The sequence below is a fragment of the Schistocerca serialis genome, chromosome 8 (genome assembly GCF_023864345.2).
Source record: "Schistocerca serialis cubense isolate TAMUIC-IGC-003099 chromosome 8, iqSchSeri2.2, whole genome shotgun sequence".
Classification (NCBI taxonomy): Eukaryota; Metazoa; Arthropoda; class Insecta; order Orthoptera; family Acrididae; genus Schistocerca; species Schistocerca serialis.
In genome coordinates this window covers 425,006,106-425,078,194 of record NC_064645.1, presented here as the reverse complement: position 1 = coordinate 425,078,194, position 72,089 = coordinate 425,006,106, and positions in this window count along the sequence as shown.

Below are 72,089 nucleotides of genomic sequence, written 5' to 3'. Positions count from 1 at the left end.
ATAACTAATACTGTACAGGCATTAATTTAATGACTAACTTTCTTGAATAATTACCTGCAATAGTTAAAACTGGTGGAACCTGTGTTGTCATTGTCCTCAGACGTTATTACCATGCAGTATCCCTTTCCTATCCATGTCATCACCGAGTGTCGTAAAAATATAAAAATTGATTAGCTATTTCGTGCCAGTTTTGTTTGTTCGCTGATGACTAGTTTCCTCTAAATTTTGCTGCCTCTGTAACTGTTCATTCTTGTATTGCATAACTGAGGCTTAACTAATTTGCAATTTTGAGTATTAACTTCACTCAATTAAAGTAACGTAAAATTTCACTGGCAAAACAAATAACTACTTCTACAGCACAAATTGAGAGTGCTCAATTTCAGTAATTCTGTTTTTTGCTTAGCGAGTGACTTCAGCTGGTTTGGTACGTATGTTCAAAGTAAATCAGTTGTTCATTTGCTTCAAGTAAATTCAATTCTATCTTTCAATAATTAAAAGTAAATTGCTTGCCTTTTTTCAAATTATGCACGTTACGTTGAGGTTACTGAAATTAATTTTTTTTTCATAGCGAAGTTTCAGTTACAGTCAGTTACCTATTTAACGAGCAGCTTCATTTAACTTTGCTTTAAAAATTCATTATCTCAGACTTAGTAACTCCAGACTCAGTTCTTTCTGATTAATTTATTTGGTCGTGAACTGCTGTGTTGTAGAAAAACGTGACAACCTTCCATTGCCATTACTTTTCTTAATATTCTAGATATTCATTGCTTTAGTGGGCTGTCGCCCGTCTAATTATCCCTTTTTTCTAACCAGTTTTTTTGTATTAGAAATGTTACGTGGAACCCTTTACCTCCTTTGTGGTTGGTGAACGATTGCACTATACTCCACTCATTTCAAAATTATTTCAGTATTTATATTAGGTTTAGAATAAATTATTCCTTCAGAAGGGTCTGTTGTACACTTTCCTCCTACTAACTGGTATTATTTTCCTTCGGTAACGGTACCCTTGGTCACTGTAAAATTTCATTGTGCACATACGAGCACGGTGTTCTGACCTCACGTCTCCCCATATCCGCATCCCCTGACTCCTATAGGCTGACGACACGGTGGTCGGTCAGTACCGTTGGGTTCGGACGGAGCTTAGTTTCCTTTAGTTTAAAGTAGCTATCACTCCTGGTGTTGCAATTTTAATTGTCAGACATGTAGGTTCTACTATAAATCTTCGTTTTCTCGTTTTTTTCATAATGATGGTTTGATGATGTTTCCCTGGCTGGCGAAAGAGGTTACCGAACTGGAAATGCTTTTGTTGTTGTAATAAGAAAGTTGAAAAAGAAAAGAACAGCATATTTGAGGGGTTGCGCACAGACTGAACTTGATCGCGATAGCACCATTGCAGAATAACACTATTCGATACAGCCTGCGAGATAAAGACCGAAGTATTCTGGCTTACTTAACAACCAGCTGCGATAGAAACGAAATATCAAATGGAACCATGGGTCTTCTACGTACGCAGTAGCACAAATTAATTGAGGAAACTGAAACTTGAAGGAGCTATACACACTAAATGTTGGTATGTCTTTAAATCTTGTTGAACACATTTGGGAAGCAATTGATCAAATGTGTTCGCCTGTATGTATCTATAACTGTTCTCTGTCAGCTGTGTGTGTTAGTTGAAGAGTCGTGGGTGAGGACGGCGCACGAATGCTTTTCGTTTCTTTTGGAGTCTGTGCTTCGACGAGTAGCCGCCTCTATGAGGACGAATGAAGTTGCAGTCGCTCGGGAATGTATATCTTTGTCGTTTAATAATACTACATATTGATTTTGATTTATTTTTGAAGAGTTTTATTTTTTAGGCATGGTACAGGTGTTTTGCCATTCATTTTAACAGACTGGTGGAGTTTCCAATGTTTATGGTAATCGCATTTCAGTTGTGAACCAGGCACATGTTTTTCTTCCATTCGCAAGATACTTTAATGCCATCGCTCGTCCCAGTTTTTATTTTTCCTGGGTGTGTTTTAAATTCGAAGTAAGTTGTTTGCCAAAGATTGTGTTTTTCATGTTTTATTTATCCAGTTGGTTATGTTTCATCATTTTAGGAAACAAAGAAGTGTGCTCAAGATTTAGCATCTCATTGGGAATGAGGTAATTATAGTGGCTACAAGTTTGAAAACGACAGTAAGGGGGAATAAGTTTGGTCGTATTCTTCCAAAAAGGATGACATAAAACTGGATGGCCGGCCTGGTATTTAAACCTCGCTTGTTTCTAGTGCGGGTTCAGTACCTTACAAAGTGTACCACCTCACTCGGCGCAGATTTGACACAAAAGCTTTGAGATACAGTGCTTTTTGTCTCCTTGCTGTATTTGTAGAAGTCAATAAGCTTACACGTGGGAGAATCAGACACAACAAATCATCATAGACGAAACTATTAGTGTGTTCTAACCTGTTGTTTTGTTATGTTTTATGCTCATTCACATAGTGAGGGTGCATGCACACACACACACACACACACACACACACACACACACACACACACACATCCACTGTAAGTGCTAGTGCCCTCACACAACCAAAGATAACCGACGTCAAAAGTTGTCGATAGTGAAAACTAATAACTAACGGGTGAGATAGCATTAACTCTGTTCCTCTGTTTTTTGACAAGATGGAGCAGGATTCCACGTGGAATTTAAACAAAAAAGTCCGTCTCTATTTAGAAGGTTATTTCCTAATTTAATTTCAATACTTCCTTAATAACACTACCCCAATAGCTGGAAGTATATGTCAGAATATACGTGATGCTATATCCCATAGCATGACCGGTGCCAAGTCAATCTTCTGAGTGTTTTACTTCTGATGATGGAACTTACAGCAGTGCCGAAACTTAGGTCAAAAGACTTATTTTGCGACCGAGGGCTGCTATTGCTTTAGTTTTACTTCGTGAACGGTCGCTGACCACGCAGCCATGTTGAAAACTTTTCAGTCTTCTGCAGTTGCAGATTTGCTCATGCGTTATAAGAATGTTTTACTCTTATGTTCAGAATATTGGTCCTTCACAGTCCTGACAGTCTGGCCAATATACGACTTGCCACAATTGCAAGGAATACCGTAGACAGCCAACTTGCGCAAACCAGCATAATCCTTTATGGACCCTAATCTTAAACTGTGGTCAGTAAACACATTTCACATCATATTTCCGTTAAATACGACCAAGTCTGTTGGAAATGCTCCCTGTGCAAGACAAAGAGGTCCTAGATTTTGGTGCCATATCGGTATATCATCACTCATCCAGTGCACTCTTAGTCGACAGCACAACGAACGTCTGAACTGTTTTTCACTCGTATAATCCTTCTGACGTAACGTGACCTGCACATGGGCTAACTCCGCTGGAAAACTCTCAGGGCTCGGGATGACGTGGGCTCTATGAAACAAGGTATGAAGCTGAACCGTACGATGACAACAGCCTGTAAGTACAAGTGAGTAGGTTTCCTACGATAAACAGCGTACCTTGCCAGTGTGAGTAGGCTTAGAAAACAGCATGCCTTGAAAATGACAGAGCGTGCACCCGTCGCAATATCGGCAGTTGTCGACGACGTCACCTGGCTGCATTCGCATAAGTCATTTGTATATTTGTTTTACTAGGGAATTAAGCTATAGATTGCAATAGAAAACCCTGCCTCCCATTTTATGTGTGACTCACAAGGGGAAGCCACGAGGTTTGGAACGCCGATTTACTGTAAACTTCGTACACTCGTAGTACTCCATGAGGACAACAAAATGTGTAAGCAGTACCGCGTACTTCTCAAGCGTTATTGAGAAAATCCACAGATAATTTCGGAAGTCAAATATATACCTGTGCGTGGCCATTTTTACCATGAAGCGGTTGCAGCCGAGTGGTGCCGGCACGGTAGTTCATCGTGTTCGGTCAGAGCGTCAGCTACCCTTTTTAATAAGAAAAACTGAGCGAACGGATCATCGAACAAACTCAACAGGTGACATCAGACGTCCGCCCTGAACAAATTCAACGAACATTACAGAACAAAACGTTTTTTTTAACAAAAAAAAGTGGTTAGCGTTCAAGCCGCTGGATCGCTGGATCGAGTTCCGTTCGTCAGTTATTTTTTTATTTTCAACACAGTCTTTTTCTTTATTATTTATATTTCAATTGATATAATGGGGAAAATACATGCAACTGGATAAACTTTTATTAAATGTACAATGTTATTTGGCAGTCTACTAATTTTTACTATCACAAATAATGTAATAGTCATAACTATCGACCAGTAAACGACCAAACGTATAAAGTGATACTGAAAATGTATGCTTGTCAGTGATTTGAGAAATCCCTTATACCTGGAAGGAGCCCGAAACGACTTGTTACCTCCAAGTTTAGACCGGCACAGACGGCTTTCGAAAGATTTACAATTAATCGTCGCTTTCGACATTACGAGTACAAGTTGCAGGATGGTATTTTTCGTAAAAACATGGAAAACATAAAGTTAAACGGTACCAGCTGCATTGAATAAATGCTATGTTTCCGCATACGCAAGGTCTTTTGACGTTTTCCGTGGAAAAACAAACCTCGTTAACATTTTCAGAAACCTCTCTCTCAGACGATAGTTTGGAAGCAAACCATGCATAACGCAGTATTTCCTTAAAAATCGGCGCTGATAATTGGTTATGCAGTATCGAGTTTATTTTAATAGCGTCTTCCGAGAAGCAATTTCTCGTTCTCTTTCGATTATATACGAACAGTTTTGAAGACACGGACAAGCATACATTTTCAGTATCACTTTATGCGTTTGGTGGTTTACTAGTCGATAGTTATGAATATTATATTATTTGTGATAAAAATTAGTAGACTACCAAATAACATTGTAAATTTAATAAAAGTTCATCCGATTACACATATTTTTCCCATTATATCAACTGTAATATAAATAGTAAAGAAAATGACTGTGTTGCAAACAAAAAAAAAAGCTGACGAACGGAACTAGATCCAGTGGCTTGAACGCCAACCACTTTTTTTTTTTAAAAAAAAAGAACATTTTGTTCTGTATAGTTCGCTGAATTTGTTCAGGGCGGATGTCCGTTGTCACCCATTCAGTTTGTTCATTCATCCGTTCGCTCCGTTTTTTTATTAGAAAGGGAAGCTAATGCTCTGACCGAACACGCTTTTTTTCTTTATTAAAACAATCATATAAACACATAAGCACAAAAAGTGCTGGAACTGTTTCCCACGCTTAGCTACCGTGCCGGCACCACTCGGCTGCAGCCGCTTCATGGTTGAAATGGCCACGCACAGATATATATTTGACGACCAAAATTATATTGGGATTTTCTCAGTAACGACTGAGAAGTACGCGCTACTGCTTACACATTTTGTTGTCCTCGTGGAGTACTACGAGTGTACGAAGTTTACAGTAAATCCGCGTTCCAAACGTCCTGGCCTCCCCTTGTCAGAGAGGAAAGTGAGACGGAAATTATTTGGGATTGTTCCCTCTGTACGGGAGTAGTTTTGGGCCAGGTTAATTTTAAGACAATGCCTTTGAAACTGTAATTATTGGCGGTCATCAAGATGTCGGCAACCGTTAGAGAAATTCCTCGGTTTGAAGAAGGACGTGAGGTGCGCAGGAGTACCCTACTGGAAGATAGATGGCAGTTAGGACCAGCCAGGGTATGACAAACTAACTGATATGGGGCCTTCTCTCAGAACTCGCGTGTGGGACAGGCGTAGCTTTTGAAAGGAACGGCCTTGTAATGTGGCAGCAGAAAACAGCGCCTATTCTAATGAACGGCTGCTTTCTTGTTGGGACAGAGTTTTTAAATAGGAGCCAACGGGTCACTCGGCCTCACTTTTGTCAGTGTCCTGGGACAGTTAACACACAGCGTCCGTGTCCATCACAGAGGAACTCATGAACAACTGCTAGATGCTGTCGGCACTACACGGCGAGGTACGACGGCCTGCAGCAAGCGTGGACAATCTTTAGTGACCTGTGGACCTGATTCACATACCTAATTAAGCTAGCCAGCCGCCTCTTCACGTGATACGACGACAGCATACTGATTAGCCAACACAATATGACCACCTGTTTAACAGCTTGTTTGTCCCTCTTTGGAACGTAATACGTCACTGATTCTGCGCATCAGGGATCCTCCAGTTTGTCAGTACGTTTCTGGAGGCATGTGGCATTAGATGTTCTAACGTCGCAGTCTGGCTAACTAGCGGTAGAGCTGAATATATTGACGTTATATAAAAAATCTTTTTGGGATGCGCTGAAATCCCACCGAATGCGTATTATTTATCTCGATCAAGTCAAGCAATTACGCGCTCCCCGGCATATTTAAACACAGCTACACGTAGGGATATATCAGTTCCTCTTCCGGTATTAATCATAGCTTCATTACACGCACCACACCAATATCTCCACTAAAGTTTTTCAGTTTACTAGAGCCTAATAGTTCGCAACAGAGCGATAATTTGTTAATGCGGCAAAGAGTACTTATGCACGCCGCGTTCCTTGGACAATCAATGCCGTCGCACACAATTATTTACTGAGTACACAATACTGGATGGATTAAAGAAGTTATTAAAGCAGTAGTAACACTGAAAGCTGTTTTATTGTACTATTTTCACATCCTAACATTGTCGTAAGGAAGTAGCTTTTCCTATCTGGGTGGAAATAATGACGTATACTTCAGCCCAAGATATTATGCAAGTTGCAGAGTCCATTAACTGATTTTACGAAAGTTAATTCTTTTCTCACAATTCGGTTTCAAATTTTAGTCTCTATATCGGTCCATCATTAATAGTTTCCAACTTTGGCTAATGTCCAGTCTTTTATTGAAAATATTCAATTTAAAACAATTTCGAATCTTTCACAATCTGGATTCTACGTGATATCCTATTTGAAGTTACTGATTTACTTCTTACAAGTACAGTGCGTTGTAGTAGGTCTTGCGATCTAGCCAGACTGTCAGGACTGTGGAAAACCAATATTCTGAACATAAGAGTCACACATACTTATAACACATGAGCAAATCTGCTATTGCAGAAGACTGAAAAGTTTTCAACATGGCTTTAGCTTTCAAAAAACGATCTCGTCACACCCACGTATACGAGCACACGCTGAGGTACGACTTGCTCCGGCAAACTCTCGTAACACAGTAACAGTGCATGGGTCTTTCTTAGGTATTACACACGATTCTCAAAGAGTATCATAGGAGTATTCTTTGAGATCGTTCGTCCTACTCCGTGATTTCTAATTGCGGTACTTTGCGATCTACTATGATTTTACTTTGAAAATAAAGGGTATCTATCTTTTTAATTGCTTTCTTTTTCAAAACACTAAGCTACTTGGTACTGAATTTCTTTTCTATCTACGTGCTACTATTCAAGCAACATTATTCCAAAAGGAAGTTTGTTCTTTTTGCTTTTTGTTTATGAAGTTTGGAACTTGATTTTTGGGACTTTTGGACTTTGGGGTACTATTTTTATATTATTCATTTTTCGTCCAAAGGAAGCGGCGTTACAATGTCTAAGCACAGGTCACGCAATTCGCGTAAATAAAGGGTCGCTGATTTGCGTACACAGAGATGGCGCCGGATAGCGACCCAGATGGGTTCCACAGAATTTCCGTCAGGCGAATTTGGTCACAGATACATGGTTCCATGCCCACTGCAATCGTAATTGACGATGTTGTTGGCTCAACAAGTGAACACGTAGCGGTGGTCAGCTGTGGAGCTCCATGTTCAGCAATGTACGATTAACGGTGCCCTGAAACACTAGTGTGTGCACCAGTGTTGTGCTCTTTCGACAGAGATGCCACAGACCACCATCTGCCCTACTTTACAGAGCAGACAAGTCACCGAATACCATCTTCTGTGAAGAGTCGTGGACGACTGACCATTTAGCACCTAGCGGTTGTTTCACTGTCCTAGCTCTTTCCATAGATGCTCACGATTGTAGTATGTGAACATTCCAGCAGCTCCGCCGTTTTCGAGAAAATCTGCATAATAATAATCTGCCCTTTGTCAGAGTAATTTATCTCAGTGAATTTCCCCATCTGCAGCCCATATCTTCGCTAGAGTGATCCTCTGTCCGTGTCTGCTCCGTTTACTTACTTTTGTTACCGCGTCACGTGCCCGCAACGCCACAAGGTAGCATCCAAAGTCACAGCGAGCAGTGGTCGTAATGTTTTGGCTTATGAGTGTGTGGTGTCCGTGATGTTAATGTTTATCGGGTAACGCACCAATATGAATGGTGAAAGTCGCGAGCTCTATCTTCTTATCTCGTGTTTTCTACTGAATATCTCGTGCTTGTACTCTTGTTAACTTTACTATTACAGATATCGCCTAAACTTTATTTTTTTTTAAATTGGTCCTTTGCGCAACAGATAACTTACTTGGTCTTTCTGCTACCACTGCTTGAGCTGCTGCATTCCATCATTTAACAAAAACATAAAAAAACAATTATTCATGCTGAGTGCAATACATGTTCTGTATGGCGGCTCCTGCTTTTGCTGCGGCTGCTGCTGCTTACTACAGCTACATATAATTCAAGAGAAAGGGTTTGGTCAAATCTAAACTCGATAAATGATAACCCAAACAAGTAATTCCTTTTTTTTCAAAAACTATATTCTGAAAGCGATTCTTTCTCATTCAATTAACAAAACGCTAGAAGCTCTTTGAATAATCGCTTCGTATGTAAATCTGCCTCCAGTGGCATTAAAGCAATATTACAAATTGATCAAACTCTTGAGACAGACTGAAATACTTCTGAATTAAATACATAGTGGAACAGTTCCCTGACAATTACAAAAGAAATCAATGACAAAAATCAATGCTTAATCTATTCGCCTAACAATGGTTTCCCTTAAGAATTCAAATCCTATCATTATCAAAATTACCGTCTGCTGCTACGCACAAATTTTAAATTAATAAGCGCGCTGCAAATTATAAAAAATGTCAACTCAACACCAAATCCTGTGTCGCTGCTGGCGCATCCAGCAGTACGGCAGCTCGGCGACGACCCCTCGCCCAACAAACGTGCGCACCACAGCAGGCGGGCTCCTATACTGGCTTCAAACTGCCACTAGTTAATCCGTGCGATGCGAAGCGCGGCAATAATATCTTAGATTCCAGAGCTTGTGTATGCGCGCTGTAGCCAACCTTTAAATCCTAAGAGAGTATTGCCAACTCTCAATGGCACCTCTGTCTCGATACGACACAGCAACCAACTGTGCCTCAAAATACACATTCTGAGAGTACATTCATTTTAAGTTCAGGTGCTTATTTTATTTACGTGTTGTGAGCATTATCTCTTTGCTGATGGCGTTGCAGAAATTTGCAACATAACTTTTTAAGACAGTTATTTTAAAACGCAAGTTGAAGGGACAATGTTTTACAGTAAGTGTCTTAAAAACTGCTGTTGCAAAATTCCTCAACGCCGTCAGAAAAGAGACAATGCTCACAACACGTAAATAAATTGAACACCTGAAGAGGGGACGCCAGGAATCTTGAAATGTCACCAGGGAAAAATAAATGCCTAGAAAATCAGCTGGTTGCAGCTAGTTCGTTATAAATTACCGTCAGTTTCAATAGATGCAGTATTCCATTACGTCCAGAACGGGCAAGAATTATTTCCTAATGTTAATACGAGAAAGAGTAGAAAAACAAAGTGCAGCATTGAGACACGCAGTGTCAGTTGAAAAACAATTAAAAGTGACTTTGCAATGTTTTGTCGCAGGCAGGTCAATCGAGTGTTTGATATTCAGTGTGTTGATATTCACAAACACTATTAACAAGCATTTATTAAATATTTGTCCAAAACTAATCTTGATGACTAATCATATTAATTAAAAAGTCAATCACTTCATTGTTCATTTTAAAAAGATTTAAAGTCTAAATCGCTTGTTAGCTAATGTCTATTGAACTACACAGAAGCCAAACTGGAAAAATTCGAAATTTCACTAGTCTGCCTCATGATCTGCAAACCCGAGGCGAACCGAGCGTCGGCCGAGGTATCCGAAAATGCGTCCAGGGTGGAGAACAACGTGAGCGCCTCACTACCTCTGGCACTAACGCCTCCCGCGGGCAGGATTGAAACCAATCGCTGAACGGTTCCGGACCGTGGGCCGTCGTCTGTTTCCCACGCGTGATCTACAGGCTAGATGAAGTGACATCATGCTCCAGTGTTGTTCTTCATTGCTGGCATTTTTGTCTCTCTAGCTCGTCTCTATCTTATAGAAACTTCATTGATTGCATTTTTAACATTTATTTTAACTGATGGTTATAGTGCGTTTAAAATTAGTTGCGACTTTTGACAGTTCAGTACGGAGCGAGTGGTGGGCAGCGGACTTGCCAGCGTGTGCTGAACCAACACCACCTAGACTACAGGCCTGCGCGCACACTTGTGACGTCACATACTGATGGCCGGGTCTGTATCGGAACGCTGCTGTTAAGTACTCTGCAGCTATACGAACCTTACGAGTTTTAGAGCTGAAACCGCGTAGGGATTCTCGTGCTTTCCTCTTCTACATGGCCTTGTAATGAAAGTATGGAAATTTATATCATTGCGTAAAGTAACTGAACAAAACTGCCCTATGTTATTTCAAGATGTAAAATTATTTTGACGATTTGCCTTAAATGCGCGTTTCTAGGCTCGAATACAAACTGTAATTTTAAAATCTGCCTTTTACCTCAGGAGCTACGTTTTTTTTGCAGTAAAAAACCGGCAATATGCAACAACAAGCAGACGTTTTCGGTTTTAAATAAAGCAGCTGGAGCTCCTACAGAATTTAAGAATTTGTTTCCCGGCTATTTTCGTAAATTTTCCTCTCCACTTCAAAATTTGCTGACCTCACACGAAACTCGTATCATTCGACGAAATGGAGCACCTCCTGCCATAATGTTTAGTAAATCAAAAAACTCGAAAAAAATATTTTATTTCCCTGTTTCTCCAAAAGTTTAGAACCTTAAACATTAAAACATTGTTCCTCGTATATCCTTGACTGAAATCCGTGTCACAGAGTGCTGTTAATTTAATCACAATGCACTTACCTCGAAATTCTGCTTTCTATACTGCTTAATCTGTCGAACACTGAATTCATTAAAGCAATTTTCTAAGGTAGTTTACTCAATTTGAAATTATTTATGAATAGCTGTATATGTAAAACTGAACAAAGTCGTTCTGTAGCTCTTCCAAATATAAGTACTGGAAACTCAACAATCTGGTAGGAATGATAAGGAATACTAAACATTTTCGAGCCACACTAATTAATATGAATATTCTGTGTGACAATAGTTGCAAATATGAGAGACATTTCACAGCCAGCTTCGTATTAACCTCGCAGCAATGGTAGAATTAAGAAACAAATTATGCTGGGACATGATACATAACTGCTTTTAAAAACAACTGGCAAATGTGGTGCAAAGGAAACGAATAACACACTATAATTTTTTTGTCATTTACTTACTCTTAAATGATACGTAAACACAAATTCCTGGGAATAGCTTCAATCCAGCGATTTCTCAACTTCACACATTTGGGAAATCGAAACATGTGCACTTTCATGCCTTTTTGGGATTTATAATTTCCCTGCCAATAGGGAACGCAACACTTGTATCCCATACTTCGAAGAACAGTAGGTGAATACTGTATGAAATATATATCACTTTCACGTGGCACACACTTACAACACAATATACACGTCAACAGGACTGCCGACTAAAGGTAAGATGTCCAACAGTTTGTGACGTCACGTGCCAATATGGCCGCTGTGCGTAGGCCTTGTATCTAGAAGGCTTTGGCTGAACGTGGAACCTGTCAGGCTCTCTTGATTGCGAGAACAGCAAGCCGGCCGATTCGCAGTCTATGCCGAACGATTGAAAGGTCTCTGTTGGATTCCTTTCATGTTTAATTTCTTAAATCTGTTGTCATTTATGGAGTAAATTCCTCTCTTAAATTTACTGTGGCGTTTCTGACTATCTCATCTCATAAATTGTCTGAAATACCAAAACAAGATTTTGGCATGTGATAGCTCGCAAATAGGAGAGTATTTTGCCACATGAGTGATATGCAAAACTTCCATATCTACTGTAACATTCAAGCAACTACAGATTTTAGACGAAATAATGTAACGTATAAGGACCACCAATAGCTGGTGAAACGAGATTTGCTATGGGTTTTGGAATAATATTAGTGAAGAAGTTACACGTTTATTTTTGTGCTGAGAATAGGCTTTTTCGTAACTATTGACCGGACTTGCCATCAAAAAATGATTCAAATGGCACTGAGCACTATGGGACTGAACGTCTGAGGTCATCAGTCCCCTAGACTTAGAACTACTTAAACCTAACTAACCTAAGGACATCACACACATCCATGCCCGAGGCAGGATTCGAACCTGCGACCGTATGGGTCGTGCGGTTCCAGACTGAAGCGTCTAGAACCGCTCGGCCACAACGGCCGGCCGGTCTTGCTATCAGTTGTTAGTTTAATAATACACAGTTTTAGGATTCTGTCACAGTTTCAATTGCATTAGAATGCTAGTGAGATGAATATTCATAAACTCTGCCCCATTCAGGCACCGCACTAGAGAAGTTACCTATTACTCAAAACTCGTCACAGTCCTTCTCCTTCATGAATACATGTCTCCTCAACTACCTTCTTGGTATGGCTGTAGTGTAGCATGTGCAATGGCTTCTTTTGTCAGCATTTGAACCTCACTGAGCGTAAATTGCTTGTTTTTTTTTTTTTTTTTTTTTTTTTTGCCACATTGCTTTTGATCTAGGTCCATATATTCTCAGTAGGATTTAAATGAGCATGATACGGAGGAAGCCTGATGAAACTATGCCCATTAGCGTTAGACAGTCGCCGATCTGATAGCTTGGAGTTTTTGGCTTGTACAAAAGTTCTGTTAACTGCGCATTACACAATTTAGGTTCACCTTTAGCCAATAGAACATTTATTTGCACCAGAGCAAAATATCGGCTAGCCTCCAAGCATTGTTGGAGTCTTATCCATAACGGAGTGGTAAGGCGCATTGTCCGTTACTATTGTCGAATTCGGAGGAATATTCTGCAGCACAACGTTATCTTCACAACCGGTGACGTGTTCTTGGACGACCACTTTTATTGCGAATCTCGCGTTCAGACGTGTTGCATTGTTATTATTAATGTGACGCCAACGCAAAACACTTGTTCACAATATGGGATTACTGCGGAACACTTCAAAACCACAAATACTTCTTTACAACGGGAGCTAATGAACTTAGGTACATCTAATGTACGACACCACGTGGTACTTTTTGTTCACGTAGCGGTGACAGGGACGCTTCACCAGTCGAACTGCTTGCTGCGCTGTAGGGAAAGCCTGCTCGCCATTGGTGTTACCTCGGCAACGACGTCACGTCCCCTCCGCCGAGACAAATGACAAAAGTCTCAACTAATTTTAAATGCTCTATAATAACAAGTGAACTTGGTACTGAACACTATAGTCTGTCCAAAATAACTTCGGGATTTACAGCGAGGACGGAAGCGGTAGGTAGGGAAACTCACGCGCCAGGCCCGGGTCACTTTCCGCCAACACCACGCTACCTGCAGCTGCAGGAAATCCACGAAGTTGCCAAACCTTTACCCCAAACAACACTTGCTGCTTGCAGCGGGCTTCGGTTGCAGCCAGCTTGCTGTCCCGTGTAATTGTTGCGCCCTGTGACTTTCTGCGTGCTCGTTTGCACGGTTGTAGGAGTTGTTATCGTTATTCGTTGCTACCCTTATTCTCTTATTCTTTGTTACCGTTACTTGTTATTGCCGCTGTTTGTTGTTACCGCTATTTGTTGTTCCAGTTATTGGTTGTTTCGGTATTTCGTTGCGTGGTACTCAACAATGTCAGCGGGAAGTTCGTCGAAAGTTATATATGGAAAAATCAGACGTCGTCCTCTTCTCCAGGGAATTGCCACAAGAGACCAGTCAAGAGCAATGGTATGCACGTTATGTGCTTACTTTAAGATTGAAAAACTTAATGGTCGCCTCCTGCTCTTCGTTACCAAAGTGATTGACAGAACTGCCTCAGCTTTCAATATAAACAAAAACACTATTGTGAAGATTAAGAAGGAAATGTTCGACAAAGAAAAGGAAGGTAAAGAACCATCGAAACTTAACATCTCTGGAAAAAAAAACGTCGTATGGATAACTGATAACCAATATCGATTCATTTGCAGAGGATACGATTCGTCTTCGTGTTTATGGTTCAAATGGCTCTGAGCACTATGGGACTTAACATCTATGGTCATCAGTCCCCTAGAACTTAGAACTACTTAAACCTAACTAACCTAAGGACATCACACAACACCCAGCCATCACGAGGCAGAGAAAATCCCTGACCCCGCCGGGAATCGAACCCGGGAACCCGGGCGTGGGAAGCGAGAACGCTACCGCACGACCACGAGATGCGGGCTTTCGTGTTTATGATTATTGTCACACAGAGGAACATCCGACACTCAGCAAGTTACGTGTCACAATGAATCAGAGCTTTTTCAAGGCAGTCGCATAGCCTTGTCCACAGATTTATACGACCTTGGCTTTAACTATGGACATTTCTGTGGCTGTAAGCTGTTGATGGAGAGTAAGTATATAGCTGCATGGCGATGCCAATTTTTAAGGCACATCAGTAGCATAAAAATCGACAAAGTGGTGTGGCTTGACGAAACAAGTGTCAGTTCTTTTCACGTTGTGAAGCTGGGCTGGACAGACGACAACACAGCTAAAGTAACTATGGCAATGCCTTCTGGCAAGGGTGGCAGCCTTATTCTTCTTCATGCAGGCGTCTTGCAGGCCTTTCCCCCCAAACAGTCTCCTGCTTTTTAATTCAAAGGAAACAGGAAATTATCACGAAGAAATGAACCACGCTACATTTACAAAGTTGTTCGAATATTTATTAATACCAAATCTTGGAAAACAGTCAACAATTGTACTAGATAATGCGCCTTACCCTTCATTTGATGTTGACAAAGGATCTACGATGGCAAACCGAAAGGAGCAAATTACTGATTGGCTTCAGCGTCATAACGTCGATGTAAGTGATGAACTTGAAAAGGTGCAGCTTATGAAGAAAAATATCTCTCCATAAGCCACAGTTACCCCTAAACGATATCGACGAACTGGCAAAAAACATGGCATACAGTCGTTAGGCTACCACCTCACCACTACCATTTCAATCCAATAGGAATAATACGGGCCCAAATTAGAGGTTACGTTGCAAGGAATAGTAATAAATTTACCCTCTTGGCAGTCGACGCACTCACAAGAGAAGCTGTCAGGAATGTCACCACTGAAGATTGGAAGAAAGCTATCAAACGTACGAAGAGCATCATGGAAGTGGCGTGGCAGAATCAAGTTCTTTGGAAAATTCAGTGGAGGAGATGATAATTTCATTAAATGACAACAGTGATACCGACACTTCAAAAATCCGTCATAGCGACGAGAGCGACATAAATGGAATTTTTCCATTATCCCCGTAGAAATGGAGCACTGGGGGATCCAGGTACGTGTTTGGCGAGCGGAGTTCACATTTGTAAGTGCCTACATAACGAAATTAGACCGTCGTAAGTTTTGAAATTTCAATAAGAAGGCTTAATAGCAACTAATGTCAAAGGAAGCTCTTCTCAGGAATTCACATAACTTCAATAACAAAAAATTTTTTCGCATGTCGAAAATTCGGTAACGTCATGAGAAAACGCTCTTTCGTAAACTTTTCTAATATCTTCTTAGTAATTTGTTGCCGCAGATAAAATTAAAATGAAAACTTAGTGTAGCTCTTTCAGAAGAAGTAATGGCCGCTATCGACAGGGGATCTCAAGTTGATTCCGTATTTCTAGATTTCCGGAAAGCTTTTGACACCGTTCCTCACAACGACTTCTAATCAAACTGCGGACCTATGGGGTATCGTCTCAGTTGTGCGACTGGATTCGTGATTTCCTGTCAGGAAGGTCGCAGTTCGTAGTAATAGACGGCAAATCATCGAGTAAAACTGAAGTGATATCAGGTGTTCCCCAGGGAAGCGTCCTGGGACCTCTGCTGTTCCTGATCTATATAAATGACCTGGGTGACAATCTGAGCAGTTCTCTTAGGTTGTCCGCAGGTGATGCTGTAATTTACCGTCTAGTAAGGTCATCCGAAGACCAGTATCAGTTGCAAAGCGATTTAGAAAAGATTGCTGTATGGTGTGGCAGGTGGCAGTTGGCGCTAAATAACGAAAAGTGAGAGGTGATCCACATGAGTTCCAAAAGAAACCCGTTGGAATTCCATTACTCGATAAATAGTACAATTCTCAAGGCTGTCAATTCAACTAAGTATCTGGGTGTTAAAATTACGAACAATTTCAGTTGGAAAGACCACATAGATAATATTGTGGGGAAGGCGAGCCAAAGGTTGCGTTTCATTGGCAGGACACTTAGAAGATGCAACAAGTTCATTAAAGAGACAGCTTACACTACACTTGTTCGTCCTCTGTTAGAATATTGCTGCGCGGTGTGGGATCCTTACCAGGTGGGATTGACGGAGGACATCGAAAGGATGCAAAAAAGGCAGCTCGTTTTGTATTATCACGTAATAGGGGAGAGAGTGTGGCAGATATGATACGCGAGTTGGGATGGAAGTCATTAAAGCAAAGACGTTTTTCGCCGCGGCGAGATCTATTTACGAAATTTCAGTCACCAACTTTCTCTCCCGAATGCGAAAATATTTTGTTGAGCCGAACCTACATAGGTAGGAATGATCATCAAAATAAAATAAGAGAAATCAGAGCTCGAACAAAAAGATTTAGGTGTTCGTTTTTCCCGCGCGCTGTTCGGGAGTGGAATGGTAGAGAGACAGTATGATTGTGGTTCGATGAACCCTCTACCAAGCACTTAAATGTGAAATGCAGAGTAATCATGTAGATGTAGATGTAGAAGACACTGATGGAATTTCCATATTTAATTTGTGAATTGTTTTTATGTCTGAGCGACTTGAATGAAATGTAAAACTACGCGTTGTTCCGTGCGGGACGTGGCAACTCCGTTCCGAGCCTTCACGTTCCCCTGCCACAGTGTCAATCCTAAAGTAATTTTGGTCAGGCTAAGGTGTTCTCTTTCCTACTGAGTTCGAAAGGAGTCTACCTGGGGTACACTTGTATGTGGCATCCAAATAGGATAATAATATTAGCCGGCCGAAGTGGCCGAGCGGTTAACGGCGCTACAGTCTGGAACCGCACGACCGCGACGGTCGCAGGTTCGAATCCTGCCTCGGGCATGGATGTGTGTGATGTCTTTAGGTTAGTTAGGTTTAAGTAGTTCTAAGTTATAGGGGACTTATGACCACAGCAGTTGAGTCCCATAGTGTTCAGAGCCATTTGAACCATTTTTTTAGTAATATTAAAGTAGACTAAAATGAAACTATGAAATTATAAACGATTTACGTCTGTGATAGGCTTTATGAAGCGGATCTCTCACTGTGCGAGTCCGCAGAGCCAAAGATACTGCTTCTGTAGTGTTGGAATAAGAGAGTGCTTGTGTGATGTCCTTAGGTTAGTTAGGTTTAAGTAGTTCTAAGTTCTAGGGGACTGATGACCATAGCTGTTAAGTCCCACAGTGCTCAGAGCCATTTGAACCAAGAGAGCGCTTGGCGCACAGAAATAGGTAGCTGTCTGTGAGCGAAAGGCAATGGAGTAGGCAGTTTTTGTGGTGTACTGTTTGAAGTCACCAAGTTTTAGATTAATGTAGAAATTACGAAAACATGTAAGGAGAAGTCTTCTCACAAGCAAGGTAAAGATGTTCAATAATTATGACTTTCGTTTTGCCAGCGAATTAGTACAGACGAGTTAGCTGATAATTGTCAGTTGTTGAGTAATACCAAAATGTACGTAAACTGATTTGATAAAAAGGCTAGTTAGATATTTCACTTTTGTAATGTTTCTAAGATTTGTTAACAGAGCTATATGTAATTTGATGATTTGCATTTATGATAATACTTGCTGTATAAATCTGATTGTTCGTGAATCAATTAGCAAATATGATGCATTTTTCTGACTAATGTAACTTCAGTTCTCAGATGTTTTTGAAAAGCCAGACTTAACTTGGAATATAATTTTGCTAAAAAAAAAAACAGTTTTAGTAATTCATACAATCAGTACCGCCTCCCTGTCCAGGTCATATGTATTTCAAAGAAATTGGATTTTTATTAAATGTTTTCATTTATCAGCCAAAAGAATTTCATACACATTTCAAATTATTACCGCAAACATTGCGCACCGCTGAGCCTGTAGCTAGCATAATTTTATATTTTATGAGTGACCAGAATATATCGCGTTCACAGTTGCTGCTTTAGAGGTAATACAATATAAATATTTGTATGCCCTCGCCATTATTCAATGTATTCCATACAAAGCAGAATAATTTTACTAAGTATCCAAAAGATTCTATTTTATTAAAGAAACGTTACAATTTCAGTGCTTAATATTTGTTTTGTCTTGCTTCGTAAATCTTGAATGCAGAATAGAGGACTATCGCAATTAAGGAGTCGAATTCGGCTTCTTCCAACTGCTGTGATGGTGCTGTTGCCCTTCCTGCTCACCTAAATCCACACGATCAGGTACGGTTAATCGATGTTCAAACGGACAGCTTGATTCACACCTGCAGGCAGGATCGAGTCAAATGCTTCCAATGCTACACGCTACGGCATCACCTTCATTGGGTTCCATTTGTTAGCGGAAGCAATGCGCAAGCGTGGTGCAACACTACAAAGCTTTTACATCACCTCTGCTACGCTGACGTAATGTTTCACGTTTCTGTAGAACTCTGAACGAATCTGATGAAGAAACTGGTTCTGCAAAAGACTGTAAAATGCTCTTCTTTGCACGTTTAGAAGTTGTGTAAATTTTCCAGTGGACAGAAGACTGCCTATCACTAACGAATTGCAGAACATTAATAGAGCTTTCAATCGTGGCAGCCAGTTCTTATTAATGCCAACCGTTCATTCATATTCTGTCCCTACTAATCACACTGCGACTCTTTGCTGATAGTGTACTAACGCACTGAGGATATACCTGTATTAGTGGGGTACTGGTTGCAGTAAACGCATCCAGCCTTCTCTCACTCTATGCATGTAGTACAAACCGCTGCACTGCTGCAACGTCAGCCGGACGAAAGTTGGGGTTACAGGTCTGTAGTTTCGTTTTTGTTTTCATGTTGCCTTACATAATGGATCTGGTTAGCTTCAGCGCTGCCGGCACTCACATCAGAACTGTACGTTTTGTGGCCGCAGGAATAACAGACAGTTTTTACTGCGCCATTCGTAACATCGCTTCAAAGTTTTTGTTGCGCTTTGTAACTTCCCATCCCCTGATTCACACATAAAAAGCGGTATGAGGTTGATTTTCAGTAACTGGTACCTGACTGCAATCGATCGCTCCTGCCAGTCTGTTTGTTTGTACTTAACGTATCCTCGAGGAAGACTGACAAAATTATTTTATTAAACTGAACTGTCCTAAATGAGAAATCATGTCTGTTATCTTAATTATCATGATTTGTCTTCTCTTGGTACTGCTTCGGATGTGGAGGTGGGCTTTAAACTGCTGCAGAAAAACCTCATATTTCTTAGGAATTTAGTTTAAATAATAGCTCAGCTCCAACACTGCACTGAGTAAACACTATTTTCTTATTCACCAGACGTTACTTCACAGTTCACTATCACCTGCAGTGTGACATAACCAATTACATCCCAAAATTCATACATATTGTAAACTAAAGAGCCAAAGAAACTGGCACACCTGCCTAATAACGAGTACAGCCCCGCGAGCACGCAGAAGTGCCGCAACACGACCTGGCATAGACTCTACTAATGTCTGAAGAAGTGGTGGAGGGAACTGACAGACTGAATCGTGCACGGCTGTTCATAAATCCGTAAGAGTACGAGGTGGTGGAGATCTCTTCTGAACAGCACGTTGCAAGGCACCTCAGATACGCTCAATGATGTTCATGTCTGGGGAGATTGGTGGCCAGCGGGAGTGTTTAAACTCAGAAAATTGTTTATGGAGCCACTCTGTGGCAATTCTGGACGTATGGGGTGTCGCACTGTCCTGCCGGAATTGCCCATGTCCGTCGGAATTCACAATGGACATGAATGGACACAGGTGATCAACAGGGTCTTTACGTACATGTGACCTGTCAGAGTCGTATCTAGACGTATCAGGAGCCCCATATCGCTCCAACTGCACACGCACTGCATCCCCTGCGCCCTGCCTCCCCCAACTTGAACAGTCCCCTATTGACATGCAGTTGCCCATGGATTCATGAAGTGTCCCCACACCCGTAAAACGTCCATCCGCTCGATGCAATTTGAAACGAGAGGCAACATGTTTCCAGTCATCAACAGTCCAATGTCGGTGTTGACGGACCCAAGCAAGGCGTAAAGCTTTGTGTCGTGCAGTCATCAAGTGTACAAGAGTGGGCGTTCGGCTCCGAAAGCCCATATCGATGGCGTTTCGTTGAACGGTTCACACGCTGACACTTGTTGATGCTCCAGGACTGAAATCTGCAGCAATTCGCGGAAGGGTTGCACTTCTGTCACGTTGAATAATTCTCTTCAGTCGTCGTAGGTCCCGTTCTTGGAGGATCTTTTTCCTGCCGCAGCAATGTCATACAGTTGACGTTTTGCCGGATATCTGATATTCTCGGGACACTCGTGAAATGGTCGTACAGGAAAATATCCATTTCATCGCTACCTCGTAGATGCTGTGTCCCATTGCTATAACTATAATACCACTTTCAAACTCACTTAAGGGGCTCCGGAAAGGCTCAAAATCATGAAAAGTTCAATTTTTACTTTTTTGCGTTTTCTGAATCTGCAGACTATTACCTTTTAATAGATATACAATTTATTCAATTCCGAAGACTACAACTATTTTTAAAATTTTTTTTGAAATGTGTTCTACATGGGCGTGACCCACTGTGGCGCTGTTAAACTGCCGTCAAATGGTGTTATTATTAACGTCCGTGTTCATCAGGTACATTTTAGTGATGTGAGATAAAGTATGTGTTGCGGCTAACCTGTGATGGTTCAATATATATCGCTGGTGTGATTGTCGGTTGTTTCATGTTTATTTACTCTGTCGTTATCTCGAAAATATTCGTAATTAATTCTGTTTCTTGAGTCTGTTTTGTTGAAGTATAATAATGAGTAAAAGTAAAGTTATTAGAAATCCTCTGAAGGGTTTTAAGAAAAGGAGAAATGTTGGAAAGCCATAGGTATGTGTTATTACTGTAAACAATAAAGACGATAACCAAGTGAGTGAACCTAACCTCTCAAGTACACCTGCCCATAGCAGTCAAAGTGGGAAAGAAAATACTTCACAGAAGAAGCTTGGTTCAATGAGTGAAAACTATGAATGTTTTATGGGCGAATCGGATGTGAATGAAATATTTGATATGTCGGTTCTCAAAGGAATTTTTTCAAACTGTGTAAGATGTATTCATTGTAGTGAAGTTGGTCTGGAATTCTCCATAATGAAGTACGTAGGGCTAGCTAGTGAAATACAACTGAAATGTGATAAGTGTTCATACATGACCACCTTTTGGAACAGCGTTGCAGTAACTGCAACTTAAGAAAATGGTAGCAAAATCTACGAACACAACAACGAGCGATGCTTGCTTTAGACAAGGAACGCCTTCGGGCTGCAGACAGGGCTGTAGAGTCTAGAAATACAAGCAAGAGTAAACAGGAGGAGGAGGAGTTTGCAGAGGATGAAGATAATCCATCCTATGGACCTGGAATGCACTAAAAAGTTAATCCAATCTTTGTCGCTCGATTCCCAAAACTTTTATTTTCTCACACTAATTACATGTTTTCTAAGCATCTTCCAAACATATTTGTTTCAAACTTTCAGTAAATGTTACACAGTACCTTCTACATAATTTAACACAGCCTTTTTCCAAAAAACTGTATATTTTTGAATATATAAATAAAAAATTGCAAAAAAATGTTGTGAATTTTCATTACAATTGAAAAAAAAATCATCTTTAATAACTGAACTTAAATTTTGTAAAATCCCTGTGTTAAGTTGTAGCCCATATTCCAATAAATAATCTGTAAAAAGTTCAACTTCCTACCTCAAATACTTTGTGAGGAAAGATGCAATTTATAAGCGTTATTTTAACATTGCAAGTATAGGGCGTTCCGGAGCCCCTTAAATCTTGATAACCTGCCATTGTAGCAGCAGTAACCGATCTAACAACTGCGTCAGACACTTGTTGTATTATATAGGCGTTGCCGACAGCAGCGCTGTATTCTGCCTGTTTACAAATCTCTGTTTTGAATATGCATGGCTATATCAATTTCTTTAGCGTTAAGTGTACATTTATCCGTCAAGACGGTCGATGCCTTCTTGGACAATATTTGCAGTTGCCTACGGAACGATGATTGTACCCAGGTGTGCACCGCTTTATCTGAAACAAATAGATGGCCACGAATGTGACATAGGGAGAGATCGGGACTGGATGGAGGATGTGTGAGAACTTCCTAGCGAAACATCTACAGCGAAGTCCAGCCATCAGGCATACCAGTTACGGGAAAGTTATGACGACCTACTTCTTAGAGTGAAAGGGCTCGCTGTTCTCTCTGGAAATCGGCACCACAATTAACGCACAGAGGTAGGTGGATACTTTTGAAAAATGGAAGCTCGTCATCAAGTCTAAACAGCCAGGAATGTTGACGAACGTCATCGTTCTGTCGCAGGACAATTCCCGCCCACATGTTGCCAAGGCTATTCAGCCGTAATTTAGCTGGGAAGCCCTTACACATGCTCCATACAGTCCCGACCTATCTCTATCCGATTTCCATATTTCTGGAAACCTGATGAAAGATATTCGTGGCTGTCGATTTGTTTCAGAAGGAGAGGTACACTTGGGTACAATCATCGTTCCGTAGGCAATCGCAAACCTTTTTACATGAAAGTGTTGACCGTCTTGTCTCAAAATTGGATAAAAGGGTTAATATTTATGGCGATTATTTTTGAAACAATAAAAGGTTTAGTTTCTCTTTTTCCATCTATCTCGTTTTCATTTGACTGTCCCTTACATATAGAGTGATAGGGGCATAGGTACAGATGTTGTGATCATTAGTACCTTAATCTCTGTGCACTTCATCAGGTTTGTTGTCTTTTCTCTGTGTCTAACAGTCTTCCCGCAAACAGATGATACTATTTACTACCTGATGTTTCGTGCATGGAGGTAACTGCGCTATGAAGTGGACTACGCCTGTAAGTATAGACTATTTGTTTTGCGTCCATATGTCCAATATCTGACCTTCTGTCCATGGGAAAATAAACATTAATGGTTTACTTGTGTCACTTGCACTTGGAGGTACTAACTAACCTAATAACATACTGCCTGTAATACTTATAATTATTATTAGTTTCAGATGAAGTAAGTACTGATGTATATTGTTCCGTACATCGCTCTCAGTCATCAATAGAAACATATGCATTTCCACCCCTACCACATTGTCTACAGTGGGGAGAAAATAAAACTGGCTCAGAGAATATTTAATGCACCTTAAGGTAGACAACCTAACTTACATTTTTCTTATGTGGGGCAGATGATGCAAATTGGGTTGCCTATCTTAGTCTGCATGAAATATTTTCTGGGGCAGATTTATTTCTTCCACCCTGGATTTAAAAGTACCAGGTTACCTCAAACCCTATGATGCTACCACCATAGTTGCCTGGTAAGCGTTGTTACAACGTAGAAAACATGAAAAACTCTCCGACAGTGTATCTGCGCCTCAGTATACTAGAAATTTGGCATTTCTATTACGATAGAATGGTAATGCTAAGTCATTATATATTTACTTTCACTATGGTGCTAACGGTATATTTATTTCAAAGGCTATAATATGAAAACAGTGTATCAAAAAATGAAGCCACCGTTTAAGAGTACGGTAATTTTGCTATCAGGACTGTCCTCGACGTTTAACTTTAGTAAAAGGTGAAATAAACTGCCTAGGCTTTTGTTATAATGAGCCGGCCGCTGGTGGCCGAGCGGTTCTAGGCGCTTCAGTCTGAAACCGCGCGACCGCTACGGTCGCAGGTTCGAATCCTGCCTCGGGCATGGATGTGTGTGATGTCCTTAGGTTAGTTAGGTTTAAGTAGTTCTAAGTTCTAGGGGACTGATGACCTGAGATGTTAAGTCCCATAGTGCTCAGAGCCATTTGAACCATTTTTTGTTATAATGATATAATTCTAACGTTGTGCAATAAAGATAAACCATAAAGCTTTATGAATTGTAAATGTTTGTGATAGAAAGGAGCAATACACATAAAGCAGCAAAACCGTTTTTGGAATGCACCTACTAAATAATAACGATTATGTTAGAAATAAAGAAGAAAATACATACATAAAAAAAGTTTGCATCACATTGGTTCTGAGAGTTCCAGAACCTGTATAAGAAAACTGGATTAGAGATCAACATAAACATAATTCCCCCTTTTTATTGCTCATGAAAACCACACATTCAATGTTGTACCACCATACAGCGAGACCTTCAGAGGTGGTGGTGCAGATTGTTGTACACACTGGTACCTCTAATACCCAGTAGCACGTCCTCTTGCATTGATGCATGCCTGTATTCGTCGTGGCATGCTATCCACAAGTTCATCAATGCACTGTTGGTCCAGATTCTCCCTCTCCTCAGCGGCAATTCGGCGTAGATCCCTCAGTGTGGTTGGTGGGTCACGTTGTCCATAAACAGTCTTTTTCAATCCATCACAGGCATGTTCAATAGGGTTCATGTCTGGAGAACGTGCTGGCCGCCCTAGTCAAGCGATGTCGTTATCCTGAAGGAAGTCATTCACAAGATGTGCACGATGGGGGCGGTAATTGTTGTCCATGAAGACGAATGCCTCGCCAATATGCTGCCAATATGGTTGCACTATCGGTCGGAGGATGGCATTCACGTATCGAACAGCCATTACGGCACCTTGCATGACTACCATCGGCGAACGTCGGCCCCACATAATGCCACCTCAAAACAGCAAGGAACCTCTACCTTTCTGCACTCGCTGGACAGTGTGTCTAAGGCGTTTAGCCTGACCGGGTTGCCTCCAAATCACGTCTCCGACGAATTTCCGGTTGGAGGTATATACGACACACATCGGTGAAGAGAACGTGATGCCAAACGTGAGCGGTCCATTCGTCATGTTGTTGGGCCCATCTGTACCGCGCTGCATGGTGTCGTGGTTGCAAAGATGGACCTCGCCATGAGCGTCGGGAATGAAGTTGCGCATCATGCAGTCTATTGCGCACAGTTGGAATCGTAACACGACGTCCTATGGCTGCACGAAAAGCATTACTTAACATGGTAGTGTTGCTGTCAGGGTTCCTCAGAGCCATGATCCGTAGGTAGCGGTCATCCACTGCAGTAGTAGCCCTTGTGCGGCCTGAGCGATGCATGTCATCGACAGTTCCTGTCTCTCTGTATCTCCTCCATGTCCGAACAACATCGCTTTGGTTCACTCCGGAACGCCTGGACACTTCCCTTGTAGAGAGCCCTTCCTGGCACAGAGCGACAATAGTACTCGTATGGCGCATTGTTTGTTGTGACACAGAATTATATTCCTGGGACTTGTTTCTGCGTCTATCACTGGCTATGCAGCTTCCAATCGAGGTCTACTCTTCACCACAGCAAATAGCAGATATGGTCTTCTCTTATGGGCACGCCGTTGGGAGCAGCCTTCGGGCACATAGCCTGTATGTTGCTAAATAACCACAACGCCATACAACACGACATGGCGGCAGACCTTGAGCAACTCGCACTCATGATAACCCTCGAATGGGTGACTGAAGAATAACTGCAAAGGAAAGGGTTGCAAAGTGTGTTATGTGGACGGTTCTTTATGAACAGTTACTCTATCCCTGCCATGTGCAGTGACTCAAAGCTCTGCTGCCATACCATAGGACTTTCAGACTTCAGTTCTGCCAGTGGTTTCTCCAAAGGTGTGCTTATGTCTGTAATACACGGCACGGGGGTTGTTTACTGAAGTGGAAATCACGAGAGACGGTTTCGTAAATTATCATAATACATACGTATGGGTTGATGCCAACCTGCATGTGCTTGAAGAGAGACGACACAAACGCAGATTGTTAGCATTCGGGTAGGCATCCACAGGGACAGTTCGCTAGCTCCCTACAGTCTAGACAACACATTGAATGGTGCTAGGTATTGTTACTTCGTTCAGAACCAATTGACTGTGTTGCTGGAGAATGTGCTGGTACATGAATAACTGCAAATATGGTACACGCGCGACGGAGCGTTGGCCTATTTTCAGCTTCAGATGAGGTCACACTAATATGGGTCATCCAGGAGTGATGGATTAGTGAGGGAGGGCCAATGCCTTGATCTGCCCGTTCTCCTGGTCTTAATCCTGTGGACCTTGGCCGTTCGGGACATATAATGACCTTGGTATATGGAGTTGATACACTAAGAGAATGTTTGTTCAGTGCTTGTGACGCAATCCAACAACAACAGAGCTGTTCCATTGAATATGAGATTCTGACACAGGGTGCATTACAATGACTGGCTGTCACATCGAGCACATGTTTTGAACCGTAGTGCAGAGACATGGTGATCATCGACAGTGGTGGTATTCGACCACCAGTAATTACAGGAACTTTTTTCTTCCTTTGCTGCATACTGCTTTCTCTGTAACTATTAGAACCTTTTTTCCATACATTTTATATATACACTCATTTTCAGAAAAATCAGAAAACCTTGAACCACGAGAGATAGGACGTTCATATTCACAGACATGTACATTAATGTGTTCTTCGGAAATGATTAGCATTTGAATCATGACGGCGAGTGGGGTCAAGGTCATCATAGATATCGCGGCACACCACCACCTACTTATAAAAGGTGCCTTCGGCTCTTCTTGCCGCTATAAACCGAAGGTAATGGATCAGTGTGACTTGAGCAGACGTGCAGGATGCCTCGCTGACGTTTCTGCGAACTGTACCAGAAAATCAGTGGGTTTGAAAGAGGGTGCGTTATTGTTATGAGATAATGTGATGCATCCATCCAGGTATTGCTGCAATTGTGGGGCGAAGGGTTTCAGCAGTGCAATGGGTGTGTGCAGAATGGTTCACAGAATGCTGTAAAACACGACAAGATGAGTGAGAACGCACCTCCCAGACTAACCCCCCCCCCCCCCCCCCACCGAGAAGATCTACATATCGCCTGAATTGCGTTGCAGGACAGATCTGCGTCCTCCTTGGCTCTGGCGCAACAATGAAACACATTGTACACTCTCAGCTGTGACAGTCTGTCGCTGTTTATTATGGCATGGGTTATGTGTGTGTCGTCCACTTCTTCGCCTACCTTTGTACAATGTATAGAAATACGCTAGATGGCAATGGTGTATGGTACGATGTCACTGGGGACAGGAATGGCATCAGATAGTGTTTTCGGATGAATCCAGGTTCTATTTGTTTGAGAATGATGGCCGCATTTTGATTCATTGCAGACAGGGAGAGCAGCGTCACAGTGACTGCATTCGCACAAGAAATGCAGTGCCAGCTCAAGGCCTTATGGTGTGGCATACAGTAAAACACGACAAGATGAGTGAGAACGCAATTCCCAGACTAACCCCCCCCCCCCCCCCCCCCCCCCCCCCCGAGAAGATCTACATATCGCCTGAATTGCGTTGCAGGACAAACAAAATTCACAGTTCGTGCATGTCCAGGGCACTGTGACCGGTGTGACCTACGTGCATGAGATCCTGCGACCTGTAGCCATATCCTTTCTGCGCAACACCCCACAAACCATTTTTCAGCAAGACAATGCACGACCACACGTTGCTGCACAAACACTTGCCTTCTTGGTGCCGCAGGGTGTCAGCCATTTGCCCTGACCCGCTAGATCACCAATCTTGTCGCCAATCGAAAATGTGTGGGATATGGTGAAACTATGGGTTCAGCACTGTGACCCAATGCCAACCACCACACATGAACTTTGCAACCAGGTGATTGCAGCATGGATGGCTATGCCACAGGACGCCATTGGCGCCTTATACGCGTTGAAGCCATCATGCATGGCACAAGTTATCAGGGCCCATGACAGACCCTGTGCCTACTAGGCTACAGGACGCATGCTGACAGAGATGACTGAAATGTTAATCGTGTACTAATGTACATCTCCTGTGAATATGAACGTCCTATCTCTAGTCGTTCAAGTTGTTCTGTTTTTCCGTACATGAGTATATAGTAAAAGCAGTAAGAGCACGGGCACGTTAGCACTCAGATACTGGACCATTGAAACACACGTTGAACCCTATAAACGAAAGATGAGCAAAAACATCGTTAGGTGTTACTCACTGATCATATAAAGTACACGTCAATTTGCCTGATAATCACAACTATGTTCAAAACTGAAAGAAAATCCCTTAACTCAAATAAAATATTTCCAAAAGAGGGATGTGAAATAGCTAAATTCGATCACTGAAGGTGATGGTTTTCTCATTTAAGCAACTCAGAATAGGCTTCGTTAGAATCACACGAATTTCGAGTGAAAGATCTCTGAAAGTTTCATAAAACAATATGTATTTAATTTTGAAATGAAGCAATGAAAATCATCGATCTATAGGTACACATCACTACACCTCATCAGCGACATAGGTTTCTGTGGTGTCACCGCCAGACACCACACTTGCTAGGTGGTAGCCTTTAAATCGGCCGCGGTCCGTTAGTATACGTCGGACCCGCGTGTCGCCACTATCAGTGATTGCAGACCGAGCGCCGCCACACGGCAGGTCTAGAGAGACTTCCTAGCATTCGCCCCAGTTGTACAGCCGACTTTGCTAGCGATGGTTCACTGACAAATTACGCTCTCATTTGCCGAGACGATAGTTAGCATAGCCTTCAGCTACGTCATTTGCTACGACCTAGCAAGGCGCCATTATCATTTTCTATTTATCTTGTGATGCATGTACCGTCAGACCGATGTTCACCAATTATGGATTAAAGTTAAGTATTCCAGAAGCTACGTACCTTTTTTGCTAGTATAATTACTTTAACTGTTCCAGACCTCACGCCAGCCTGCGTGAGCTTAAACGCGTGCATTTCGGCTATCTCATAGTGGCTTGGCTGACTTGCCAAGTCACAACAGTTTCATCATTAAATTACAGTTTACACATGAAAGTTGAATAAATACAGCCAAAAATATGATCGCAAAGTGAACTACTGAATTGCTGCTCTAGTGAAATAGATTGAAACATGCTACGTAATGAAATGAATCGAATCAGTATCTAACTCCAAACCATATACTATAAGTATGCCCTAAAGAGTTTACCGTATTATACTGATGTGACCGCGACAAAGAGTGCCTGACTGTTCACAAAATTCGGAAGATCACCCTCGCCGGCAAGTGGTGGGGAGGGACAAATAGTTACTCGCTACCATCTGAAGTTCAGTGGCGTTAGAAGGGAACGGCACAGCTTTGACTCGTCCTCTGTTTATTCCTAATCTGTTCAAATGGTTCAAATGGCTCTGAGCACTATGGGACTTGACATTTATGGTCATCAGTCCCCTAGAACTTAGAACTACTTAAACCTAACTAACCTAAGGACACCACACAACACCCAGTCATCACGAGGCAGAGAAAATCCCTGACCCCGCCGGGAATCGAACCCGGGAACCCGGGCGCGGGAAGCGAGAACGCTACCGCACGACCACGAACTGCGGACTCCTAATCTGTAGTTAGCAGAATACTGTAAGGTTGGTATAGCTCATACATACAAGTGTTAACTGTCTGGTTCGCCGCGGGACTTTCAAATTAGAATGATTCATTCACCCAATCACCCAGAAAGGGGAGAAATGTGGATCAAAGAATTGTGGCGTTATAACAAAACACGTTTTACCGGTAATTCTTTCTCCAGAGGCTCGCCACAACAGCAGAAGAGTCAGATAGAAGCGACTCACGTGTTAAGAACACGATCTGAAATACCAAGTCAGAAAACTAATGAAAGGAAACTGACAGAACCGTGTCAAGACCTAGGGACATTAGGGAGAGCTTCCAATACTAACAGCCACCTTGTGTCTTCAAATGATGTGGCAGGATCGATGCGCACTCGTTTCCATGCATGCTCCGCTTGGACCATGGCGAAAAGGGCTGGCTGAGGAAGGAATGGTTCTGAATGCATGCATTACTTGCTCTATTTCAACGTTACTTTCTGACTAGTGAGCATAAAGCAGTACCATTGCCTTCAGTCTGCTCGTCCTACAGTGTGACAAGTGCCAGTGTCGAGGGATATGAGAACAGAGCTGTGGTGAAATATTCATGTGTCAGTCAGTCCGAAGTAGCACGCTCCGCTGACGTTAAGTTGATGTCATAGGGAGAAGTACGTCCTAAATATTGGGACAGTGTACTTGGCACGTTGGTTCTGCCATCCTCCTACATCAATGACAACAATCTTAGAAGAATGGGGTGCCTGCTTCTTGGCCCACCTCACGGGCTCTGATCAAAAACTTTTCTGGAAACACTTCCTACTGTCATCGACCGCAAAGTAAAGCGCTTCTTGCCCCTCGGAATAGGTTGAGCTTACTGCATCGATGTTTACATACACTTAAACGCCAAGAAAACTAGTATAGGCATGCGTATTCAAATACAGAGATATATAAGTAGGCAGAATATATAAGACAAAAAGTGTCTGGCGCAGTTGTTAGATCGGTTATTGTTGCTGCAATGGTAAGTTACCAAGGTTTAAGTGAGTTTGAACATGGCGTTACAGTCGGAGCACGAGCGATGGAACATAGCATCTCCGAGGTAGCGATGAAGTGCGGATTTTGCCATACAAACATCTCACGACTGTACCGTGAATATCAGATATCCGGTAAAACATGAAATCTCCGACATCGCTGCGGCCGGAAAAAGATCCTGCAAGAACGGGACCAAGGACGACTGAAGAGAACGTCTGTCAACGTGACAGAAGTGCAACCCTTCCGCAAATTGCTGTCGATGTCAATGTTGGGCCATCAACAAGTGTCAGCGTGCGAACCTTTCAACGAAACATCATTGGTATGGGCTTTCGGACCCGAAGGCCCACTCGTGTACCCTTGATGAAAGCACGACACGAAGCTTTACGCCTCGCCTGGGCCCGTCACCACCGACAATGGACAGTTGATGACTGGAAACACGTTGCCTGGCCGGATGTGTCTCCTTTCAAATTGTATCGAGCGGATGGACGTGTACGGGTATGGAGACAACCTCATGAATCCATGGACGCTGCATGTCAGCAGGGGACTGTTAAAGCTGGTGGAGGCTTTGTAATGGTGTGGGGCATGTGCATTTGGAGTGACATGGGACCCCTGATATATCTAGATACGACTCTTACAGGTGACACGTACATAAGCATTCTGTCTGATCACCTGCATCCATTCATGTCCATTGTGCATTCCGACAGAATTGGGAAATTCCAGTAGGACAATGCGACACTCCCTACGTCCAGAATTGCCACAGAGTGGCTCCAGGAACACTCTTCTGAGTTTAAATACTTCCGCTGGCCGCCAGAATTCTCAGACATGAACATTATTGAGCATATCTGGGATGTCTGGCTACGTGCTGTTCAGATGAGATATCCACCCCCTCGTACTCTTACGGATTTATGGGTAACCCTGTAGGATTCGTGATGTCTGTTCCCTCCAGCACTACTTCAGACATTAGTCGAGTCCATGCCACGTCATGTTGCGGCACTTCTGCGTACTCGCGGGGGACCTACACGATATCACGCAAGTGTGCCAGTTTCTTTGGCTCTTCATTGTATAACGAGGTAGGCCTATAACGAATATCTGCAACTATTTTATCCTTATTTTCCGTGAACTAATACTTGGGTCCGGACAAGGCTATCAGCAGCTTATGGTCTGGACGTAAACGAAATTTCAAGCCATACAGATACACGCGAGATTTCATTCTGCTACACATTATTGCCAGGGTCGCCTTTTCAGTTCTGAGCCCTACACTATTGCGCGTTCCACCCCACCGTCTCTTTTGTTGGGCAAAAAAATTCAAATGCGTGTGAAATCTTATGGGACTTCCCTGCTAAGGTCATCAGTCCCTAAGCTTACACACTACTTAACCTAAATTATCCTAATGACAAACACACACACCCATGCCCGAGGGAGGACTCGAACCTCCGCCGGGATAAGCCGCACATGTTGGACAAAATATTTAATTCATTCATAATATATATCACAAATTTTAGAAGCTCAGCTAGGAAAAGTTACACTTGTTCAGTCTGCATCAGATTTGGAATCTATTTAACAAAGTGTGAGTATTTTTCAAATATTTCTCCCCCGTAAATCCCATTATTACTTTCTCCAGAAAATTAATATATTGCGGAGTATTAGGGATGAGTTGTTCGACGAAGTACTAACATGTTTCAGGGACACTTCCCAACACTGTTTTCGGCACTCTGTTATAACAGTAGAGACCGAAAATCGATTTAATTACCAGAATCTGTAGAGTTTCTGCTTCCAGTGGTATCTGCAGGTATCCACCTGCTAGGTTAATCTTTGTGAAGTAATGGCCTCGCACTAATTACACCATTAACTCATCCTGTCATAATATCGGATATTGGTCTGCATTCGACTGGTAGTTGATACTCGCCTTGAAATATCCACGTATTCTGAGGCTTCTATTCAGTTTCTTTATTAGTATGTTGAGTCTCGCCCATTGACTTGATGATGATGCAATAATCCTGAAACCCTGCAAATAGTCGAGTTCTGGTTTTACTGTTTTCTGCATAGCAAAGAATATTGGTCGAGTTTTGTAATGGTATGGTTTTGCAGACTGCTTAATAGACGTACACTTGAAAGTAATTTACACAGCCTAGAACAGATTCCAATAACTGCTGGTAATTATCACATTTTTTCTGCATTAATATATGGAGTACCTTGTGATTTTAGATTCAGTTCGTCTTGCATTTTAAACTCACATATCATAAAACATCTAAGATGAATGGTACTGAGACCTGTTAGTCAAGGGAAGGCAGGATTCGGTTACGGTTGTGGACGGGGCCGTAATCAGTCACTGTTGGTTGCCTTTTACACTTACACATAATTTATTTTAAACCAGTAATTCCAGACTCAACAATAAATAAAAGTACCACACGTTATTAATGAAGGAATAAACAATTGTGTAAATAATAGTGTTTTCAGTGAGTTACAATTTAGCAAATCACCATTAAATACAGATAAAGCAGATAATGTTTTAAAAGCAAACCATTGTGATCTGGGCAGAAGGCCTTACACGCCAGGAATGGAAATAAATTGAGAATTGTTTAAAGCTCGCTGCAACTTACAAATTACAGGTATTGAAGTATTAAAGGTAAGCAGCAGAAGGCATCAGACGCCAGGAATGGCAGTATGTAAGGTTTTAAAGGGTTACTGCGTAAATAGAAATACCAAATTAGAATTTTAAGGCAAGTGACCACAATCACGGCTGAAGGCCTTACACGCCAAGAATGGCAATAAATTGAGAATTGTTTAAGAACTCGCTGCAATTTACAACTTACAGGTATGGAAATATGAAAGATAAGTCGCCACAAATACAACAGAAGGCATCAGACACCAGGAATGGCAGTAAATAAGGTTTTAAGGCTTACTGCTAAAATACGAATACCAAATTAGAATTTTAATGCAAATGACCACAATCACGCTGAAAGGCCTTACACGCCAGGAACGGCAATAATGTAAAAAATTTAGAAACCTGCTGTAAAACAGGAAATACAGCGGCAAAGGTTAATAAAAAAATCATCATCATATCCTCCTCGCCGTGTCCGACGACAGCGGCTCCATCAGTCGTATAGTCCGTATTGTGGCGGACTCGGATGTGGCTTGCAAAACCGAGCTTTGCTTTGAAGATAATTAGGCTTGGGCTTAGATTTGCGGAGCTTTCGTTTATCGTCCAGGTTCTTTAGGCGGATATGCTCGAATGGCTCCAAACAAACTCTTGTGTACAGTTGGGCTCTGAGCACTATGGGACTTAACATCTATGGTCATCAGTCCCCTAGAACTTAGAACTACTTAAACCTAACTAACCTAAGGACATCACACAACACCCAGTCATCACGAGGCAGAGAAAATCCCTGACCCCGCCGGGAATCGAACCCGGGAACCCGGGCGTGGGAGAACGCTACCGCACGACCACGAGATGCGGACTGTGTACAGTTGAGCGACACTCTGATCGGTGCAATGCAAGCTCCTCCCAACGTTTGCTCGGAAAGCCACAGGCTGTGAGTTGGTGTTTGGTGGTGTCTTTATATCGCAGGTGTTGGCCACCTAGCCGCCGCTTTCCACACGAGAGCTCTGAGTAGGACACCGCTTTGGGAAGTCTACTGTCGTCCATGCGTATGATACGGCCACTCCATCTCAGCTGGTATTTCATTAAGAGAGCTTCAATGCCAGGCAGTTTCACGCGACGCAAAATCTCCGTGTTTGGAACACTGCCTTCCCATTTCATGTGGAGAATTGATCTCAGACAGCGAAGATGAAAGTTGTCTAGCCCCCTAATGTCAGCTTTATAACAGCACCAGGTTTCCGAGGCGCAGAGTAAAGTTGGTAATATGATTGCTCTGTAGACCGCAATTTTAGTTTGTAGCCTGAGATCATTTGATTTCCATACTCGGTGATTTAGTTTGGCGAAAACTGAGGCTGCACAGGCTATACGGGCAGCAATTTCTGTTGTCAATCTGTTGTCGCTTCTAATTTAGCTACCTAGATATTTAAAGTGTGACACGTTTTCGAAATGTTTGTTGTCCAACTTACTACTGCAATCGTCTGTATTGGAACCCCTAAGTGGTTGTTGAAGGACTTGGTCTTGGTGATGCTTATTACTAAACCAAATCTTCTGCAGGAGTCATTTAGCAAGTTCACGTATGTTTGGAGAGATTCAGGGGAATTAGCCATCATGCATAGGTCATCTGCGTATAGAATTTCAAAGATAAATACTTTATTTACGCGACTTTTTGTTCTTAGACGAGAGATGTTAAAGACACTTTCGTCTGTTCTCGAGTCAAGACCCATTTGACCACTGCAGACTTTGGTCGCGTCTGTCATAACAGCTACGAAATAAAGTGAGAAGAGTGTGGGAGCCAGTACACAGCCTTTCTTTACACCGCATGTCACGGGAAACTGGTCTGAAAGCTCGTTTTCATGGCGGATTTTTGCCATCATGTTGTCAAACTGTCTAATCAAGTTAATAATTTTGTCAGGGTAACCGGTTTTCTTTAGTATAATCCAGAGAGAGTCCCGTGGGACTCAGTCGAAAGCTTTTTTTCTTGCATTTGTTTGACACCAAATATGGCATCCACTGTGCCTCTGTTCGAGCGAAAATCGCACTGGGTCTCTGGTAGCACTTTTTCTGCAAGGTGTGTTAGCCGGTTGTTGAGTATGTGGGCCAGGACATTCCCTTCTGCTGAGAGAAGAGAGATTCCCCTGTGAGAACTGCAGTCAGAAATGTCACGTCTGCCTTTGTAAATCTTGCAAATGCAGGCATCTTTCCAATCTTGTGGAATTATTTCGCACTCCCAAATCTTTGAAATTAGAACAAACAGTAAGTTCGTAATGTTTGGTTCACCATGTTTATAAAGTTCTGATGGTAAGTTGTCTAATCCTGCTGATTTTTATTTTTCAGCTTAGCCAATGCTGAAATGAATTCACTGAACGCAGGGGAATCAGCAAGTTGTTCATCGACTGTCAGGCTTTCATGTGATTCTATGTACGGAATATCAGTCATCTGTTGGTTGGGATTAAGAAAGTTATCAAAATTTTCTGCCCACCGAACAAGGATATCACTCTGTTGCGTTAGCCGACAAGTTTTACCTTTGTCATAAACAGGTGCTGTCTTCCTTGATTTAGTCCAAAGATGGTTTTCAGGCACTCGAAGAATCTGCGTGTTTGGTTTGTGTCAGCGTATGATTGCGTTTCATTGGCTTTATTCAGCCCCCATTTGTCTTTGAGGGCGCGCACCTTCACTTTCAGGTTATAGTATGCTACTTTACGCCTATCAAGATCAGGACTGCGAAGAGATACTCTGTAATCATCAACAAGCTTTTTGATCGCTGCATCTGAATCGTCAAATCAATATAGGTTCTTTTTCTGAGGTTTTCCCAAGACTTCCGTGGCACATCTGCGCAGTTTGGTAGCATATACATTCCAGTGCCCATCTACAGAGGCAGACTCGGATATCAAAAGCCCGTCAGAACCGAATGCATCGTCCAGTTTTGCTATCATAGTCTGATCGTGGGGCAAGATTTTGCAAAGTTTGCAGATTTTGATGGTATTTTGTGTGACGCTCGGCGCGGTGCTTTCAAAGTTATGTTTAATTTGGACCTCACAAGTCGATAGTCTGACCAACCCTGGGCGCCTCTCATAGCACGTGTGATCAGTACTTCACCAAGATCTTTTTTCTGTTCGATCACATAATCTAGAAGGTGCCACTGCTTAGATCTTGGGAGCATCCATGTCGTTTTATATTTATCGGACATCCGAAAATATGTATTTGTCTAACAGAGTTCAAATTCAGTACATAAAGTTAAAAGATCAAGAACAATTGAGTTGCATTTTCCAATTCCATGACGACCAATGACTCCATTCCAGGCATTGAAATCACTGCCAACCCGAGCATTGAAATCTCCGAGGAACAGGACTTTATCCGCAGAAGGAACGCCCCGAAGTACGTATCCGGAATCTTGGTAGAACTTGTACTTCTCTTCATCGGGAGATGGCAGTTGAGGTACGTAGACACTGATCAGGTGAATGTATTTCTTAGCTGTTAGTCTGAGCGTTATGATTCCGTCGCTGATGTCTTTTGGAAGTTCCGTCAATGAACACGCCAGTTTATTGTGTATTGCAAAGCCTACGCCACTTTCCGCCCTTTCAGTAGATGGCTTCCCACTCCAGTAGTAGATGTAAACTCCGAGCTGTTCGCACAGCTCTCCGGAGTCACTAAGATGTGTTTCACTTAGGGCGGCGATTTCGATGTTATATCTAGCCAACTCTCTAGCAATGAGTGCTGACTTTCTCTCTGGACATCGATTATAGTCATTATACAGTAAATTACGGACGTTCCATGCACCAGTCATAATGTGTTTAATGCAAGTTATTATTTTATTAGTTTTTCGACCGCAGATTTTGGTGAACAAGTGACTTCGGTTTGCCACTTGCACTGAGCTGAGACGGGCTATGTTTAGGCCACCTTTTCTAGGCCCCTCCCTGGATTAGGGAAAGCAGAGTGATCCTAAATAGGGTTGCTTTGTCGTATGACGAGCTGCCGAACCAGTCCTCTCGTCCCTGTCGAGTTCCAGAACGACCATCACCGTCTGACCGCCTAACGTACAGAGCACCAACTAAGATTCGGGCACACCAACCTCTTTCCTCACCATCAGTACTCCATCACTGCAGGACGTTTTTTTAAAAAACTCGTAGCCCATGAAACTTTGCCGGAGTCATCTGCGAGTGAATATATTTAAGTGGACAAGTAGATGCGCAGGTGCAGATCGACTCTCTCGTCCTGAACCTCGGTTGGCAGTGGATCGCAAGGCCGATCCGACTGCCGATAGGCAGAAGTTGCATTGAATGACTGCATGCCAGTAGGAGTATCCTGACATACGCCCTTAAGGCATATCACAGCATGCGCCATCGTTACAGGAGCCGTGAGTGTTTGCCTATCGCCGGCCGATGTGGACGAGCGGTTCTAGGCACTTCGGTTTGGAACCGCGCAACCGCTACGGTCGCAGGTTCGAATCCTGCCTCGGGCATGGATGTGTGTGATGTCCTTAGGTTAGTTCGGTTTAAGTAGTTCTAAGTTCTAGGGGAATGATGACCTCAGATGTTGAGTCCCATAGTGCTCAGAGCCATTTGAATCATTTTTTTGTTTGCCTATCGACGCTACCAACCTCCTACACCGATGACTTATGACAGGGGATGGCAGGAAAAAGGACAAGGCTAGAACAGGATGAGGATAGGAAAATGGGGATGAATAGGACGTTGTGGGACCAACTTTGTCTGGCTCCTCCCCTTCGGCCTGTCCGGCTTGATTGACCCTTCTGGTAGCTAAGCTACCGCCGGCGTAGCCCTCCACATCCAGAGTACGCAAACCTCCTCGCCCGCACGGACAGTGCTTCGTTAAGGCGGTGTCCCTTGAGGAGAAATTAATTAAAAAACAAGCAACTGATCACCAAACGGATGAAATAAGATGATGGTAAACTTTGTAACACAACCCTTATTCCAGAAGGCGACCGAACTAACTACACATATATAACCTTTAATGTAGGCATTACAAGGTATTGTAATAAATAATACAATAATAAAGCACAAGGAGCAGTATATAAGTTCCTTAAAGGGTACTGAGGCAGATTATAACCGCAGAATGCGTGGGCTGAAGGGGCGTTACACTGAACTGCTGGCCATCAGACTTCCTTTTTGAACACACATGTCTTACAAGAACCAAGGGGCCACAGACGGTGCACCAGGAATCGACCTCTGAGAAGGTCCGGCAACAAACACTTTCGCGAACGAAGATATAGGCAGCGAAGAGTTGCATTCACTTCACAGTATAGTAACTCAGACTAGTGGCAGTCTAACGAATGACTAATGATAATCTTGCTGTAGCTAACTGACATCCGATAAACCAAATGCACGATGGACAATACGCCAAAGCCAGAACTGGCGGTCTGCACTACGTCCCCAGGATATTGTGTTTAGAGCGCCTGGAACGAAAAAGGAATCACTACCACCAGAGTAGAAGAATCACCAACCGGCCTACAATCAAGAAAGCTGTCAAAACTACACGCCTTACCGGACAGCAGCGGCAAGGCGAGAAAACGTACACTGCCGCTACACATACTAACTCCCAGGGAAGGTAACTGGGGCGTTAACGGGCACCAGGCAAGGAAAATTACCGCTGGTTGAACTTAACAAATTGTAACAAGTTGAATACAGTAAATAGTAATAAGCAGTCGAGGAAAGCTAATCTGATCCCCCTTGTCCAAGCACTCCACTCGCTGCTCTTCGTCTCAGCGACACTATGCGCAGCAACGAACCCAAGTCACTGGAGAATCTCAATGATGGAGGTTTCTATGCTCTCATCTTAAAGCTTGCTGGATCCAGTTTACGATGAGGTCGTACACCCTCGTGACCACAGCCCTTCCATCTGGCAGTCCATGCGTGCCGCCAGTGGTCCCGGCGTGTTTTGGCACGGACCTTGATCCTCCTGCGTCCCCAACCGAACTCGCCCACTCACACGACCCGGCAAAAACAACCATGTCGCCCCAAAGATAGGCCAACAGTTACTACGTATCGATAACCGCCGCTGCTGCCACTAGCGGACAGGCAACGCTTGCAAAACCGAGTGACGGCAGTCAACATGAGGAGAAGACAAACATCCGCAACCTTGCCAACTAAACGATACCGTCTGGCCTCCAATAGAGGGCGGAAATCTACAAACAGCACCAACGCGAACACAGCACAGCTCAATACCTTAGTAGCTATAGGGGAATCTCTACAATGATGGCTAAATTATGAGCTACATTTTCATGCTTTGATTGTAGCGTATTTTTGCCACTTCGTATCATAGTTTGTGTACTCTACGTGACTACTTGTACCTGAGGTTACTATAGCGGCAGGGCACATGTCTATGTTTGTGATTTACGCAGCAGGCCTGGAATTCGATGGAAAGGCTTCACTGAGAAGCTGGACATTGCTCTGTTAAGCATTCCAGCTGACGTCTCAGATGCTGGTGAAATAGCATCGAGGAGTGTGTATGTCTCTTGGCGACTCATGCCAATAACATCTAGACGTTCTTTCTTGTTGCACTTGTAACAAGAGAGGCAGTGGCGTCACTTGTTTTAGACGTCCCAGCTGGGTCGTGAGTTGTGTACCATATTGCTATAAGTTTTTGGTGGAAGAAGGGCTTGGAATTAATGTCACACTAGCATAATAATAGTGATAATGTTATGCCCGTTCCTATACTCAATTGGCTAAGGTTTTGTTGCTTACTAGTTTCATTAGCTACTGAAAGACGTCGCTGTTTAGCGAGAAAGTGACGGTGTGTCTGGCAACAGCAGTGACAGAATCTGATTAGATGACTGTTACACTACTAGCCATTAAAATGGCTACACTACGAAGATGACGTGCTACAGACGCGAAATTGAACCGACAGGAAGAAGATGCTGTGATATGCAAATGATTAGCTTTTCAGAGCATTCACACAATGTTGGCGTTGGTGGCGACACCTACAGCGTGCTGACATGAGGAAAGTTTCCAACCGATTTCTCATACACAAACAGCAGTTGACCGGCGTTGCCTGGTGAAACGTTGTTGTGGTGCCTCGTGTAAGGAGGAGAAATGCGTACCATCACGTTTCCGACTTTGATAAAGGTCGGATTCCAGCCTATCGCGATTGCGGTTTATCGTATCGCGACTTTGCTGCTCGCGTTGGTCGAGGTCCAGTGACTGTTAGCAGAATATGGAATCGGTGGGTTCAGGAGGGTAATACGGAACGCCGTGCTGGATCCCAATGGCCTCGTATCACTAGCAGTCGAGATGACAGGCGTCTTATCCGCATGGCTGTAACGGATCGTGCAGCCACGTCTCGATCCCTGAGTCAACAGATGGGGACGTTTGCAAGACAACAACCATCTGCACGAATATTTCGACGACGTTTGCAGCAGTATGGACTATCAACTCGGAGACCATGGCTGCAGTTACCCCTGACGCTGCATCACAGACAGGAGCGCCTGCGATGGTGTACTCAACGACGAACCTGTGTGGACGAATGGCAAAACGTCATTTTTTCGGATGAATCCAGGTTCTGTTTACAGCATAATGATGGTCGCATCCGTGTTTGGCGACATTGCGGTGAAAGCACATTGGAAACGTGTATTCGTCATCGCCATACTGGCGCATCACCCGGCGTGATGGTATGGTTACACGTCTCGGTCACCTCTTGTTCGCATTGACGGCACTTTGAACAGTGGACATTACATTTCAGATGTGTTACGACCCGTGGCTCTACCCTTCATTCGATCCCTGTGAAACCCTACATTTCAGCAGGATAATGCACGACCGCATGTTGAAGGTCCTGTACGGGCCTTTCTGGATACAGAAAATGTTCGACTGCTGCCCTGGCCAGCACAATCTCCAGATCTCTCACCAATTGAAAACGTCTGGTCAATGGTGGCCAAGCAACTGGCTCTTCACAATACGCCAATCACTACTCTTGATGAACTGTGGTATCGTGTTGAAGCTGCATGGGCAGCTGTACCTGTACACGCCATCCAAGCTCTGTTTGACTCAATGCCCAGGCGTATCAAGGCCGTTATAACAGCCAGAGGTGGTTGTTCTGGGTACTGATTTCTCAGAATCTATGCACCCAAACTGCGTGAAATTGGCCGGCTGGGGGTGGCCGATCGGTTCTAGGCGCTACAGTCTGGAACCGCGCGAGCACTACGGTCGCAGGGTCGAATCCTGCCTCGGACATGGATATGTGTGATGTCCTTAGGTTAGTTAGGTTTAAGTAGTTCTAAGTTCTAGGGGACCGATGACCTCAGAAGTTAAGTCGCATAGTGCTCAGAGCCATTTGAACCATTTTTTGCGTGAAAATGTAATCGCATGTTAGTTCTAGTATAGTATATTTGTCCAATGAATACCCGTTTATCATCTGCATTTCTTCTTGGTGCAGCAATTTTAATGGCCAGTAGTGTATTAATGAAGAAAGGAAGCTCCTTATATGAGACCACAATCATTACATATGTTAGTATGTACTTGTTCCTTCCAAAAATACGGATATAATTAAATTTTCCTCGAAACATTTGAATCTCATCTTAATCTATGATAATTATGAAAGCTGCAGAAAGGGATTAAAATTTGTGCCAAGGCAAGTACTTCAAGCTGGCTCTCCTTGGTTACTAGGCAGATATGCCAGCCATTTCACCACCACATCACTACAGCTAACAAATCTGCATGGGCTACTCTACTGTAACGCCCTACCTCACAATAAAGGAAAATAAGCTGAATGTGTGAACTGAAGTTTGTGTTAGGGTAGTCACTGAAGCGATGCTAGCTGTAGTTCTGTTGTGGTTAATGGCTACCATAACTGCCTAGTAAGCAAGGGGAGCCAGATTCAAGTCCTGCCCATGGTAAAAGTTTTAATTCACTTCTTCAGCTTCCATCATTATCGTGAAAAAAAAAGTTTCATCACATATTTCAGCAAGCCTTTGAAACTGACGAGGCAAAACATTATATTACTGCCGACCATGTGACCACGCTACTGAATACTGTTTGGTGGCACTGCCAGCACAAGTTGCAGTAACGAAAGTTCTAGAAGACATGTAGAGATGGATGAGGAACCATTCTAGCGACAATACCCCAATAAAGAAATCAAGTTACAATAAGTTATCGTAACAAAGGACACTATTATGGACCGTCACCTGGGAACAAGCATCTCGGAAACACTGAAGCAAATGGACTGTTCATATGCTACTGTTGAAAACAACAGTGGAAACTGGCTGAAGGACAGTGAAATCAGGAGTAGTTGACAAAGTGTTGGACGTCCAAGAATCCGCAGAGAAGGGGATGTCAGAGGCCTGCTCGCTCTGTAAATCAAGGTAGCTGGCGGCCTGTGGCAGACCTGACGACAGAGTACGATGCTGGTGCAGGCACAAGTGTTACGGCACACGTTGTTCAACATAAAGTCCGCAGCAGACGATCCCTATGAGTTCCCATGTTCACCCAATGCCATTCTCAATTACAGCTACAGTGGGCATCATGATTAGGCCGTGGTGTAATGGAAACATGTCAAGTGCTTGGATGCATCATGCACGAGGCCGATGGTCGAGGGTGTGTCTTCACCAGGCCAATGATTTCTTGAGTTATGCATTGCACCACAGACGCAGGCTGGTGGCGGCAGCATCGCTATGGAAACATTCACCTAGGCCTCCATGGGATCTGTGATAGTAACCAAAGGCCTCATGACAGTTGCGAACTATGGGAACATTATTGTGGACCATCTGCATCCCTTCCTGCATGATGCCTTCCTGAAGAGTGATGACATCTTCGAGCAGGGTAAGTGTCCATCCTGTAAAACCAGAATCGTGCAACAGTGTTTTGAGGAGCATGATTGTAAAGTTACGCTGATGTCATCACCATAATATTAACCTGGCTTGAACCTGATGGAACATGTATGGAACGACATCGGGCGCCAACTCTTTGTGTCAACAAAGCACCGGCCCGTAATTTAAGGGAATTGCGTGATCAGTGCATAGGCATCTGATGCCAGATACCTCCAGAAACCTACTAAGGTCTTGATGATCCACGCCACTCAAAACTGAAGCTGCATTGCGTTTCAAAAGCGGATCAACAAGTTGATGACCATGCTATTTTGGTTAGCAGTTTAGAGTTCAGACACAAATGAGTGTTCAGGCACTGCCTCCATCAGAATGTTTTCACCAACAAATCTATGGATGACGGAACTTTATTGGTGGTATGGAAAGGTTTAAACTTGGCACTGGTACTAAGATGTTTACTGGTTGTTGAAATTAGAAGTTCTTTCAAAGAGGCTGTTTCTAGAGCACCTCAGGTCGTTGCTGAGAAGGCTAGGAAGAGAAACATGCCAGGTACTGATGAAGACACGTTTGCCCAAGAGTAGGAATATTACAGAACCAATGAGGTCCACTTTGCGTTTCTCAGGGAGGATCCTGATAATTTCTTACTTCCAAACAAGAAGTGTGAGAAGGAAAGCAGTACCGATTAGAGAGCCAAATTCAACGTCACTGAGTCCTGGTGTATCAGGTTACATCTGAGGCAATTGTGTGATGTATACTCAAACTGACCCTGGGAAACCCCGCCCCATCATCCTCCCCTCCTGAGGAATCCCCACATATATGCTATATATCCAAGTTCACCTTCCCCCTGCCCTCACCCCTTTCTTGCTAAGGCAGTGAGAATCAAGCCCCCCTTCTGATTTTATTATTATTGTGTGGACCTAGACATTCCACGTCTGTTCACTGTTGTAAGAGGACCATCAGTAGCAAACTCTTCCTATTTAAAAAAGAAAGGCCTTAATTTGAGGAAGAAATTCCTGAGAATGTATGTTTGGAGTGCAGCATTGTGTCGTGGTGAAACATGGACTTTGGGAAAACTAGAACAGAAGAGAACCGAGACATTTGAGATGTTGTGCTACAGACGAATGTTGAAAATTAGGCGGACTGATAAGGTTCTACGCAGAATCGGTGAGGAAAGGAATATGCGTAAAACACTGATAAGGAGAAGGGACAGGATGATAGAACATCTGTTAAGACATGAGGGAATGAGTTCCATGGTACTAGAGGGAGCTGCAGAGGGCAACAACTGTAGAGGAAGACAGAGATTGGAATACATCCAGCAAATAACTGAGGACGTAGGTTGCAAGGGCTACTCTGACATGAAGAGGTTGGCACAGGAGAGGAATTCGTGGCGGGCCGCATCAAACCAGTCAGAAGACTGATGACTCTTTCACATAGGTACATTTAAATGAATAAAACAGATGGCGTATAAATAACAGCAACGTGATTTTTCATTGTGAGACCGACGAAATTGGGTAGTTATATACCGGGTGATCAAAAAGTCAGTATAAATTTGAAAACTGAATAAATCACGGAATAATGTAAATAGAGAGGTACAAATTGACACACATGCTTGGAATGGCATGGGGTTTTATTAGAACCAAAAAAATATAAAAGTTCAAAAGTCTTCATGTGATCAGAATAGCAATAATTAGCATAACAAAGTAAGACAAAGCAAAGATGATGTTCTTTACAGGAAATGCTCAATATGTCCACCATCATTCCTCAACAATAGCTGTAGTCGAGGAATAATGTTGTGAACAGCACTGTAAATCATGTCCGGAGTTATGGTGAGGCATTGGCGTCGGATGTTGTCTTTCAGCATCCCTAGAGATGTCGGTCGATCAGGATACACTTTCGGGTGGAGCGCGATCCTGCATAAACATCATACGTTCCAGCTGGTGCTTATCAGCCAACCTGGGGATGATGCGATTCTTTGACATATAGGCGTACCTCTCACCCGTCACGGTAGCAGTTACTGACGTTTTGCTGTCCAGCTCCATCTGTTGGACATTTTGTGAACTTCTTTTTTTTTTTTTTGTTCTAATAAAACCCCATGTCATTCCAAGCGTGTGTGTCAATTTTTGCCTCTCTATCTACATTATTCCCTGGTTTATTAAGTTTTCAAATTTATACTGACTTTTTGATCACCCTGTAGATCTCCTGTGAAACTCCAAATTTTTCCGAACTTTCGTTGCTGCAAAAAGCACGGCATTTTCTCTCTAGTGTCGCCATTAGACACTACCAAACAGGAGTATATGTCTACAGCATAACACAGTGTCGTGAGTGTAGTTCCATCAGCTGGTGGGAGTGTGTTAGCAGCGACACCAGTCTCCATACATATAGAGCTGCTAGTAAAGCGGTCGCAACGGCAAAGCTGCGAACGCAACAGGCAGGGGGCCTCTGCCCCCCCTCCTCCCTCCCCCCCCCCCCCCCGTGCCGCGACCCCCCCCCCCCCCAGCCGACGGCGCCTCTGTTGACCACAACCTGCCAGCTTGGAGCGTTCGTACTCAGACAAGCCATGTCCGAGCGTGGTGGGCTCGAGAGCGAGTGTGGGCGAGATAGACACCCTATTTGCAGATGTCTGCTACGTGCAGTTCGATTGGACGTTCTAGCGTGAGCTACTCGTAATTCACCCTTGCCGAATAGGAATATCTAGCGTGGTCCACCGGAGGTACACGCAGCAGTGGATATGGTAATGACGTCACGGCATATTCTGCAACATGTTTATTAGTATTAACGTAATTTAAGACGTAAGATACTTTGGTTTTAGTGTGTAGTTGAATAACTATAATGTAATGACGCCACAGCATATTCTGCAAAATGTCGTAAAACAGTAGTCCATTCACTTCTCTAGGCGAATTGCGTGACCGAGTGTTATTCTAATTAAAAATGGTAGCCAATATTTCCATAATTAATGATCCACAATGGGCACCTTCAAGTCTTGTATTTCAATTAACACATTAGCAGCAAAGTATCTGCAATTTTCTGTAAGCACTCCACCACTGAATGGCTTTTACAATTTTTACCCGATATTTTCCACAAATAACCACCCTAAGCACGAGACAGAGAGTTTATCATAGTGCAACATATAAACTATTACTACAAGAAAAACGTCCTTACATTATTACTGTAAAATATCGCAGTTTGTTAGTTGCAAAAGCATTACACATCCGTCTGTTATTCACAATTTTTGTCGATTTTCTGTAATGGCACACACATAAAAAAGTGAATGGACGATGTATACAGTGCAGCTAATAACTATTTCTATGAGGAAATTGTCCTTGCGTTATTAATGTGTGATGATATAATGTGTTAAAAAACAGTGGCATAAGTAGTCCATTTTCCATCGCTGTTTACATTATTTTGACCTTTTTGCCGGCCGGAGTGGCCGAGCGGTTCTAGGCGCTACAGTCTGGAACCACGCGACCGCTATGGTCGCAGGTTCGAATCCTGCCTCGGGCATGGATGTGTGTGATGTCCTTAGGTTAGTTAGGTTTAAACAGTTCTAAGTTCTAGGGGACTTATGACCTCAGCAGTTAAGTCCCATAGTGCTCAGAGCCATTTGAACCATTTTTTGTTCACTTCCCAATGAAATTTTAAAAAAATCACTACATATTTGACTGATGTGTCCCCCACCTTTCACCAGTACCAAATATGTATGTAAACACGGAACTGAAAGATTAGCACACTATTGCTACGTTCCGGTTCTACAAGGAAATGGGTCACTCGCGTGTCTGCAGCCACATCACCCGCAATGCCACCGATGTTCCAGTCGCGGTTCGCGTGAATCTCGCCATAGCATGACACTGTGCTGCGGCCTGCGGGGAAATGCTAGTGCGAACGATCGCTCTCCGCAGAGCCGCTAGTATCTCAAACAGTCAACACCTCTGTACCTCGATTCTGTCCACCGTCTACATCTACATACCTCTGCAAACTACCGTACTGTGCATAGAGGAGAGTGCCTTGTGCCACTACTAGTCATTTCCTCTCCTGTTGTCCTCGCACATGGATCGAGGGAAAAACAACTGTCTAAAAGTCTCCCTAAGGGCCCTATTTCTCGCATCATACCTTCATGGTCCTCACGCGAAATGTATGTTGGCGGTAACAGAACACATCTGCGGTCGGCCTCAAATGTTGGTTCTCTAAATTTGTGCAATATGCCTTGCGGAAAGAGCAACGTCACCGCTCGAGGGATTTCCACTTGAGTCCACTAACCATCTCCGTAATACTTGCGTGCTGTTCGAACCTGCCGGTAACATGTCTAGCAGCCTGCCTCTGAATTTCTTCGATGTCTTCCTTTAATCCGATCTGGTGGGACTCCAAAACACTCGAACAGTATTCAAGAATGGGTCTCACTAGAGTTCTATACGCCGTCTCCTTTGTGGATGAGCTACACTTTCCCGAAATTCTCCCAACAAAAAGTATTCGAGAATTCGCCTTCCCTACTACCAACCCGACTTGCTCATTCCATTTCGTATCACTTTGAAAACTTACGCCTGGATATTTAATCGAAGTGGTTGTGTCAAGCTGCACTCTACTGATACTGTATTGCAACGCTACTGGCTTGTCTCTCCTACTCAGACTCATTTAACTTGCATTTTTATTAATTTAGAGCCAGCTGCCATTCTTTGCACAGACAAGAAATTTTGTCTAGGTCATCTTATGTATTCCTACAGTCACTCAACGAGGACACCTTCCTGAACACCACCGCGTCATCAGGAAATAGCTGCAGAATGCTGCTGACACTGTCCGTCAGTTCGTTTGTGTACATAGAGAACAAAAGTGATCCCGTCACAGTTCTCTGGAGCACTCCTGACGGTATCCTCGCTGACCACGTAGGGGGTTCTATTACTCAAAAAGTCTTAGAGCCATTCACATACCTGGGAACCTAAACCGTATGTTCGCGGCCCATACCAGATGTGAATCTTCAGGTTTTGACGGAGCAAAGACTGTTCCATTAAGTTTCGAGTGTGCATCCGCAAGAATTCTCCTTCTTCTTCTAATGTTTCGGCTGTATAAACTCACAAAGACGTCTTCACAATGCAGCTTACAATGATATATCGACATGCCAACACAGATCGACTGCGGAGTCATGGATGTAACTCGCGCGTTGTGCACATCTCTACCGCCGACCAACGTCTCTGGCGTGTTTGCATCTGTGGCCGCATGCGCAGTAGCGCGGCACACTAGTGTAAAGGGACGAAGCGAGCACTGTAGGGGCAGTCCTGCGGTTCACTATGAAGGTGGCTGAACGTTATACATCCGAAATATTAGAAGAAGAAGAAGGAAAATTCTTGCGGCTGCACACCCGAAACTTAATGGGACAGACCATGTCAGATGCTTCCTGGAAATCTAGGAATACGGAATTTACCTGTTCAAAATGGTTCAAATGGCTCTGAGCACTATGGGACTCAACTGCTGTGGTCATCAGTCCCCTAGAACTTAGAACTAATTAAACCTAGCTAACCTGAGGACATCAGACACATCCATGCCCGAGGCAGGATTCGAACCTGCGACCGTAGCAGCAACGCGGCTCCGGACTGGAGCGCCTAGAACCGAATTTACCTGTTGCTCTCCATCCATGGTCTGTAATGTATTATGTGAGAAAAGGGTAAGTTGAGTATAGCACGAGCGTTGCCTTCTAAACTCTTTCTAGCCCGGGGAAGTAGCGCCACGCCTATATCTGCAACCCACACGCAGCTTGTGGACAGCATATGCCTATTGGCTGGCAGTAAATGATGGGAAACGTCCTCTGCATACTTGATGATTCTCCCATGCTATATCGCTCCTGTTAATGGACAAGCGTTTCGCAAAGCAACGCGCAAGGAACACCTTTCTCGTCTAGATATCAGCTGCACCGCAGACTAGCAACCACTTCGCTTCTTAAAGACACACACCTCGCCAATATCGCCTGTTCAACTGAGACTAGACAAGTATGACTGCTGTCAGAAGCAGCCACGGGACACAGCAAGCAGCCAGTGATAAAAGCAGTCTAATTGCTTTTATCACACGTTCCACTAAATATTGAGAATATTTCCAGTAATGAGTCGTTATTAAAATAGTTCCTTGACAAGTGAGCAATCGTCCATCACTGTGCTATTCCTCAGTTATTTTCTGTAGTTATTTTCCTATGATTTTCGCATGTAACAAAGAACTGCTATAGATTCTCATTCCTCGTTGAGCACGAATATATAAACCATGCATGTGGTATTGTCTTGGTAGCTTGAAGCTCTTTGACGTCCAAATACCTTACAGTAATTTGTAGGCGTTCATTTCGTTAAATATGGTTGATATACAATATCCATCCCCACAAATTTTGCAGTAACCTACTGTTCGGTGTATGAGGGCCTGTCAGCCATACCGCAGTGCTGATAATTGGATGTTTTGTCAATTTTTATTTTGTGGCCATGTGAAGTTTTTGCAATTAAATCGTGTACGCCGCTGAGAGAGTCTTTGAGCTGATGAATTTGTGCCTACAGTTATCCTGTATGAGTCTCTCTGTTTAATCTGGCATGGAGTTTTGTTCCGAACGTTTCAGATTATTGTCTGTGGCGTGTTTCATAATGAATCTTCCGTAACACATACAATGAGTTTTGTAAGGAGGCGGAGGAGATTAGTGTTTAACGTCCCGTCGTCAACGAGGTCATTAGAGACGGAGCATAAGCTCGGATTAGGAAAGGTTGGGGAAGGAAATCGGCCGTGCCCTTTCTAAGGAACCATCCCGGCATTTGCCTGAAGCGATTTAGGGAAATCACGGAAAACCTAAATCAGGAGTTCCGGATGCGGGATTGAACCGTCGTCCTCCCGAATGCGAGTCCAGTGTCTAACCACTGAGTTTTGTAAGGCTCATAGTTGCTGTAGCCTATGTCCCAACAGTGATACTCCCATGCAGTGTTTAGTATCCTCGGCGAGTATGGAAGTGGAATGCTGGAAACGCTTTGACGCCCATATACACTAATATCTTCGTGTTTATTTCGTTACCCAGCTACCCACTTTCAAACACATCCGAACAGGCGCAACGGTACTGACTTTCCGCCATCTACAAGACATACATCATAGCCAGGAAACTCCTTACGATTTTTGTCAGGCATGTGTGTCGTCCGCAAGTTGAGGCCTGTCGGTTGCAGATGTAGCCGTGATCGTACTTCCCCAGGCTAGACGATGCGTAAACGCGATGTACAGAAGCGTTGGCTGTCTCAGACAGATGGCAACGGTTCTGTGGAGAGCGGTCGGTCGCGCCGGCACTTCCCCGGGGCCTCCGCAAAGTGCCGTGCTGTGGCGAGATCCGCGCGGGTGGCAGCCACGATAGCGGAAGTATTTCCCGGGGGCGTCGGTGGTACTGGCGGTGACGTGGCGGCTGTAGGCCGTGCAGGTCTGCCTTTTGTCCCCGACTTGAATCTCATCGAGCACATGTGCGATGCACCATGGAAACTTATAGCGACATATCCAGCAGTTGTCAACCGCTCTGGTAGAGCAATGGAACGCCCTATCATAAGAACTCCTTACCAACCTGGCAGCACGTTGCAGAGCACGCATTGCTGTCTTTGGTAATCACATGCCCTATTAAGTAGCATGTCTTGCCGTTTTTAAAATCCAGTGGCTTTAGTGTCAATTATTGTCTTTGAATAAAAGTGTCATTTCTGTTCGTCTCACGCGTATACCAGGCATCTCCAGCCTTCTTGCTTATCTGCTCGACAATGGAAGAAAACCATTGTTATATAGGGTGGTCCATTCATCGTGACCGGGCCAAATATCTCACGAAATAAGCATCAAACAAAATAACTACAAAGAACGAAACTCGTCTAGCTTGAAGGGGGAAACCAGATGGCGCTATGGTTGGGCCGATAGATGGCGCTGCCACAGGTCAAACGGATATCAACTGCGTTTTTTTAAAATAGGAACCACCATTTTTTATTACATATTCGTGTAGTACGTAAAGAAATATGAATGTTTTACTTGAACCACTTTTTTCGCTTTGTGATAGATGACGCTGTAATAGTCACAAACATGTGGCTCACAATTTTAGACGAGCAACTGGTAACAGGTAGGTTTTTTAAATTAAAATACAGAACGTAGGTACGTTTGAACATTTTATTTCGGTTGTTCCAATGTGATACAGCGTGATTACCTGTAAATACCACATTAATGCAATAAATGTTTAAAATGATGTCCGTCAACCTCAATGCATTTGGCAATACGTGTAACCACATTCCTCTCAACAGCGAGTAGTTCGCCTTCCGTAATGTTCGCACATGCATTGACAATGCGCTGATGCATGTTGTCAGGCGTTGTCGGTGGACCACGATGGCAAATATCCTTCAACTTTCCTAAAGAAAGAAATCCGGGGACAGATCCGGTGAACGTGCGGACCATGGTATGGTGCTTCGACGACCAATGCACCTGTAATGAAATATGCTACACAATACCGCTTCAACTGCACGCGAGCTATGTGCCGGACATCCATCGTATTGGAAGTACATCGCCATTCTGTCATGCAGTAAAACATCTTGTAGTAACATCGGCAGAACATTACGTAGGAAATCAGCATACATTGCACCATTTAGATTGCCATCGATAAAATGGGGGCCAATTATCCTTCCTCCCATAATGCCGCACCATACATTAACCCGCCAAGGTCGCTGATGTTCCACTTGTCGCAGCCATCGTGGATTTTCCGTTGCCCAATTAAAATGGTTCAAATGGCTCTAAGCACTATGGGACTTAACATCTATGGTCATCAGTCCCCTAGAACTTAGAACTACTTAAACCTAACTAACCTAAGGACAGCACACAACACCCAGTCATCACGAGGCCGTTGCCCAGTAGTGCATATTATGCCGGTTTACGTTACCGCTGTTGTGAATGACTCTTCGTCGCTAAATAGAACGCGTGCAAAAAATCTGTCATCGTCCCGTAATTTCTCTTGTGCACAGTGGCAGAACTGTACACGACGTTCAAAGTCGTCGCCATGCAATTCCTGGTGCGTATAAATATGGTACAGGTGCAATCGATGTTGATGTAGCATTCTCAACACCGACGTTATTGAGATTCCCGATTCTCGCGCAATTTGTCTACTACTGATGTGTGGATTAGCCGTGAAAGCAGCTAAAACACCTACTTGGGCATCATCATTTGTTGCAGGTCGTGGTTGACGTTTCACATGTGACTGAACACTTCCTGTTTCCTTAAATACCGTCCGCACTGGCGGAATGTTACGTGATACCACGTACTTATACGTTTGTGCCTGTTACAGCGCCATCTATCACAAAGCGAAAAAAGTGGTTCAAGTAAAACATTCGTATTTCTTTACGTACTACACGAATATGTAATAAAAATGGGGGTTCCTATTTAAAAAAAAAATGGTTCAAATGGCTCTGAGCACTATGGGACTCAACTGCTGAAGTCATTAGTCCCCTAGAACTTAGAACTAGTTAAACCTAACTAACCTAAGGACATCTCAAACATTCATGCCCGAGGCAGGATTCGAACCTGCGACCGTAGCGGTCTTGCGGTTCCAGACTGCAGCGCCTTTAACCGCACGGCCACTTCGGCCGGCTCCTATTTTAAAAAAACGCAGTTGATATCCGTTTGACCTATGGCAGCGCCATCTAGCGGACCAACCATAGTGCCATCTGGTTTCCCCCTTCAAGCTAGTTCTTTGTAGTTTTTTCGTTTGATGCTTATTTCATGAGATAGTTGGCCCGGTCACTATCAATGGACCACCCTGTGTATATGGTTGTTGGGGTATTTAGTTAACACATTTAAGCAGTTACAGTTAATTAATTTATGATTATTTATTCTAAATAAGAAGCATGGAATTATTTCTATATTTTATACCTGGGGTTTGATTAATAATTTTATATATATAAGTAATTACATAGCGTGGAATTAATGTGACATTTGACTTTGAATTTGGGAATCTAATAGGGCCCATATCAATATCAGGTTGATTCGAAGTAGTTGCAATTCTCATGATGTTCGTAGGGTTGTTCATATGAGATTCGGCTTGTATATTTAATATTTGTGTGCTTTACTCTTGCAAATAACATTCACAAACTCATGTGCTTCCAAACAAAGATTACATGATAATGTATGACTGTGCAGTAAGGGGTATTTGTCTCTCGGCGGGCATATTTTTTAAAAGTCCAGTAAAGGTACATGATCAAATTTTTCCTTTAGTTGGATGTCAAACTGCAACTCCATACATTCCAGCAGAAAATTTTCTGCCAACTTATCTACATTGTTAGTGAAAGGCCTAGCACAAATATGAACATTTCCATTCTTTTCTCGAAAATCCTAAAATCGAATTTTAAATTCCATTAAATTGAAAAATTATAACTACATCCCTTATTTAGGATTATGTCTCTATTGTATAGTGCCGCAGTTGCAGTGGAGGTAGCCGTAAGATAACGGACCAGCATGTCTGACCGATTGACCGGTTATAGGAACGAGGCTCTCTGGGGGTTCAAGTATATCTGAGGCGGGTACGTTGAGAAAGGGATGACCAATGAGAGAATAGCATCATGTAGCGGGAGTTTCAAATTGAAAATGTTCAGTTTATCATAACTTTATACAAAGAGAACTTTATTGTTTTTTCCGATCGTGTGATAGATGCCTACTTCTTGGACCGCATTGATACTTGCTTTGGCCAGCATACGGACCGCGGGCCGCAGGCCGCAGGTTGGACACCCCTCGAGAATACCTTTCTCTTACCTTCTTTACTGTGCTGTAGCGGTACTATCTATGTATGGTCCAAGTCTCATCGAGCTGTCTTACTTGACAGTGATAGATTATGTGAAAGCTACTTTCGTCCCTAGGTTTAGCTCACCAATGTTTATAAGTAATAGGCTTTCTGAAAAAATTGGAACGTTCAGCTTTGAACCGTCGCTAAAATTCTTTGTTTACGCAAAGAGTTTCGGTCGACTATTCATCAGCAGTTTCATAAAAGTATTCACAGCATCATCTTAGGCGAACTATAAAATTATTAACGTTAGATGATAAAACCATGAATTAGAAACTGTTATCATATCTTAATCTACATTACATCGTCAATCCGTATGCTTTCTAATATCTGAGGGAATTCTGAAGTGTTACTGTTTACTAAAGACACTAGTTTCGCAGTGGATGGTGTTGAGTGCAACGATGGCAAAATATCAAATAGTGTAATTCACGCCATAAGCGTATGGCTTACAGAAAACAAATTGACGCCAAGTCACAGTACGACCCAGTTTATAGTTTGTAACAAACAATCCAGCTAAAACTGATATTTTGATTACACAGAATGGGCATATAATTAGTGAGTCTGAGCAGTCCAATTGCTAGACATTCAGACTGTTGTTAAGCTATCATGGAGAAAGCCCGTGTTCAGGATCTTGTTCAAAAACTGAATGCTGCTAAATTTACCATTAGAGCATTATGTGCAATAAACGATAGTTCAGCACGAAAATTAGTCTGCCTTGCTCATTTTCATTCGATTATGACATACGGCATTATATTCTGAGGAAACTATTCCCATTCTCAAAGGACTATTTTGGTTTAGAAATGGACAGTTCGAGCAATACGAGTATGTGGTGTAAGTTCAGGAACCTCTCGAGTCTGTTCAGGAATCTGGAAAATCTGACAGTGGCCTCTCAATATATATATTTTTATAAATTGCGTTTGTTGTTAAAAATATACTATGATAATGAACACCACAGTAGTCAGCTCAATTGACGAGGAACGGAGATCTCTAAAAAGGACAATCACAGAAGTTGGATAGGTTACTGCGAAGAAACCTTCGGTATCAGGGAAAATATTTCAGTTATTCGAGAAAAAAAGAAAGTATAAAAATGTTTGGGGAAATTCAGTAATGTAGGTGGATAAGACACTAAGGAAAGAAATAAATGGAGTGTGCAAGGAAGGCAAGGCGAAAAGGCTGCAGGAAAAATGTGAAGAATTAGAAAAAAGGAATAATGGTTGAATGGATGATTCAGCGTATAGGAAAGTCAAAACAGCCTTCGGCGAAATTAAAAGAAAGGGCACATGCATTAAGGTTGCGATGAAAATTTCACTGTTAAGAGGAAAGGGCGAACAGGTGAAAAGAGTACACTGAAGGCCTCTTCGAGGGTGTGGACATACCTGATGACGTGATGGAAGACGAAATAGAAGTCGATGTGAAAGACATCAGGGATCCACTATTACAATCGCAATTTAATAGAGCTTTGGAAGGCAGAAGGGAAAGACAATAAGCATTCGGAATTTCCAAAAGAATTGGGGAAGGTGACAACCAAGCGACTGTTGAAGTTGGTGTGTAGAATATATGATTCTGGAAACATGCCATCTTACTTTCGGAAAAATATCATCCACTGAATCCCGAGGACAGCAAGGACAGATAAGTGGGACAACTATCATACACACAGCTTAAAGGCTCACGGATCCAAGCTAATGACAAGAATAATATACAGAAGAATGGATAAGAAAACTGAGGATCTGTTTCATGCTGATCAACTTGACATTCTGACGTTGCGCTTAATAACGGCAGCAAGGCTTTAAAAAATCTAGACTAATTCATTGGGTTTGTTGACCTGGAAAAAGCATTCAAATGTATAAAACAGAGTAAGATGTTCGCAATCCTGAGAAATATGGGAGTAAGCTATAGGGAAGGTCGGATAATATACATTATTTTTAAGAACCAATAGTGAACAATAATAATCGAAGACCAAGAAAGAAATGCTGGGATTAGAAAGAGTGTAAGGCAGGAAGCTAGGCTTTCGCCCTGCTGTTCAGTCTATGCATCGAATAAGCAACAACAGAAACAAAAATGTTTCAGTAGTATGATTATAATTCAGGGTGAAAGAATATCAAAGAATATCAATGGCAGGATTCGCTGACGGTATTACAATCATCAGTGAAAGTGAATAATAATAATGGTAGGAAATGCGTTAAGACATCAGGGGATAACCTCAATTACACTAGAGGGAGCTAAAGAGAGGAAAAACCCCAGGGAAGGGCAGATATTGGAATACATTCAACAAAAAACTGAAGACATGAGGTGCATGTGATACTCTTAGATGAAGATGTTGGCACAGGAGAAGAATTCGTGGCGGGCCGCAGACGACTGATAACTTAAAAAAAGGCAAATTAAACTAGCGGGTAACCATCAACTGCCTGGTATTTTGGAAGAGTGGCATACTTTGTCTTTTAAAACCAATAAGGGAATCATGTGACCGTTTTCTACGTAACGAAGTCCATTTATTTTTTGACTCACGAAATTAAGTGATCTGGTTACAACTTCATGCGCCCAGAGAAGCATATACTACACTCGATGCAGGTTTCTCTCAAGCTAATGAAGGCGATGTGATCTAAGAGTACATATTACCTCGGTGTTTCTTCCTGGAAGTAAAAGCCGTTACCACGGTGTAGTTCGTTGTACAGATCAGATATCGGCGTGTTTCTTGGAGAAATTCCCAACATTATTAATTAGCAGAGACGGTCTGTCTTTTAGTCGTTCACAATATCCACAGTGACTTTACCACGAAACGGCGGTGTTAAAAGATAATATTAAGCGGCTACCTCACAGCGACCGTAATGAACAATTGGCATGTTAGTGGAGATTGTTAATTTTTCTTTAGCATAGTTTGATTATTAAACTTTGAGGAGTCGGCCTAGTATTATAAAGCCTCTGGGCGGGCTGTGGCGTTTTCTTGAGCGCAAGGAGGAGACCACACCCTAACCGCTAAAAGCACACACGTACCGTACTTCTCTGTGCTCACTGCACTTGATGACAGGTACCGTTCTCCAGGGTTTCGTCACCCCAAACCCTTCCATCTCATTGCCACAAGATATAGCGTGATTCATCACTCCAAATCGCTCGTTTCCAGTCTTCCACTGTCCATTGGCATCGCACTTCACATCACTTCATGCGTCGCTTAGTGGTGACTACAGAAATATGTAGCTAATGAGGAGTTGTCCAACCATTGTACCATAGCCTTTTTAATTACACACGCACAGACACTGTGCTACGTGGACTGTAGTTAGCACTTTGGAACTCGCGATTGATACCTTCGGCTGGTTTCATGCGGTTTTCTGCAAACACTGTCTGCAACACTCCACAGTCCCTGTTTGTCAGTACACATGATCAGCTTGGTCTTGGTTGAGCTTCGATTGCCCTTAGCATTTCCTCTTCACAGTCATCAAGAGTCAACTTACACAGCTTTAGAAGGGTTGAATGTCCCTGATGGATTTATTCCTCGGTTGCATCCACTGACTAGTCCACGTTCTAAGTCACTAATCTATCCCGACCGGCCCATTGAGCTGTTACTACTACTCTAATGACAACACAACCCTTCACGTCTCCTTTTATACTGGAGGGGGGGGGGGGGGGTCCGCCTCTTGTGGTATCTAGTGGTTAATTCCCGCATTACGTAGGGGTGTCCGGAGACATTTGATCAGATGCGCCATGGTTAGGCTCTAGCTGAAAGTGCTGTAATGTGTGCGACTGCAGGTACTGTGTTTAGCATTTGTGAGACGCTCTCCAGTTGCAGTATTATTTGAGAATGGAGTGAAACGTACTTTTGTTCTGTCAGAAACATAAAAAAAAACAGATATATCGTAGTATTATTGCAGATGTCACTGTCGTTCCAAGGAACCAAAAAATTAAGGTGATTCCGGTGAAAGAAGTAAAAATTTCGGGGATATCAAGAGCGTAAGCACATCACGTCTAATAAAAATATAAGTTATAATACACTCCTGGAAATTGAAATAAGAACACCGTGAATTCATTGTCCCAGGAAGGGGAAACTGTATTGACACATTCCTGGGGTCAGATACATCACATGATCACACTGACAGAACCACAGGCACATAGACGCAGGCAACAGAGCATGCACAATGTCGGCACTAGTACAGTGTATATCCACCTTTCGCAGCAATACAGGCTGCTATTCTCCCATGGAGACGATCGTAGAGATGCTGGATGTAGTCCTGTGGAACGGCTTGCCATGCCATTTCCACCTGGCGCCTCAGTTGGACCAGCGTTCGTGCTGGACGTGCAGACCGCGTGAGACGACGCTTCATCCAGTCCCAAACATGCTCAATGGGGGACAGATCCGGAGATCTTGCTGGCCAGGGTAGTTGACTTACACCTTCTAGAGCACGTTGGGTGGCACGGGATACATGCGGACGTGCATTGTCCTGTTGGAACAGCAAGTTCCCTTGCCGGTCTAGGAATGGTAGAACGATGGGTTCGATGACGGTTTGGATGTACCGTGCACTATTCAGTGTCCCCTCGACGATCACCAGTGGTGTACGGCCAGTGTAGGAGATCGCTCCCCACACCATGATGCCGGGTGTTGGCCCTGTGTGCCTCGGTCGTATGCAGTCCTGATTGTGGCGCTCACCTGCACGGCGCCAAACACGCATACGACCATCATTGGCACCAAGCCAGAAGCGACTCTCATCGCTGAAGGCGACACGTCTCCATTCGTCCCTCCATTCACGCCTGTCGCGACACCACTGGAGGCGGGCTACACGATGTTGGGGCGTGAGCGGAAGACGGCCTAACGGTGTGCGGGACCGTAGCCCAGCTTCATGGAGACGGTTGCGAATGGTCCTCGCCGATACCCCAGGAGCAACAGTGTCCCTAATTTGCTGGGAAGTGGCGGTGCGGTCCCCTACGGCTCTGCGTAGGATCCTACGGTCTTGGCGTGCATCCGTGCGTCGCTGCGGTCCGGTCCCAGGTCGACGGGCACGTGCACCTTCCACCGACCACTGGCGACAACATCGATGTACTGTGGAGACCTCACGCCCCACGTGTAGAGCAATTCGGCGGTACGTCCACCCGGCCTCCCGCATGCCCACTATACGCCCTCGCTCAAGGTCCGTCAACTGCACATACGGTTCACGTCCACGCTGTCGCGGCATGCTACCAGTGTTAAAGACTGCGATGGAGCTCCGTATGCCACGGCAAACTGGCTGACACTGACGACGGCGGTGCACAAATGCTGCGCAGCTAGCGCCATTCGACGGCCAACACCGCGGTTCCTGGTGTGTCCGCTGTGCCGTGCGTGTGATCATTGCTTGTACAGCCCTCTCGCAGTGTCCGGAGCAAGTATGGTGGATCTGACACACCGGTGTCAAAGTGTTCTTTTTTCCATTTCCAGGAGTGTATCTAAGTTGACAATACTCTCGCTTTGCATAGTGTTAGTATCACATATTGCAGTTAAAAGTAAATTACGTTAGTTGTTGCAACGTCGTGCTCTGGAATTAATTTCACAACATGCAATATGGGACAATGTTCAAATGTTCAGATGTGTGTGAATTCGTAAGGGACGAAACTGCTGAGGTCATCGGACCCTAGACATATACACTACTTAAACTGACGTAAAATAACTTATACTACGAGCAACACATACACCCATACCCGAGGGAGGACTCGAACCTCCGGCGGGAGCAGCCGCGCAATTCGTGACATGGCGCCTCAAACCACGAGACGACTCTTCGCGGCTCATGCGACAAGAAGTACAGTTGTGACACACACACACACACACACACACACACACACACACACACACACACACACACACACACACACAGATTCGTTGTAGCACTTCAGACTTTCGGCAACAATACCTTTTGGGGCACGTTACTGCTTGTTGTTGTTTCATCACGGAGCATGCAGAAGTCAAGAAATGCTGTTCACCGCGTGACAACCCAAGCCTGATCTCTATGTGTGACACATGGGCGTTCTCCAGCCCTTGGCGTATAACGTTTAAGGGTCCTCTACAACACTTCATATCTGTCATTAAATGAGTTTCACCTTTTGCGGCCGGCTGGGGTGGCCGAGCGGCTCTAGGCTCTACAGTATGGAACCGCGCAACCGCTACGGTCGCAGGTTCGAATCCTGCCTCGGGCATGGATGTGTGTGATGTCCTTAGGTTAGTTAGGTTTAAGTACTTCTAAGTTCTAGGGGACTGATGACCTTAGAAGTTAAGTCCCATAGTGCTCAGAGCCATTTGAACCATTTCACCTTTTGCGAAGTTAAATCAAAACCTGTTCGGAAGAGCTGTTCCATTCAGCACTGGCGTTTAAGCCGACAGCAAAATGGTTGAGAGGGCAACTTGTCTGACATTGTAATAAAAAGCCTGATATCATGACTCGAAAAACGTAAGGACCTCAATTAAACATATGGAGAACAAAATTAAACATCTCTTCTGAAAATGCTCCCATTTAACACGAAAATATAATTCTTCAGTAATAATTTTTATACTTTTATCGTCCATTTCCGTATGGAAGAGTTAGATATTCCGGGACGATCCTGGGAATGTGTAGACCATCTGTTAAAGCAGACGAATACAAGACTATAATGCGATCAATTCTGCAGAGCTTCTCGAGTGTCTAGAGTTTTTAACAAGTGGATGTTACAACAGACTACCTGGTCAGTGCAATACTTACCTACAGGGAAATGTAAGTCTGAAGTGCGCTGTGTGAAACGGACGAACAACTTTCAAAAATGGTTTATAATCTTGGTTCATTGAATGTTATTAATAATGAGATAAATCATAACGCAAATAAATATGAATTTTGTATCATTTGTATTCATTTATGCTTGAACTGAATTCCGGATCCTGAAGATAAATGCAAGTACAAACTGTTATGATGTGGCCTCCTGCCACAAAACTGCCTCGATACAGCTCTCCTCGCCAGTCTGTCCTGTACAAGCCTCTTGATCTCTGTATATCTGCTACAACCCACATCTATTCGAACCCGCTCACTACAGTCAAGACTTATTCTACAATACAGAGTGTTTATAAATTAGTTACAAAAGTAATCTTTAGTTGTGAAAAGAGTAAATAAAACTAAACTCCGTACGAATAGGCCATGGAGACCCAACGGTACGGACCGGCCGCCGTGTCACCCTCAGCCCGTAGGCGTCACTGAATGCGGATATGAAGGGGCATGTGGTCAGCACACCGCTCTCCCGGCCGTATGTCGGTTTACGAGACCGGAGCCGCTACTTCTGTCAAGTAGTTCCTCAGTTTCCAGAATGAAATTTTCACTCTGCAGCGGAGTGTGCGCTGATATGAAACTTCCTGTCAGATTAAAACTGTGTGGCAGACCGAGACTCGAACTCGGGACCTTTGCCTTTCGCGGGCAAGTGATCTACCAACTGAGCTACCCAAGCACGACTCACGTCCCGTCCTCACAGCTGTACTTCTGCCAGGTGGGAGACGAGGTACTGGCAGAAGTAAAGCTGTGAGGACGGGGGGTGAGTCGTGCTTGGGTAGCTCAGTTGGTAGAGTACTTGCCCGCGAAAGGCAAAGGTCCCGAGTTCGAGGTCTCGGTCCGGCACACAGTTGTAATCTGCCAGAAAGTTTCAGTTCCTCAGTTTGCCTCACAAGGGCAGGGTGCACCCCGCTTGCCAACAGCGCTTGGCAGATCGGATGCTCACTCAAGTGCTAGCCCAGCCTGACAGCGCTTAACTTCGGTGATCTGACGGGGAACCGGGGTTACCAATGCGGCAATGCCGTTGGCGAAAAGTGTAAATAGCTTACATAAATGTATGATACAACACTGAATGCAGTATATCTAGAAGTTTTATTCCCGCCTAACGTAGTTAGTTTCCGAAGTTCACGATAGGTGGCAAGCGCGAATGAGTTATTCCAACAGTCATCATGGAGTCGTATAACGGCGCAGAGCATGCGCAGTGTTGTTTATGGTTCCCGAATTCAAATCTGCTGCTGGAGTTGAGAGACAATTCAGGACTAAGTATCTCAAGCCACGACCTCAAAGACAAACTGCTATTAATTGTTACAATCGTTACACAGAAACTGGCTGTGTATCCCTCAGGACGCCGTGTCACGGTCAGCCAGTACATCTACATCTACATGACTACTCTGCAATTCACATTTAAGTGCTTGGCAGAGGGTTTGTCGAACCACAATCATACTGTCTCTCTACCATTCCACTCCCGAACAGCGCGCGGGAGAAACGAACACCTAAACCTTTCTGTTCGAGCTCTGATTTCTCTTATTTTATTTTGATGATCATTCCTACCTATGTAGGTTGGGCTCAACAAAATATTTTCGCATTCGGAAGAGAAAGTTGGTGACTGAAATTTCGTAAATAGATCTCGCCGCGACGAAAAACGTCTTTGCTGTAATGACTTCCATCCCAATTCGCGTATCATATCTGCCACACTCTCTCCCCTACTACGTGATAATACAAAACGAGCTGTCTTTTTTGCACCCTTTCGATGTCCCACAATATTATCTATGTGGTCTTTCCAATTGAAATTGTTCGTAATTTTAACACCCAGGTACTTAGTTGAATTGACAGCCTTGAGAATTGTACTATTTATCGAGTAATGGAATTCCAACGGATTTCTTTTGGAACTCATGTGGATCACCTCACACTTTTCGTTATTTAGCGTCAACTGCCACCTGCCACACCATACAGCAATCTTTTCTAAATCGCTTTGCAACTGATACTGGTCTTAGGATGACCTTACTAGACGGTAAATTACAGCATCATCTGCGAACAACCCAAGAGAACTGCTCAGATTGTCACCCAGGTTATTTATATAGATCAGGAACAGCAGAGGTCCCAGGACGCTTCCCTGGGGAACACCTGATATCACTTCAGTTTTACTCGATGATTTGCCGTCTATTACTACGAACTGTCACCTTCCTGACAGGAAATCACGAATCCAGTCGCACAACTGAGACGATACCCCATAGGCCCGCAGCTTGATTAGAAGTCGCTTGTGAGGAACGGTGTCAATAGCTTTCCGGAAATCTAGAAATACGGAATCAACTTGAGATCCCCTGTCGATAGCGGTCATTACTTCGTGCGAATAAAGAGCTAGCTGCGTTGCACAAGAACGATATTTTCTGAAACCATGCTGATTACGTATCAATGGATTGTTCCCTTCGAGGTGATTCATAATGTTTGAATACAGTATATGCTCCAAAACCCTACTGCAAACCGACGTCAATGATATAGGTCTGTAGTTGGATGGATTACTCCTACTACCCTTCTTAAACACTGGTGCGACCTGCGCAATTTTCCAATCTGTAGGTACAGATCTATCGGTGAGCGAGCGGTTGTATATATTTGCTAAGTAGGGAGCTATTGTATCAGCGTAATCTGAAAGGAACCTAATCGGTATACAATCTGGACCTGAAGACTTGCCCGTATCAAGCGATTTGAGTTGCTTCGCAACCCCTAAAGTATCTACTTCTAAGAAACTCATGCTAGCAGCTGTTCGTGTTTCAAATTCTGGAATATTCCATTCATCTTCCCTGGTGCAGGAATTTCGAAAAACTGCGTTCAATAACTCCGCTTTAGCGGCACAGTCGTCGGTAACAGTACCAACGGCACTGCGCAGCGAGGGTATTGACTGCGTCTTGCCGCTTGTGTACTTTACATCAGAATTTCTTCCGATTTTCTACCAAAATTCGAGTTTCGTTTAAGAACCTATTAAAGGCATCTCGCATTGAAGTCCGTGCCAAATTTCGCGCGTCTGTAAATTTTAGCCAATCTTCGGGATTTCGCGTTCTTCTGAACTTCGCATGCTTTTTCCGTTGCCTCTGCAACAGAGTTCGGACCTGTTTTGTGTACCAAGGGGGATCAGTTCCATCTCTTACCAATTTATGAGGTATGAATCTCTCAATGGCTGTTGCTACTATATCATTGAATTTGAGCCACATCTCGTCTACATTTGCATAGTCAGTTCGGAAGGAATGGAGATTGTCTCTTAGGAAGGCCTCTAGCGACACTTTATCCGCTTTTTTAAATAAAATTATTTTGCGTTTGTTTCTGGTGGATTTGGAAGAAACGGTATTGAGCCTAGCTATAACGACCTTGTGATCACTAATCCCTGTATCAGTCAAGATGCTCTCTATCAGCTCTGGATTGTTTGTGGCTAAGAGGTCAAGTGTGTTTTCGCAACCATTCACAATTCGCGTGGGTTCGTGGACTAACTGCTCGAAATAATTTTCGGAGAAGGCATTTAGGACAATCTCGGAAGATGTTTTCTGCCTACCACCGGTTTTGAACAGGTATTTTTGCCAACATATCGAGGGAAGGTTGAAGTCCCACCAACTATAACCGTATGAGTGGGGTATTTATTTGTTACTATACTCAAATTTTCTCTGAACTGTACCGCAACTATATCATCGGAACATATTTTTGTAAACATCAAATCTCCGACATCGCTGCAGCCGGAAAAAGATACTGCAAGAACGGGACCAATGACGACTGAAGAGAATCGTTCAACGTGGTCGTGCGGTAGCGTTCTCGCTTCCCACGCCCGGGTTCCCGGGTTCGATTCCCGGCGGGGTCAGGGATTTTCTCTGCCTCGTGATGGCTGGGTGTTGTGTGCTGTCCTTAGGTTAGTTAGGTTTAAGTAGTTCTAAGTTCTAGGGGACTTATGACCACAGCAGTTGAGTCCCATAGTGCTCAGAGCCATTTTGAAGAATCGTTCAATGTGACAGAAGTGCAATGCTTCCGCTAATTTGGTACAGATTTCAATGACGGGCCATCAACAAGCGTCAGTTTACGAACCATTCAACGATACATCATCGATATAGGTTTTCGGAGCCGAAGGCCAACTCATGTACCGTTGATGATTGCACGACACAAAGCTGTACACCTCTCCCACGCCCGACAACACCAACATTGGACTGTTGATGACTGGAAACACGTTGCCTGGTCGGATGAGTCTCGTTTCAGAGATTGTATCGAGCGGATGTACGTGTACCGTTGGCCACCAATTTCCACAGACATGAACATTATTGAGCATATCTGGGACGCCTTGCAACGAGCTGTTCAGAAGATATCTCCACCCCCTCGTACTCTTCCGGATTTATGGACACCCCTGCAGAATTCATGGTGTCAGTTTCCTCCAGCACTACTTGAGACAGTCGAGTCCATGCCACGTCGTGTTGCGGCACTTCTGCGTGCACGCGGGGACCCTACTCGATATTAGGTAGATGTAACAGTTTATTTGGCTCTTCAGTATATTTCTCCCTCTCACATACACCATTTGATCAGAAATTGTATGGAAACATCTGTGTAATACGGGATTGACCTCTAGTTGTCACAAGAAGCGGATCCACTAATATAAAAAGAAGGTAGAGAGTATTGTGTTGCAGGCTGAAGTGGCCGAGCGGTTCTAGGCGCTACAGTCTGGAACCGCGCGACCGCTACGGTCGCAGGTTCGAATCCTGCCTCGGGCATGGATGTGTGTGATGTCCTTATGTTAGTTAGGTTTAACTAGTTCTAAGTTCTAGGGGACTGAGGACCTCAGCAGTTAAGTCGTATAGTACTTAGAGTCGTTTGAACCATTTGTGCAGACGTAGAAGTAGTATCTGCTGGTTTAATTTGACTACATTCCGTTACACCTGTTGACAACAAACTACACGGCGAAAAATCAGAAAACTCAAAACACTTCATGAGTTGCACAGCCGAGAAAAAAACTGTCATAGACAAGGAGCCCAACTATTATAGCAAGATGAAGGTGACGCTCTTTTGACATCGGCACTGTCACTTGCTCATAGTGCTCAGAGCCATTTGAACCAGTATTGTGTTGTCAGGACAAAGGCAGTAATACCAGAATGGAATATTCATCGGATGTCACCAGCGTAATACGTACACCAGGGAGTTTTCAAACCTGTTAAAGCTGTCGACTGTTGATGACTATGAGATGGAAACGCGGAGGAACAACCATAGCTAAAAGAAAGCTAGGAAGACCTCGTGTACTCACGGACAGGGACCATTTGTGGTTATGAAAAGTGCATGAAATCAAGAGTCCAGATAGCACAATGACTTCGTGCAGGACGCTAAAAAGAAAGAAGTACATTGGTGGAGTAGCTCCACATAAGCCACACGTTTGTGTTGAAGCTCCAATAGTGAAGTACGGAAAGAGTGGTGTTACAATATGTGAGTGTTCCCTTGTTAGAGTGTGCTCGCCTTATTGCGCTTAAGAAAACGCTAAATGCTGAAGAATACGCACACATTTTACAGTATTGTATAATAAGTACAATAGAGGAACATTTCGAAGACGATGACTGTCTCAGAATGAGAATGATCCCATTCATAAAGAAACATCAGTGAGGTAATGGTTTGTGGATAACAACATTCAGAAAATCGACTGACTTGTCGACAGTCCCGATCTCAGTCCAGTGGAACACCTTTGGGATGAGTTAGAAAGTTGTATTCGCTTCAGAGCCAGCGTCCAGAATCACTATGTTTTCTGGTTTTTGCTCTTGAGGAAGAATAGGCTGAGATTCCTCCACAGACATTCAGAAACTTCACTGGAAGTGTCCCAAGTACAACTCTAGCCTTCATAAAGACAAGGTGTGGATACTTTTGATCAGGAAGTGTATGTCTCGCGAGAGAAAATTGGTGAAGTTGCAGCTCATACTGAAGCTCATCGACAGGCGTTCTTCCCACGCATCACTCGTGAACGGGATAGGGAAGGGGGAAAATGATAATGGTATCAGGGGTGCCCTCCATCACACATCGCAATGTGTTTTGCTGAGAATAGGTGTAGATGTATCCGGCCGCTGTGGCCGAGCGGTTCTAGGCGCTTCAGTCCGGAACCGCGGAGCTGCTACGGTCGCAGATTCGAATCCTGCCTCGGGCATGGATGTGTGTGATGTCTTTAGGTTAGTTAGGTTTAAGTAGTTCTAAGTCTAGGGGACTGATGACCTCAGATGTTAAGTCGTATAGTACTTAGAGTCGTTTGAACCATTTGTGCAGACGTAGAAGTAGTATCTGCTGGTTTAATTTGACTACATTCCGTTACACCTGTTGACAACAAACTACAGGGCGAAAAATCAGAAAATTCAAAACACTTCACGAGTTGCACAGCCGAGAAAGAAAACTATCATCGACAAGGAGCCCAACTATTATAGCAAGATGAAGGTGACGCTCTTTTGACATCGGCCCTGTCACTTGCTGTGTGAGTTGGTTGCCGGCCGTGGTGCCCGAGTGGTTCTAGGCGGTCAGTCCGGAACCGCGCAACTGCCCGAGGAGCAGTTCATTGGGGGGAGGGGGGGGAGGGACAGGATTTTTGTGTCTTCTGATGAACGCTTGTTCTGCCTCCGTGCCAGTGATGGACTGTGTTGGTTAGAATGAGGCCAGTTGACGGCTTGCAACCAACCTGTCTGCGTGCTTCATACACTGGACCTACACCTGGAGTTATGGGCCGAATCCTGCCTCGGGCATGGATGTGTGTGATGTCCTTAGGTTAGTTAGGTTTAAGTAGTTCTAAGTTCTAGGGAACTGATGACCACAGCTGTTAAGTCCCATAGTGCTCAGAACAATTTGAACCATTTTTTTGTGAGTTGGTTGGTTGACTTGGGGAAGGGGACCAAACAGCGAGGTCACCGTTCCCATCGGATTAGGGAAGGAAGTCAGGCATTTGCCTGAAGCGATGTAGGGAAATCATGGAAAACCTAAATCAGGATGGCCGGGCCCGGTTTTGAACCGTCGTCCTCCCGAATGCGAGTCCAATGTGGTAACCACTGCGCCAAATCGTTCGGTCGCAGTGTGCACGCGAACTCAGCCAGTGACATTGGTAAGGAATATTTTTACTTCATCAGAAAGAGCACTGACATGAGAATGAGCTGTCGTGTCGCGGGTGTGTGTGTTTCTGAATCGACCCTAAGGTAGAATAGCCTGCGAGATTCAGCCCTACCGCGGCATGGTGCGAATGCCTGGCAGGCTGCGCGCTAAACCCTCTACGAGACGGTCCCGGCCAGCACTCTCGCAAGGAAATTCGCCAGAACGCTGAAGTGGTGCGGCGTGCGCCATAATTTCCAGCGTCACACGGCGCAGAGCCAGCAAGAGAGACGTCGGCCGGCCTGGAATACAAGAGGGGGCGCTGAATTCTGCACGACCGAACGGTGAGTTATGCGCGCCGCGCCCACTCGCGGCTCTTCCATTATTGACGCGGCCCGAGGAGTAACCGGGGAAGGCCGTGCCGGCTACCGGCTGCACGGCCGGGGGTTGGAGTGTCCCTCGGCAGTGGCCATTGTTGGCCCACTGCCGCCAGGTAGCTGCCCCGCGGCGCTGCTCTACTATTTATAGGCGGCGCGCGCCTCGATTGGCTTTCGCTGCAATCACCGCATCACCAACCGCCGCGCGTTTATTGCCGGTAGGCTGTCTTGCAGGAGTTCAGGGAACAGTATTGTAACTGTTGGACCACCATTGTTGGGCACGTCTCAGAGTTTGTACTTGTACTGCGAACTCGTTGGAATGAAGAAAGAAGTACCTAATCATGGATGGGGAGTCATCTTTAGGTACACATTTCAGCTGTCCCGACGACCTATGACATGACAGTTGCAGGTGTTTGGGAACGTTCATCCGATTTCATCATCATCATATCTAGTTTTGGTTTAGGCATTATTGCCGGTTCCAATTTCAAGTAGACTGCAGACTAGAGTTCCCTGTCTGTTGCACGTGATTGGTCAGTATGGGCACAGTTAATGCTGTTTGTGGATGACACTGGAGTTGTCCGAGCTGGCCGCTGTGGCCCAGCAGTTCTAGGCGCTTCAGTCCGGAACCGCGCGACTGCTACTGTCGCAGGTTGGAATCGTGCCTCGGGCATGGATGTGTGTGATGTCCTTAGGTCAGATAGGTTTAAGTAGTTCTAAGTTCTAGGGGACTGATGACCTCAGATGTTAAGTCCCATAGAGCTCAGAGCCATTTGAACCATTTGTTGTCCGATGATGTCCCACATATGCTCGATTCCAGATAGATCTGGTGATCCGGCAGGCCAAGGCAACATCTCGACATGCTGGGTGACAACAGCTGTATTTGGGGGAGCGTTGTCCTGTTGGAAAGCACGCTCTGGATTGCCGTTCACGAATGACAGCGCTACAGGTCAAATCACGAAACTGTAATTAGGGTGTATGGGATAACTAAGAGATGCTCCTGCTGTCATGCGAAATCGTACCCCAGCCCATAACTCCAGGTGTAGGTCCAGTGTATGAAGCACGCAGACAGGTTTGTTGCAAGCCGTCAACTGGCCTCATTCTAACCAACACAGTCCATCACTGGCACGGAGGCAGAACAAGCGTTCATCAGAAGACACAAAAATCCTGTCCCTCCCCCCCTCCCCCAAATGAACTCTCATTTGGCACCAGTGAAGTCGCAAATGGCGATGGCGTGGGGTCAGTGGAATGCACGCTACAGATCCTCTGACTCGGAGTTGCCATTGATTTCAAAATGGTTCAAATGGCTCTGAGCACTATGGGACTTAACTTCTGAGGTCACCAGTCCCCTAGACTTAGAACTACTTAATCCTAACCAACCTAAGGACATCACACGCATCCACGACCGAGGCAGGATTCAAACATGCGACCATAGCGGGCGCGCGGTTCCAGTCTGAAGCGCCTTGAACCGCTCGGCCACTCCGGCCTGCTGCCATTGATTTGCAATAGTTCGTAGTGTCTCTGTGGTGACAACTGCTGCTGAAACTGCAGCTGCAGATGCAGTATGATGCAATAGAGCCATACGCCGAACACGATGGTCGTCCCTCTACGTAGTGCCACGCTGCCGTCCAGATTCCGGCGTTCTGGCTACACTACATTCTCGTGATCACAGGTGTTAGCGATCATGTACAGTGCTTACAGTCCTGCCAAGTCTTCCTACAGTATCACAGATTGAACATCCAGCTTCTCATAAGCCTTTTACACGATCTCGTTCAAACTCAACGAGGTGCTGATAAGGCTTCTTTTTCGCCTTAAAGACATTCCTGACTGACATCAGCTCACCACGTCCAATCTCAAAGGCAAATAACATTCATGATCGTTACAGCGCATATTTAAAGCCACCCTCTTATGCGACTAGCGCAAAATTGGAATAATCACCATCTTTCAGCTGTAGAAATACGCCTACCACCTTTCCTTTATGTCACACAACTCCTTCTCTGTGTTGCGATTTTTTTCCGTCAGTATATATTAATGATATCCTTTGAATGCAATCATGCCACTTCTCCCTGTATTCTTCAGCTTTCTGAAGTATGATGTCGATGCTCAGTTCTTTTCTCATTTCGCTTTTTTATCCGATGAGTGGGTTTGTATCCAGGTAGAGGTATTAGGAATCTCAACTCTGCTGCTTCAGTACCCTGACTGGCTGTTAGAGTCCAAATTTCCGACCCATACATTAGAAATGGTAATGCCATCACATTGTAAAATTGTTGTATGTCTCTTTCGTAACCTTTTTGAGAAGAGTGTGGTTTATAGTTACCTAGCAGTTGCTTAAATTTTTACAGTTTGTATTCTCGATTATTCGCTGTGATATACGAGATCTCACATCCTTGGTATTTAATGGTATTTATTTGTCCCTGAGGCTTATTATCAATTACTAATTTTGGTCATGAACGCTTCTTACCAAGGAATAGCATTATATTAGTTTTCCATTTAGAGATTGTCATATTATAATGATCATCTCACTACTGTGAGGATCAAATTGCTGTCTGTATTTTATCTTCTGACTCTGCTAAGATTACTTTATCATCTGAAATAAAGTGTATTTATAACCTTATACGAGGGTTGTCCAGAAAGTAAGTTCCAATCGGTCGCGAAATGGACACCACAGTAAAAACCTGATGATGCTTTGCACAGATGTGTTGGGTAGTATCTCTAATATGACCGTCGATCGCATCAAGACGCTCTTTTCAGTTGTGAGCGCACTGTGAGCGAGTAAAGGTGCCTAGAACAACCATGTTTCCCACCAAGTAGGAAGGCCCGCTGAGAGGCTTCGCCTTAATGAATGCAGCCCACCTAACACAACTGCCACGCACCTCGTTCTTCATGGCAATCCTCAGCCGCACTCTGCAGGGGCAGTGAAGACGCTCCTGCAGCCTTTTCGATGGGAAGTGTTCGATCATCCACAACACAGCCCTAATTGGCTCGTCCTGAGTATCATCTGTGTTCACATGAAACGCTGGATACAAAGACAACACTTGGGCCCAGGCTACGCGCTATAGACCAGCGAAGAGAATTATCGGAAAGCACAGGCGGCAGCCTTCTATGACGATGGTGTTGGAAAGTTGGTATAACGCTCTGACCAGTGTCTAAGTCGGAGCGGCGACTATCTAGAGAAGTATCTGTAAAGTGTAGCTAACTCTTGCAAATAAAATGTTTCTGATTTTCACTATGGTTTTCATTTAGCGACCGATCGGAACTTACTTTCTGGACAGCCCTCGTAATTAAACCTATAATTAAATTCTGTCAAGTCTTAACGGTGTCATCTACGTATATATTAAATAATACGAATGTTTCCTGGAAGTAGAAAATACTGGGTGCTGAACTATTATAGGTAAAGACGGAAGGGGCCAGTAGAGCACAATGAAACAGTTTCCCTGGTACGACGTATATACAAGTGCAGTCACACCAGTATTACAACACTGTTTGTGTCTAAGACTACGTTTATGTTCCTTCTGGTGAAAGAATACGTATTTGGTACACTTATGATAGCTCACCGGCACACTTTCATGTGACTGTTGGAGATTGCGTAGCACGAAACTTCGAGAACAAGTGTGTCCGCCGTGGCTCACCTCCCACCTCCCACGACCCCCGGCTTGAACTCACTGGATTTCTTTTATGCGGGGACATTTGATGTCGGTGCACTTGAAACATGCCTGGGATATTTGAACGTGTATAGGCATTGATGAACCTGCTCTACTTCTCTGTTACCCAGACACGCTCGAATCTCTACATGAATGAAGATATAAACTTGTGCTTAATTTTAAGTTATCCAATGATCACAAAGTTTTTATTGGAAAAAACATCCGTTTTTACAAATGTGTATCTTTTAACATCACTTGTTGAGAGAACATCCTTACCAACGGAGAGCTGTTTTTGCCTTGGAGTTCCCTCGTAATTTATTGATGACTTCTGTCGCTCTGAAACTATTA